This window comes from Meleagris gallopavo, unplaced genomic scaffold (genome assembly GCF_905368555.1).
Source record: "Meleagris gallopavo unplaced genomic scaffold, MGAL_WU_HG_1.1 scaffold_6, whole genome shotgun sequence".
Taxonomy (NCBI): Eukaryota; Metazoa; Chordata; class Aves; order Galliformes; family Phasianidae; genus Meleagris; species Meleagris gallopavo.
The window spans coordinates 21,811-92,556 of NW_028147020.1; the positions used below are offsets into that span (position 1 = coordinate 21,811).

At 50.1% G+C, this 70,746-nt stretch overlaps 3 protein-coding genes and 1 pseudogene across 5 annotated transcripts in view; 3 read left to right on the forward strand and 1 right to left on the reverse strand.

The window, feature by feature from the left end:
- The window catches only part of LOC146541985 (type 1 phosphatidylinositol 4,5-bisphosphate 4-phosphatase-like), a 20,234-nt pseudogene extending 16,934 nt beyond the window's left edge, over window positions 1-3,300 (reverse strand). The window contains exon 1 of the transcript XR_014880791.1: window positions 3,003-3,300. The product of XR_014880791.1 is annotated as a type 1 phosphatidylinositol 4,5-bisphosphate 4-phosphatase-like (transcript). The remainder of the gene's footprint in view (window positions 1-3,002) is intronic.
- A 2,898-nt stretch (window positions 3,301-6,198) lies between these two features.
- On the forward strand, window positions 6,199-42,826 carry LOC146541986 (purine nucleoside phosphorylase-like). Its single transcript, XM_085215148.1, is given in 7 exon segments — window positions 6,199-6,336; window positions 10,874-11,040; window positions 21,382-21,420; window positions 21,423-21,484; window positions 26,586-26,761; window positions 29,278-29,459; window positions 38,499-42,826. Coding segments are annotated over 7 exon segments (867 nt in total). The 5' UTR covers window positions 6,199-6,325; the 3' UTR covers window positions 38,729-42,826.
- Window positions 42,827-46,554: 3,728 nt separating this feature from the next.
- LOC146541987 (uncharacterized) lies at window positions 46,555-68,383 on the forward strand. Its single transcript, XM_085215149.1, has 6 exons — window positions 46,555-46,601; window positions 52,209-52,267; window positions 58,516-58,623; window positions 62,773-62,893; window positions 68,136-68,198; window positions 68,317-68,383. The coding sequence occupies exons 2-6, from the start codon at window positions 52,241-52,243 to the stop codon at window positions 68,319-68,321; spliced, it is 324 nt and encodes a 107-aa protein (XP_085071275.1). The 5' UTR covers window positions 46,555-46,601; window positions 52,209-52,240; the 3' UTR covers window positions 68,322-68,383.
- A 1,625-nt stretch (window positions 68,384-70,008) lies between these two features.
- LOC146541988 (uncharacterized) overlaps window positions 70,009-70,746 on the forward strand; it is a 7,653-nt gene continuing 6,915 nt past the window's right edge. Inside the window, exon 1 of one of the 2 annotated variants that reach the window (XM_085215147.1) lies at window positions 70,009-70,425. In XM_085215147.1, the coding sequence (XP_085071273.1) occupies window positions 70,389-70,425 (37 nt within the window). In that variant the 5' untranslated portion in view covers window positions 70,009-70,388. The remainder of the gene's footprint in view (window positions 70,426-70,746) is intronic. The other variant, XM_085215146.1, reaches the window with a different exon arrangement.

The window sequence follows — 70,746 nt, forward strand, 5'->3', positions numbered from 1 at the left end:
TCTGCTATTCATGAGCCCATTTCCGCCCCCAACTCATCCATTTCCACCCTCATTAATTCACTCCCATCCTTAATTAAGACACCTCCGCCCTTATAAACTCATTCTTGCACTTAATTAATCCATTACTCCCCTAATTAGCTCACTTTCCCCCTTTATGAGTCATTCCTGCCGCTTAAAGGGTCATTTCCGCATTCCGAGCCATTTCCACCCCAACCCATCCATTTCCACCTCATTAACTCATTTCCATCCTTAATTAAGACACCTCCGTCCTTAATGAACTCATTCTTGCTCTTAATTAATCCATTACTGCCCCTAATTAGGTCGCTTTCCTCCTTTATGAGCTCATTTCCGCCGCTAACGAGTCATTTTCCGCCATTCATGAGCCCATTTCCGCCCCCAACTCATCCATTTACACCCTCATTAACTCATTTCCATCCTTAATTAAGACATCTCCAACCCTAATAAACTCATTCTTGCTGTTAATTAATCCATTACTGCCCTTAATTAGGTCGCTTTCCCCTTTATGAGCTCATTCCTGCCACTAACGAGGTCAGTTCTGCCATTCATGAGCCCATTTCTGCACCCAACTCATCCATTTACACCCTCATTAATTCATTTCCATCCTTAATTAAGACACCTCCGCCTTAATGAACTCATTCTTGCTGTTAATCCATTACTGCCCTTAATTAGGTCACTTTCCCCCTTTATGAGCTCATTTCTGCCGCTAATGAGGTCATTTCTGCCATTCATGAGCCCATTTCTGCACCCAACCCATCCATTTCCACCCTCATTGACTCATTTCCATCCTTAATTAAGACACCTCTGCCTTAAGGAACTCATTCTTGCTCTTAATTAATCCATTACTGCCCTAATTAGCTCGCTTTCCCCCTGTCTGAGTTCACTTCTGCCGCTAACGAGGTCAGTTCTGCCATTCATGAGCCCATTTCCGCCCCAACCATCCATTTCCACCCTCATTAACTCATTTCCATCCTTAATTAAACACCTCTGCCCTTAATGAACTCATTCTTGCTGTTAATTAATCCATTACTGCCCTTAATTAGGTCGCTTTCCCCCTTTATGAGCTCATTTCTGCCGCTAACGAGTCATTTCTGCCATCATGAGCCCATTTCCGCCCCCAACCCATCCATTTCCACCCTCATTGACTCATTTCCATCCTTAATTAAGACACCTCCGCCCTTAATGAACTCATTCTTGCTGTTAATTAATCCATTACTGCCCTTAATTAGGTCACTTTCCCCTTTATGAGCTCATTTCTGCCGCTAATGAGGTCAGTTCTGCCATTCATGAGCCCATTTCTGCACCCAACTCGTTCATTTCCACCCTCATTAACTCATTTCCATCCTTAATTAAGACATCTCCAACCCTAATAAACTCATTCTTGCTGTTAATTAATCCATTACTGCCCTTAATTAGGTCACTTTCCCCCTTTATGAGCTCATTTCTGCCGCTAACGAGGTCATTTCCGCCATTCATGAGCCCATTTCTGCACCCAACTCGTTCATTTCCACCCTCATTAACTCATTTCCATCCTTAATTAAGACACCTCCGCCCTTAATGAACTCATTTTTGCTGTTAATTAATCCATTACTGCCCTTAATTAGGTCACTTTCCCCCTTTATGAGCTCATTTCTGTCGCTAACGAGGTCATTTCCGCCATTCATGAGCCCACTTCTGCCCCCAACTTGTTCATTTCCACCCTCATTAACTCATTTCCATCCTTAATTAAGACACCTCTGCCCTCAATGAGCTCATATTTGCTCTTAATTAACTAATTACTGCCCTTAATTAGCTCATTTTCCCCCTTTATGAACTTATTTCTGCCATTAATGAGCCCATTTCCACCCCTACCTGACCCACTTCCACCCTTAATGAGCTCATTTCTGCCCTTAATTAACTCATTTCCACCATTAATGAGCTCCTTTTGGCCTTGTTTAACTAATTACTGCTCCTAATTAACCCATTACTGCCCTTAATTAACTCATTACTACCTCAATGATCTCATTTCTGCCCTTAATGAGCTCAATTTGGCCTTAATTAACACACTGCTGCTCCTAATTAACTCACTTTGGCCCTTAACAAACTTGCTTTGCGTTAATTAACCCATTACAGCTCCCAATTAACACATGTCCACCCTTAATGAGTCCATTTGGCTCTTAATGAGCAAACTTTTTCTCCTAATTAATTTAATCCCACCCTTAATGAGCTCTTTATGAATAATAATAAACTCTTCTGCCCCTAATGGCCAATTATCTGCCCTTAATTAACAAATTTCCACTTAATTAGTGTCCACCACCTTAAAATGCCCACTTCAATCCTTAATTAAGGTAATTGTCCCCTTAATGACCCCACTTCCGCCCTAAGCCCCGCCCTTCCCCCCACAACCAACTACCGCCTTTAGCCCCGCCCCTTTACCCATAATCCCTCATCGCCTGCTTCTAGCCCCGCCCCTTTGTACACAAGCCACAGCTTCCGCCCTAAGCCACACCCCTTTTACATCATTTCCGCTCTTAGCCACGCCCCTCGCCATGCTCCACCCACTTCCGCCATAAATCCCACCCATCACCTCACTTCCGCCTTCAGCCCCGCCCTTTTACCCACACAACCCCAACTTCCGCCCTTATCCCCGCCCCTTTACCCATATATAGTGATCCCCAGCTCAGCCCCGCCCCCTTCCGCCAGAAGCCCCGCCCCTTCCACCCCCATAAAACACTTCATGCCATGCACTCAAAAAATCCCACTACTTCCGGCTTTGACCACGCCCCTTTTTACGCACTGACCAACTTCCTGTGCAAGCCCCGCCCTTTCCCTTTTTGCCCCACTTCCGCTTTTAGCCACGCCCACTCACCCCATCCTATCCGTAACCCCGCCCCTTCCCACCCACTCCCCGCATTCCGCCTTAACCCGCCCCTCTGCCCGTATAAAGACACATCCCAGCCGCTTCCCCGCCCACTTCCGCCGGAAGCCCCGCCCCTTCCGCCCACCGTGGCCTCCCCGCAGGCTCCGCACCGCACCACGTGCTGCGCCCCTTTCCCCTCCACACCAATGGCGGCGCCGCACACCCGACACGTGACCGCCGCAGGCCCCGCCCCTCCTTCGGGGCTGACCAATGGCGAGTAAGGAGGCGGGGCTTCCGTCGGGGAAGGGCCTATGGGCAAAGAAAAAGGCAGGGTTGAAAAGAGGCCACGCCCTCATCTGTTTGGCTCCGCCCCTTCATACATAAAAGTTTCTCGGCCCCCGCCCCTAGTCCAGGCCACGCCCACATCGCCATGAAGCTCCTCCCCCTCCTTTAGCACCGCCCCCTTCCATTCATCCCAGCCGCAATTGTCCCATTGAGCCCATAGAGCCCCATAGAGCCATAGCAGGGACCCCATAGAGCCCCATAGAGACCAATAAGGACCCCATAGAGCCCCATAGAGACCCATAGGGACCCCATAGAGCCCCATAGAGACCAATAGGGACCCCATAGAGCCCCATAGAGACCAATAAGGACCCCATAGAGACCCATAGAGCCCCATAGGGACCCCATAGAGCCCCATAGAGACCCATAGAGACCCATAGAGACCCATAGGGACCCCATAGAGACCCATAGGGACCCATAGGGACCCATAGAGACCCATAGGGACCCCATAGAGACCCACAGGGACCCATAGAGACCCCATAGAGACCCCATAGAGACCCATAGGGACCCATAGAGCCCCATAGGGACCCATAGAGCCCCATAGAGACCCATAGAGACCCCATAGAGTCCCATAGAGACCCATAGAGACCTCATAGAGCCCCATAGAGCCCCAAAGAGACCCCATAGAGACCCATAGGGAGCCCATAGAGACCCCATAGAGGACCCATGGAGCCCCATAGAGACCCCATAGAGTCCCCATAGACCCATAGAGACCCCATAGACAGACCCATGGAGCCCCATAGAGACCCCATAGAGACCCATAGAGACCCCATAGAGACCCATAGAGACCCATAGAGACCCCATAGAGACCCCATAGAGCCCCATAGAGACCCCATAGAGACCCCATAGAGACCCATAGGGACCCCATAGAGACCCATACAGCCCCATAGAGACCCATAGAGACCCATAGAGACTCATACAGCCCATACAGCCCATAGAGACCCTATAGAGCCCCATAGAGCCCCATAGAGCCCCCATAGAGACCCACAGGGACCCCATAGAGACCCCATAGAGCCCTACGGGACCCATAGAGACCCCATAAAGACCCCATAGAGCCCACATTGGGACCCTATAGAGACCCATAGAGCCCCATAGAGCCCCATAGGGACCCCATAGAGACCCATACAGACCCCATAGGGACCCCATAGAGACCTCATAGAGACCCCATAGACCCCATAGAGACCCATGGAGACCCATAGAGACCCCATGGAGACCCCATGGAGACCCCATGGAGACCCATAGAGACCCATAGAGACCCCACAGAGATTCATATAACCCCATAGAGACCCCATAGAGATTCATAGAACCCCATAGAGACCCATAGAGCCCCACAGGGACCCAGAGACCCATAGAGCCCCATAGAAACCCATAGAAACCCATAAAGACCCCATAGAGACCCATAGCGAACCCATAGGAACCATATAGACCCCATGGAGACCCCACAGACCCATAGAGACCCATAGAGCCCTCATACAGACCCATAGAGACCCCACAGAGACCCCATGGAGACCCCATGGAGACACATAGACCCCCACAGAACCCCATAGAGCCCCACAGAAACCCATAGAACTCCGTGGAACCCCATAGAGACCCATAGAGACCCCATAGAGCCCATAGTGACCCACAGGGACCCATAGACCACCATAGAGCCCATAGACCCCATAGAGACCCATAGAGACCCATAGACCCCTATAGAGGCCCATAGAGACCCCATAGAGCCCTACAGAGACCCATAGAGACCCATAGACCCCTATAGAGGCCCATAGAGACCCCATAGAGCCCTACAGAGACCCATAGAACTCCATAGAGACCCATAGAGATGTCATAGAGCCCCATAATGACCCCCAGAAACCCACAGAGCTCCAGAGAACCCCATATATCCCTATAGAGGCCCACAGAGACCCCATATTGCCCCATAGAGACCCATAGAGACCCACAGAGCCCCCATAAAGACACACAGAGACCCCATAGAGACCCACAGAAAACCCATACAGACCCATACAGAACCCACACATCCCACATAGAGACCCATAGGGACCCATAGGGACCCATAGGGACCCACAGGGACCCTATAGGGACCAACAAAGCCCCCATAGAGACCCATAGAGACCCACAGAGCCCCGTAGCTGCCCATACAGCCCCATAGAACCCACAGACACCCACAGTGACCCACAGAACCCCACTGACCCCCACCCCCTACCCCCCTCCCACCCCAAGCCCCGCCCACCTCATAAGCCCCGCCCCCTTTCTGACCCCGCCCCCCGTTAGGCTCCTCCCACCCCATTCAAGCCCCTTTCCTTTCCTTTCCCCACCCCCCCGCCCCTCACGACCCCCTTCCCCTTTCCCCTCCCCCACCCTTCGCCCCTCCCCCCTTTAAGCCCCTCCCCCACCTTTCGGCCCCGCCCTCCGGGGTTCCCCTCCGCCGCCAGCAGCGGGGAGCGCTCCCCGTCCGCCATGGCCGCCGCCTCGCTCCCGATTGGCTGCCCAGCGTCACGTGACGCATCCGTCCTCCTCCCTCCCTCCTCGCCTTCGCCTTCTGATTGGCTCTCCGCGCTCACGTGGTTCACCTCCACCACCGCTTCTCCCTCCCCATTGGCTCTTTCTCATCACGTGATCACGCCTCCTGCTGTCATTGGCTCGCTCCTCCTCACGTGATCCTCCCTCCCCAGCCCCGTTTCCGCTGAATCGCCATAGCAACGCAGCCGAGTGGGCGTGGTTTCCCGCATCGCCTTCTGATTGGTCTATTTCACCTCACGTGATCGCTTCCCCCACCTCCCTTTTCCTCTCAATCTCCATAGCAACGCCGCTCGTGGGCGCGGTTTTTTTTCCAGCTCTCTGATTGGCTCTCCCTTTTCACGTGACCCCGCCTCACCCCCTCCTGTCTCCGTGACAACGCGGCGCGGGGGCGTCGTTTCCTTCTCCTCTCCGATTGGTCCGCTTTCCCTCACGTGACCCTTTCGCATCCGCCCCGTCTCCACGACAACGCCGCGCGGGGGCGTAGCTTTCCTCCTCCCCTCTCTCTGATTGGTCGATACGCGCCGTGTGGGCGTTGCGGGCGGCTCTGATTGGTCCGTTTCTCTTTTAAGGTCGCAGCACTTCCGGCCCGGCGCTCAGAGCGTCTGTACCATGGACGGGAGGTGAGCGGGCTGCGCATGCGCCCTTCATTCCTCCCCTCCCCCCCTCGCCCCTCCTATTCCTTATTATGCCTTCCATTTCCGCCCCTTTCCCCTCGCCTCCCCCCCGTTCACCTTAATTAACCCGGAGGCAGCGCTAATTAAGCGCGGGACCCCTTAAGTCGGGGCGTTTCCCACCTCGCCTCACTCTCTCAGCCAATCACAGCGCTCCTCGCCGGCTCCCGCCCCCGCCGCAGCCAATCAGCTCTCGCCATTCCTTCCCCCCTCCCCCGGTTTTCCCGCCCCCTTTCGCCATCGCCCCCGGGCTAAGTCCGAGGGGCGCTTCCGGGTCACGTGACGGGGGGGGGCGGAGTGAGGTGGGGTGGACCGCGTCACGTGACAGCGGTCCATTGAGTTCTATGGGGCCAATTGGGGTCAGCGGGGCGCTATGGGGTCACTGCGGGAGTTTCTATGGGGTCTCTGTGGGGCTCTATGGGTCCCTATGGGTCTCTATGGGGCTCTGTGGGTCTCTATGGGTCTCTATGGGGTCTCTATGGGTCTCTATGGGTCTCTATGGGTCTCTATGAGTCTCTGTGGGTCTCTATGGGGCTCTATGGGGCTCTATGGGGTCTATGGGGCTCTATAGGGCTCTATGGGGTCTATGGGTCCCTATGGGTCCCTATGGGTCCCTATGGGGCTCTATGGGGCTCTATGGGGCTCTATGGGCCGCTATGGGTCTCTATGGGGCTCTGTGGGTCTCTATGGGGTCTCTATGGGGCTCCATGAGTTTCTATGGGTCTCTATGGGGTCTCTATGGGTCTCTATGGGTCTCTATGGGGTCTCTATGGGTCTCTATGGGTCTCTATGGGGTCTCTATGGCGCTCTATGGGTCTGTATGGGGTCTCTATGGGGCTCTGTGGGTCCCTATGGGTCTCTATGGGGCTCTGTGGGTCCCTATGGGGCTCTATGGGGCTCTGTGGGTCTCTATGGGTCTCTATGGACCACTATGGGTCTCTATGGGTCTCTATGGGGCTCCATGGGTCTCTATGGGGCTCCATGGGGTTCTATGGGTTTCTATGGGTCTCTGTGGGTCTCTATGGGTCTCTATGGGTCTCTATGGGTCTCTATGGGTCTCTATGGGGCTCCATGGGGTTCTATGGGTCTCTGTGGGGCTCTATGGGTCTCTATGGTCTCTATGGGTCTCTATGGCTCTGTGGGTCTCTATGGGTCTCTATGGGGCTCTATGGGCTCTGTGGGTCTCTATGGGTCTCTATGGGGCTCTATGGGCTCTGTGGGTCTCTATGGTCTATGGGGCTCTATGGGCTCTGTGGGTCTCTATGGGTCTCTATGGGGCTCTATGGGCTTGTGGGTCTCTATGGGTCTCTATGGGGCTCTATGGGGCTCTCTGGGTCTCTCTGGGTCTCTCTTTATGGGGTCTCTATGGGTCTCTATGGGTCTCTATGGGGCTCTATGGGGCTCTGTGGGTCTCTATGGGTCTCTATGGGGCTCTATGGGTCTCTATGGGCTCTATGGGGCTCTGTGGGTCTCTATGGGGCTCTATGGGGCTCTATGGGGCTCTCTGGGTCTCTCTGGGTCTCTCTTTATGGGGTCTCTATGGGTCTCTATGGGTCTCTATGGGTCTCTATGGGTCTCTATGGGGTCTCTGTGGGTCTCTGTGGGTCTCTGTGGGGCTCTATGGCGCTCTATGGGTCCCTATGGTCTCTATGGGGCTCTGTGGGTCTCTATGGGGTCTATGGGGTCCCTATGGGGTCTATGGGGTCCATGTGGGTTCCAATGGGTCTCTATGGGTCTCCATGGGGTCCCAATGGGATCTATGGGGTCCCTATGGGGTCTGTGGGTCCCATTGGGGTCTATGGGGTCCCAATGGGGTCTATGGGTTCCTTATAGGGTCCCAATGGGGTCTATGGGGTCCCAATGGGGTCTTTGGCATCCCTATGGGGTCTGTGGGTCCCTATGGGGTCTGTGGGTCCCTATGGGGTCTATGGGTCTCTATGGTTCTCTATGGGGTCCCTATGGGGTCTATGGGTTCCCAATGGGGTCTGTGGGTCCCTATGGGGTCTATGGGTTCCCTATATGGTCCCAATGGGGTCTATGGGGTCCCAATGGGGTCTGTGGGTCCCTATGGGGTCTATGGGGTCCCTATGGGGTCCCTATGGGGTCCCAATGGGGTCTATGGGGTCTATGGAGTCTGTGGGGTCCCAATGGGGTCTATGGGGTCCCAATGTGGTCTATGGGTTCCCTATAGGGTCCCAATGGGGTCTATGGGTCTCTATGGGGTCCCAATGGGATCTATGGGTCTCAATGGGGTCTATGGGTCTCTATGGGGTCTATGGGTCTCTATGGGGTCCCAATGGGGTCTTTGGGGTCCCTATGGGGTCTGTGGGTCCCAGTGGGATCTATCGGTCCCAATGGGGTCTATGGGTTCCCTATAGGGTCCCAATGGGGTCTGTGGGTCCCAATGGGGTCTATGGGTTCCCTATGGGGTCTATGGGGTCCCAATGGGGTCTATGGGTCTCTATGGGGTCCCAATGGGGTCTATGGGGTCCCTATGGGTCTGTGGGGTCCCAATGGGGTCTATGGGGTCCCTATGGGGTCTATGGGATCCCTATGGGGTCTATGGGGTCCCAATGGGGTCTATGGGTTCTATGGGGTCCCTATGGGGTCTATGGGGTCCCTATGGGGTCTGTGGGGTCCCAATGGGGTCTATGGGGTCCCAATGGGGTCTATGGGTTCCCTATGGGGTCTATGGGTTCCAATGGGGTCTATGGGTTCTCTATGGGATCTATGGCGTCTATGGGTCTCTATGGGGTCCCAATGGGGTCTATGGGTCTCTATGGGGTCCCAATGGGGTCTGTGGGTTTCCTATGGGGTCTATGGGGTCCCAATGGGGTTTGTGGGTCCCAATGGGGTCTATGGGTCCCAATGGGGTCTATGGGTCTCTATGGGGTCCCAATGGGATCTATGGGTCTCAATGGGGTCTATGGGTCTCTATGGGTTCCCTATGGGGTCTATGGGTTCCCTATGGGGTCTATGGGTTCCCTATGGGGTCTATGGGGTCCCAATGGGGTTTATGGGGTCCCAATGGGGTCTATGGGTTCTATGGGTTCCCTATGGGATCTATGGGTCTCAATGGGGTTTATGGGTCTCTATTGGGTCCCAATGGGGTCTATGGGTTCCCTATAGGGTCCCAATGGGGTCTATGGGTCCCAATGGGGTTTATGGGTCCCAATGGTTCTCTATGGGGTCCCAATGGGGTCTATGGGTTCCCTATGGGGTCTATGGGTTCCCTATGGGGTCTGTGGGTCCCTATGGGGTCTGTGGGTCCCAATGGGGTGTATGGGTTCCCTATGGGGTCCCAATGGGGTCTATGGGTCTCTATGGGGTCCCAATGGGGTCTATGGGTTCTATGGGGTCCCAATGGGATCTATGGGTCTCAATGGGGTTTATGGGTCTCTCTGGGGTCTCAATGGGGTCTATGGGTTCCCTATAGGGTCCCAATGGGGTCTGTGGGTCCCAATGGGGTCTATGGGTTCCCTATGGGGTCTATGGGGTCCCAATGGGGTCTATGGGTTCTATGGGGTCCCAATGGGATCTATGGGTCCCAATGGGGTCTATGGGGTCCCAATGGGGTCTATGGGTCTCTATGGGGTCCCAATGGGGTCTATGGGTCTCAATGGGGTTTATGGGTCTCTCTGGGGTCCCAATGGGGTCTATGGGTCTCAATGGGGTTTATGGGTCTCTCTGGGGTCCCAATGGGGTCTATGGGTCTCTCTGGGGTCCCAATGGGGTCTATGGGTTCCCAATGGGGTCTATGGGGTCTATGGGGTCCCAATGGGGTTTGTGGGTCCCAATGGGGTCTATGGGTTCCCTATGGGGTCCCAATGGGGTCTATGGGTCTCTATGGGGTCCCAATGGGATCTATGGGTCCCAATGGGGTCTATGGGTCTCTATGGGTTCCCTATGGGGTCTATGGGTTCCCTATGGGGTCTTTGGGGTCTCAATGGGGTCTATGGGGTCCCAATGGGGTCTATGGGTCTCTATGGGGTCCCAATGGGGTCTATGGGGTCCCAATGGGGTCTATGGGTCTCTATGGGGTCCCAATGGGGTCTATGGGGTCCCAATGGGGTCTATGGGGTCCCAATGGGGTCTATGGGTCTCTATGGGTTCCCAATGGGGTCTATGGGTCCCAATGGGGTCTATGGGTTCCCTATAGGGTCCCAATGGGATCTATGGGGTCCCAATGGGGTCTATGGGTCTCTATGGGGTCCCAATGGGGTCTACGGGTTCCCTATGGGGTCTATGGGTTCTCTATGGGATCTATGGGATCTATGGGGTCTATGGGGTCCCTATGGGGTCTGTGGGTCCCAGTAGGATCTATCGGTCCCAATGGGGTCTATGGGTTCCCTATGGGGTCTATGGGGTCCCAATGGGGTCTATGGGTTTTCTATGGGATCTATGGGATCTATGGGGTCTATGGGTCTCTATGGGGTCCCTATGGGGTCTGTGGGGTCCCAATGGGGTCTGTGGTCCCACCCCACAGCTACGAGTGCTGCTCGGAGGCGGCCGCCTGGTTGGGGTCCCGTTTTGGGGGGGTGACCCCACGTGTGGGGTTGGTCTGTGGGTCCGGCCTGGGAGCTTTGGCAGAAGATTTGGGGCAGCCCCACAGCGTGGATTACAGCGAAATCCCCCATTTCCCACACAGCACCGGTCAGTGCCATATAAGGGGGGGGGCAAGGGGGGGCGACCCCATAAGTGGGGCTGGGGGGGGTCGGTCCCATATGTGGGGTTTGGGGGGGGGTCGACCCCATAAATGGGGCTGGGGTGGGGTTTGGTCCCATATATGGGGTTTGGGGGGGGGTCGACCCCATAAATGGGGCTGGGGTGGGGTTTGGTCCCATATATGGGGTTTGGGGGGGGGTTTGGTCCCATATATGGGGCTGGGGGGGGTTGGTCCCATAAATGGGGTTGGGGGGGGTTGGTCCCATATATGGGGTTGGGGGGGGGGCGACCCCATAAGTGGGGCTGGGGGGGGTTGGTCCCATATGTGGGGTTTGGGAGGGGTTGATGCCATATATGGGGTTGGAAAGGGGTCGACCCCATAAATGGGGCTGGGGGGGGTTGGGAGGGGGGGTGACCCCATAAATGGGGCTGGGAGGGGGTTGGTCCCATATATGGGGTTTGGGGGGGATTTGGTCCCATATATGTGGTTTGGGAGGGGGTCGACCCCATAAATGGGGTTGGGGGGGGTTGGGAGAGGGGGGTGACCCCATATATGGGGCTGGGGGGGGTTTGGTCCCATATATGGGGTTTGGGGGGGGGTCGACCCCATAAATGGGGCTGGGGGGGGTTTGGTCCCATATATGGGGTTTGGGGGGGGGGGGTCGACCCCATAAATGGGGTTGGGGGGGGTTGGGAGGGGGGGGCGACCCCATAAATGGGGCTGGGAGGGGGTTGGTCCCATATGTGGGGTTTGGGGGGTGTTGGTCCCATATGTGGGGTTGGAAAGGGGTCGACCCCATAAATGGGGTTGGGGGGGGTTGGGAGAGGGGGTGACCCCATATATGGGGCTGGGGGGAGGTCTGAGGGGGGGGCGACCCCATAAATGGGCTGGGGGGGGGGTTGGTCCCATATATGGGGTTTGGGGGGGGGGATCGACCCCATAAATGGGGTTGGGAGGGAGTTGGTCCCATATGTGGGGTTTGGGGGGGGGGTCGACCCCATAAATGGGGCTGGAGAGAACTCGACCCCATATATGGGGTTGGGGGGGGGATTGGTCCCATATGTGGGGTTTGGGGGGGGTTTGGTCCCATATATGGGGTTTGGGGGGGGGGTCGACCCCATAAATGGGGTTGGGGGGGGTTTGGGAGGGGGGCGACCCCATAAATGGGGCTGGGAGGGGGTTGGTCCCATAAATGGGGCTTGGGGGGGGGTTGATCCCATAAATGGGGTTTGGGGGGGGGGGTCGACCCCATATATATGGGATAGAGAGGGGGATCGCCCCCATAAATGGGGTTGGGGGGGGTCGGTCCCATATGTGGGGTTTGGGGGGGGGTCGACCCCATAAATGGGGCTGTGGGGGGGTTGGTCCCATATATGGGGTTTGGGGGGGGGTCGACCCCATAAATGGGGTTGGGGGGGGTTTGGGAGGGGGGCGACCCCATAAATGGGGCTGGGGGGGGGGTCAGTCCAATATATGGGGGTTGGGGGGGGTTTGGTCCCATATATGGGGTTTGGGGGGGGGTCGACCCCATAAATGGGGCTGGGGGGAGGTCTGAGGGGGGGGCGACCCCATAAATGGGGCTGGGAGGGGGTTGGTCCCATATGTGGGGTTTGGGGGGGGTTGATCCCATATATGGGGTTGGAAAGGGGTCGACCCATAAATGGGGCTGGAGAGAACTCGATTCCATATATGGGGTTGGGGGGGGGTCGACCCCATAAATGGGGCTGGGGGGGGGTTGGTCCCATATGTGGGGTTTGGGGGGGGTTGATCCCATATATGGGGTTGGAAAGGGGTCGACCCCATAAATGGGGCTGGAGAGAACTCGATTCCATATATGGGGTTGGGGGGGGGTCGACCCCATAAATGGGGCTGGGGGGGGGTTGGTCCCATATATGGGTTTGGGGGGGGGGGTCGACCCCATAAATGGGGCTGGGGGGGGTTGATGCCATATATGGGGTTGGAAAGGGGTGACCCCATATATGGGGCTTGGGGGGGGTTTGGGAGGGGGTGACCCCATAAATGGGGTGGGAGGGGGTTGTTCCCATATATGGGGTTTTGGGAGGGGGGGTCGATCCCATAAATGGGGCCGGGGGGGGGTTGATCCCATAAATGGGGTTTGGGGGGGGGGGTCGACCCCATATATATGGGATAGAGAGGGGGATCGCCCCCATAAATGGGGTTGGGGGGGGGTTGGTCCCATATATGGGGTTTGGAGGGGGGTCGACCCCATAAATGGGGTTTGGGGGGGATTTGGTCCCATATATGGGGTTTGGGGGGGGTCGATCCCATATATGGGGTTTGGGGGGGGATTTGGTCCCATATATGGGGTTTGGGGGGGGGTCGACCCCATAAATGGGGTTGGGGGGGGTTGGGGGGGGGGGGTGACCCCATAAATGGGGCTGGGGGGGGGTTTGGTCCCATATATGGGGTTTTGGGGGGGGGGTCGACCCCATAAATGGGGTTGGGAGGGGGTTGGTCCCATATATGGGGTTTGGGGGGGGGGTCGACCCCATAAATGGGGTTGGGGGGGCTTGGGGGGGGTTTGGGAGGGGGTGACCCCATAAATGGGGTGAGAGGGGGTTGTTCCCATATATGGGGTTTGGGGGGGGGTCGACCCCATAAATGGGGCTGTGGGGGGTTTGGGGGAGGGGCGACCCCATAAATGGGGCTGGGGGGGGTTGGTCTCATATATGGGGCTGGGGGGGGATCGGTCCCATATATGGGGTTTGGGGGGGGTCGACCCCATAAATGGGGCTGGGGGGGGTTTGGTCCCATATATGGGGTTTGGGGGGGGGGTCGAGCCCATATATGGGGTTGGGGGTGGGTTTGGTCCCATATATGGGGGTGGGGGGGAGTCGACCCCATATATATGGGATAGAGAGGGGGATCGACCCCATAAATGGGGTTGGGGGGGGGGGGTCGATCCCATATATGGGTGGGGGGTTGGGGGGGGTTCATCCCATATATGGGGTTTGGGGGGGGGTTGATCCCATATATGGGGTTGGGGGCGGGTTTGGTCCCATATATGGGGCTGGAAAGGGGTCGACCCCATATATGGGGCTGGAGGAGAGAGCTCGACCCATAAATGGGGGTGGGGGGGCGTTTGGCCCCATATATGGGGTTTGGGGGGGGATCGACCCCATATATATGGGATAGAGAGGGGGATCGACCCCATAAATGGGGTTGGGGGGGATTTGGTCCCATATATGGGGTTTGGGGGGGGGTCACCCCATAAATGGGGTTTGGGGGGGGATTTGGTCCCATATATGGGGTTTGGGGGGGGGGTCGACCCCATAAATGGGGTTTGGGGGGGGATTTGGTCCCATATATGGGGTTTGGGGGGGGTCGATCCCATATATGGGGTTTGGGGGGGGATTTGGTCCCATATATGGGGTTTGGGGGGGGGGTCGACCCCATATATGGGGGTTTGGAAGGGAGGGGTGGGGGTCCACCCCATAAATGGGGCTGGGGGGGTTTGGTCCCATAAATGGGGTTGGGGGGGGGCGTCGACCCCATAAATGGGGCTGGGGGGGGTTGGTGCCATATATGGGGTTTGGGGGGGGGTTTGGTCCCATATATGGGATTTGGGGGGGGATCGACCCCATAAATGGGGGTTGGAAGGGATGGGGTGGGGGTCAACCCCATAATATGGGATAGTGAGGGGGATCGACCCATAAATGGGGTTGGGGGGGGGTTGGTCCCATATATGGGGTTGGGGGGGCGGATCGACCCCATAAATGGGGCTGGGGGGGGTCGGTTTCATATATGGGGTTGGTGGGGGGTTTGGTCCCATATATGGGGCTGGAAAGGGGTCGACCCCATATATGGGGCTGGAGGACGGAGCTCGACCCCATAAATGGGGTGTGGGGGGCGTTTGGTCCCATATATGGGGTTTGGGGGGGGATCGACCCCATATATATGGGATAGAGAGGGGGATTGACCCCATAAATGGGGCTGGGGGGGGGTTTGGTCCATGTATGGGGTTTGGGGGGGGGGTCGACCCCATATATGGGGGGTGTGGGTTCCAATGGGGTCTGTGGGGTCTTATGGGGTTTCTGCAATGAGGTGTGGGGGGAAAGGGGGAATTTGGGGGGAAGTTTGGGGTTTTGGGGGGGAAGTTTGGGGTTTTGGGGGGGATTTGGGGGAAGTTTGAGGGGAAATGTGGGGATTTGGGTCTCTATGGGGCACTATGGGTCACTATGGGGCACTTATGGGTTGCTATGGGGCACTATGGGTCACTATGGGGTGTCACTATGGGTCACTATGGGGCACTTATGGGTCACTATGGGGCGCTATGGGTCTTTATGGGATCCATGGGGTCACTTATGGGTCATTATGGGGCACTATGGGTCTGGGGTGCTACTTATGGGTCACTATGGGGCGCTTAGGGGTCACTATGGGGCACTTATGGGTCTGGGGTGCACTTATGGGTCACTATGGGGCGCTTAGGGGTCACTATGGGGCACTTATGGGTCACTATGGGGCACTATGTGTCACTATGGGGTCCATGGGGTCACTATGGGTCACTATGGGGCACTTATGGGTCACTATGGGGTGCTACTTATGGGTCACTATGGGGCACTTATGGGTCACTATGGGGCACTATGGGTCTTTATGGGGTCCATGGTGTCACTTATGGGTCATTATGGAGCACTTGTGGGTCTGGGGTGCTATTTATAGGTCATTATGGGCACTTATGGGTCTGGGGTGTCACTTGTGGGTCCGAGGCGCCACGTATGGGTCCCTATGGAGTCCAGGGTGTCACTTGTGGGTCTGAGGTGCCACTTATGGGTCCCTATGGAGCACTTATGGGTCTGAGGTGCCACTTATGGGTCACTATGGGGTCTATGGGGTCACTTATGGGGCCTTATGGGGCACTTATGGGTCCGAGGTGCCACTATGGGTCCGTATGGGTCACTATGGGGTCCGGGTTGTCACTTGTGGGTCCGAGGCGCCACTTATGGGTCACTATGGGGTCTATGGGTGTCACTATGGGTCCATATGGGGCACTATGGGTCCGAGGTGCCTCTATGGGTCCTTATGGGTCACTATGGGTCCGAGGCGCCACTATGGGTCCCTATGGGTCACTATGGGGTCCGGGTTGTCACTTGTGGGTCACGGGGCGTCACTATGGGTCCCTATGGGTCACTTGTGGGTCTCGAGGCACCACTATGGGTCCCTATGGGTCACTTGTGGGTCCGGGGTCACTTGTGGGTCCGGGGCGTCACTTATGGTTCACTATGGGTCCGGGGCGTCACTATGGGTCACTTGTGGGTCCGGGGTGTCACTATGGGGTCACTATGGGTCCGGGGCGCCACTATGGGTCACTTGTGGGTCCGGGGCGCCACTTATGGGTCACTTGTGGGTCCGGGGCGTCACTATGGGTCACTATGGGGCACTTACGGGTCGCGAGGTGCCACTTATGGGTCCCTATGGGTCACTATGGGGTCCGGGGTGTCACTATGGGTCTCTATGGGGCACTTGTGGGTCCCTATGGTACACTACGGGTCGCTAGGTGCCACTATGGGTCTCTATGGGTCACTTGTGGGTCCGAGGTGCCACTATGGGTCCCTATGGGTCACTTGTGGGTCACGGGGCGTCACTATGGGTCACTTGTGGGTCCGAGGCATCACTATGGGTCACTTGTGGGTCACGGGGCGTCACTATGGGTCACTATGGGTCCGGGGCGTCACTATGGATCACTTGTGGGTCACGGGGTGTCACTATGGTTCACTATGGGTCCGGGGCGTCACTTGTGGGTCACTTGTGGGTCGCAGGGCGTCACTATGGGTCACTTGTGGGTCCGGGGCGTCACTATGGGTCACTTGTGGGTCGCGGGGTCACTATGGATCACTTGTGAGTCTGGGGTGTCACTTATGGGTCACTTGTGGGTCCGGGGCGCCACTTATGGGTCACTTGTGGGTCCGGGGTGTCACTATGGGTCACTTGTGGGTCCGGGGTGTCACTATGGGTCTCTATGGGGTCACTATGGGTCCGAGGCGCCACTTATGGGTCCCTATGGAGTCACTATGGGGTCCGGGGTCACTTGTGGGTCCGAGGCGCCACTTATGGGTCACTATGGGGTCTATGGGTGTCACTTATGGGTCCGTATAGGGCACTTATGGGTCGAGGTGCCTCTTATGGGTCCTTATGGGTCACTTATGGGTCCGAGGCGCCACTTATGGGTCCCTATGGGTCACTATGGGGTCCGGGTTGTCACTTGTGGGTCCAGGGCGTCACTTATGGGTCCCTATGGGTCACTTGTGGGTCCGAGGCACCACTTATGGGTCCCTATGGGGTCACTTATGGGTGCGAGGCGCCACTATGGGTTCACTATGGGGCACTTATGGCTCCCTATGGGCCACTTATGGGTCACTAGGTGCCACATATGGGTCCCTATGGGTCACTTATGGGTCCGAGGCGCCACTTATGGGTCCCTATGAGGCACTATGGGTCCGAGGTGCCACTTATGGGGTCCCTATGGGGTCACTTATGGGTCCGAGGCGCCACTTATGGGTCAGTATGGGGTCTATGGGTGTCACTTATGGGTCTCTATGGGGCACTTGGGGTCCCTATGGGGTCACTTCTGGGTCCTAGGTGCCAATGGGTCCCTATGGGGTCACTTGTGGGTCCGGGTTGTCACTTGTGGGTCCGGGGCATCACTTATGGGTCACTTGTGGGTCCGTGGCGTCACTATGGGGTCACTTGTGGGTCCGGGGCGTCACTTATGGGTCACTATGTGGGTCCGGGGCGCCACTTATGGGTCACTATGTGGGTCCGGGGCGTCACTATGGGTCCCTATGGGTCACTTATGGGTCCTAGATGCCACTTATGGGTCCCTATGGGTCACTTGTGGGTCCGGGTTGTCACTTGTGGGTCCTATGGGGCATCACTTATGGGTCACTTGTGGGTCCGGGGCGCCACTTATGGGTCACTATGTGGGTCCGGGGCGTCACTTATGGGTCCCTATGGGGTCACTATGGGTCCTAGATGCCACTTATGGGTCCCTATGGGGTCACTATGGGGTCCGGGTTGTCACTTGTGGGTCACGGGGTATCACTTATGGGGTCACTATGGGTCCGTGGCGTCACTTATGGGGTCACTTGTGGGTCCGTGGCGTCACTTATGGGTCACTTGTGGGTCCGTGGCGTCACTTATGGGTCACTTATGGGTCTGGGGCGTCACTTATGGGTCACTTGTGAGTCTGGGACGTCACTTATGGGTCACTTGTGGGTCCGGGGCATCACTTATGGGTCACTATGGGTCCGGGGCGTCACTTATGGGATCACTTGTGGGTCCGGGGCGTCACTTATGGGTCACTTGTGGGTCCAGGGTGTCACTATGGATCACTATGGGGTCTGGGGCGTCACTTATGGATCACTTGTGGGTCCGGGCATCACTTATGGGTCACTTATGGGTCCGGGGCGTCACTATGGATCACTTATGGGTCCGGGGCGTCACTTATGGGGTCACTTGTGGGTCCGGGGCATCACTTATGGGTCACTTGTGGGTCCGGGGCGTCACTTATGGGTCACTTGTGGGTCCGGGGCGTCACTTATGGGATCACTTGTGGGTCCGGGGTGTCACTTATGGGTCACTTGTGGGTCCGGGGTGTCACTTATGGGTCACTTGTGGGTCCGGGGTGTCACTTATGGGTCCCTATGGGTCACTTGTGGGTCCGAGGTGCCACTTATGGGTCCCTATGGGGTCACTATGGGGTCCAGGTTGTCACTTATGGGTCCGGTGCGTCACTTATGGGTCCCTATGGGTCACTTGTGGGTCCGAGGCGCCACTTATGGGTCCCTATGGGTCACTATGGGGTCCGGGTTGTCACTTATGGGTCCGGGGCGTCACTTATGGGTCTCTATTGGGCACTTATGGGTCCGAGGCGCCACTTATGGGTCCCTATGGGTCACTATGGGGTCCGGGTTGTCACTTGTGGGTCTGGGGCGTCACTTGTGGGTCCCTATGGGTCACTTGTGGGTCCGAGGCGCCACTTATGGGTCCCTATGGGTCACTATGGGGTCCGGGTTGTCACTATGGGTCCGGGGCGTCACTTATGGGTCCCTATGGGTCACTTATGGGTCCGAGGTGCCACTTATGGGTCCCTATGGGTCACTATGGGGTCCGGGTTGTCACTTATGGGTCCGGGGCGTCACTTATGGGTCACTTATGGGTCCGGGGCGTCACTTATGGATCACTTATGGGTCCGGGGCGTCACTTATGGGTCACTTATGGGTCCGGGGCGTCACTTATGGGTCACTTGTGGGTCCGGGGCATCACTATGGGTCCGGGGCGTCACTTATGGGTCACTTGTGGGTCCGAGGCGCCACTTATGGGTCCCTATGGGTCACTATGGGGTCCGGGTTGTCACTTGTGGGTCCGGGGCGTCACTTATGGGTCACTTGTGGGTCCGGGGTGTCACTTATGGGTCACTTGTGGGTCCGAGGCGCACTTATGGGTCCCTATGGGGTCACTATGGGGTCCGGTTGTCACTTATGGGTCCGGGGCGTCACTTATGGGTCACTTGTGGGTCCGGGGTGTCACTTATGGGTCACTTGTGGGTCCGGGGCATCACTTATGGGGTCACTTATGGGTCCGGGGCGTCACTTATGGGATCACTTATGGGTCCGGGGCGTCACTTATGGGTCACTTATGGGTCCGGGGCATCACTTATGGGTCACTTGTGGGTCCGGGGCGCCACTTATGGGTCACTATGGGTCATTTATGGGTCCGAGGTGCCACTTATGGGTCCCTATGGGTCACTTATGGGTCCGAGGTGCCACTTATGGGTCCCTATGGGTCACTTATGGGTCCGGGGTGTCACTTATGGGTCTCTATGGGGCACTTGTGGGTCTGAGGCGCCTCTTATGGGTCCTAGGTGCCACTTATGGGTCTCTATGGGGCACTTATGGGTCCGAGGCGCCTCTTATGGGTCCCTATGGGGTCTATGGTTGTCACTTCTGGGTCCCTATGGGTCACTTGTGGGTCCGAGGCGCCACTTATGGGTCCCTATGGGTCACTATGGGGTCCGGGTTGTCACTTGTGGGTCCGGGGTGTCACTTATGGGTCACTTGTGGGTCCGGGGTGTCACTTATGGTTCACTTATGGGTCCGGGGCGTCACTTATGGGTCACTTATGGGTCCGGGGCGTCACTTATGGATCACTTGTGGGTCCGGGGTGTCACTTATGGGTCCCTATGGGTCACTATGGGGTCCGGGTTGTCACTTGTGGGTCCGGGGTGTCACTTATGGGTCCCTATGGGTCACTTGTGGGTCCGGGGCGTCACTTATGGGTCACTTGTGGGTCCGGGGCGCCACTTATGGGTCACTTGTGGGTCCGGGGTGTCACTTATGGGTCCCTATGGGTCACTATGGGGTCCGGGTTGTCACTTATGGGTCCGGGGTGTCACTTATGGATCACTTGTGGGTCCGGGGTGTCACTTATGGGTCCCTATGGGTCACTATGGGGTCCGGGTTGTCACTTATGGGTCCGGGGTGTCACTTATGGATCACTTGTGGGTCCGGGGTGTCACTTATGGGTCCCTATGGGTCACTATGGGGTCCGGGTTGTCACTTGTGGGTCCGGGGCATCACTTATGGGTCACTTATGGGTCCGGGGTGTCACTTATGGATCACTTGTGGGTCCGGGGCATCACTTATGGATCACTTGTGGGTCCGGGGTGTCACTTATGGTTCACTTATGGGTCCATGGCGTCACTTATGGGTCACTTGTGGGTCCGGGGCGTCACTTATGGGTCCCTATGGGTCACTATGGGGTCCGGGTTGTCACTTGTGGGTCCGGGACATCACTTATGGGTCACTTATGGGTCCGGGGCATCACTTATGGGTCACTTATGGGTCCGGGGCGCCACTTATGGTTCATTTATGGGTCCGGGGCGTCACTTATAGGTCACTTGTGGGTCCGGGGCGTCACTTATGGGTCACTTGTGGGTCCGGGGCGTCACTTATGGGTCACTTGTGGGTCCGGGGCGTCACTTATGGGTCACTTGTGGGTCCGGGGCGTCACTTATGGATCACTTGTGAGTCTGGGGCGTCACTTATGGATCACTTGTGGGTCTGGGGCGTCACTTATGGATCACTTGTGGGTCCGGGGTGTCACTTATGGGTCTCTATGGGTCACTATGGGGTCCGGGTTGTCACTTGTGGGTCCGGGGCGTCACTTATGGGTCCCTATGGGTCACTTGTGGGTCCGGGGTGTCACTTATGGGTCCCTATGGGTCACTTGTGGGTCCGGGGCATCACTTATGGGTCACTTATGGGTCCGGGGCGTCACTTATGGGTCACTTGTGGGTCCCTTTGGTGCAGTTTCGGGCCACGCCGGCCGCCTGCTGGTGGGATTTCTGGGCTCCGTTCCTGCGCCGTCCTGCAGGGCCGCTTCCACCTCTACGAGGGTTACAGCCCTGCGCAGGTGGGTCCTCCAAGCTCCCGCCTTCCCCACCTTTCCCCCCTCTGGGGCTCCTTGGAGGACTCCGACTCGATGGTTCTCGTCCGTCTCTATGGTTGTCGTGCTCCTCTCTGTGGTTGTTTTCTGTGTTGGAGGTCTCACATCTCGATGGTTCTCGTGCATCTCTATGGTTGTTGTGCTCCTCTCTGTGGTTGTTTTGTATGTTGGAGGTCTTGTTTGTCTCTATGGTTCTCATCTCTATGGTTCTTGTTTGTCTCTGTGGTTGTTCTGCTCCTCTCTATGGTTGTTTTCTATGTTGGAGGTCTTGTTTGTTTGTGGTTCTCGTCTCTATGGTTCTTGTTTGTCTCTATGGTTGTTCTGCTCCTCTCTATGGTTGTTTTCTGTGTTGGAGGTCTTAGTCATCTCTATGGTTCTCGTTCATCTCTATGGTTCTCATCCATCTCTATGGTTGTTCTCCTCTCTGTGGTTATTTTGTATGTTGGAGGTCTCACATCTCTATGGTTCTCGTGCATCTCTATGGTTCTTGTTTGTCTCTATGGTTGTTCTGCTCCTCTCTATGGTTGTTTTCTGTGTTGGAGGTCTCACATCTCTATGGTTCTCGTGCATCTCTATGGTTCTCGTCCGTCTCTCTGGTTGTTCTGCTCCTCTCTATGGTTGTTTTCTATGTTGGAGGTCTCACATCTCTATGGTTCTCGTGCATCTCTATGGTTCTCGTCCATCTCTATGGTTGTTCTGCTCCTCTCTATGGTTGTTTTCTGTGTTGGAGGTCTCATCTCTATGGTTCTCGTTCATCTCTATGGTTGTTCTGCTCCTCTCTATGGTTGTTTTCTGTGTTGGAGGTCTCACATCTCGATGGTTCTCGTGCATCTCTATGGTTGTTTTCTATGTTGGAGGTCTCACATCTCTATGGTTCTCGTGCATCTCTATGGTTCTTGTCCATCTCTATGGTTGTTCTGCTCCTCTCTGTGGTTGTTTTGTATGTTGGAGGTCTCACATCTCTATGGTTCTCGTGCATCTCTATGGTTGTTCTGCTCCTCTCTATGGTTGTTTTCTATGTTGGAGGTCTCACATCTCTATGGTTCTTGTTTGTCTCTATGGTTGTTGTGCTCCTCTCTATGGTTGTTTTCTGTGTTGGAGGTCTCACATCTCTATGGTTCTCGTGCATCTCTATGGTTGTTTTCTGTGTTGGAGGTCTCACATCTCTATGGTTCTCGTGCATCTCTATGGTTGTTTTCTATGTTGGAGGTCTCACTCATCTCTATGGTTCTCGTTCATCTCTATGGTTGTTGTGCTCCTCTCTATGGTTGTTTTCTGTGTTGGAGGTCTTAGTCATCTCTATGGTTCTCATTCATCTCTATGGTTCTCGTCCGTCTCTATGGTTGTTCTGCTCCTCTCTATGGTTGTTTTTTATGTTGGAGGTCTCACATCTCTATGGTTCTTGTGCATCTCTATGGTTGTTTTCTATGTTGGAGGACTCAGTCATCTCTATGGTTCTCATCTCTATGGTTCTTGTTTGTCTCTATGATTCTTGTCTCTATGGTTGTTGTGCTCCTCTCTATGGTTGTTTTCTATGTTGGAGGTCTCACATCTCGATGGTTCTCGTGCATCTCTATGGTTGTTTTCTGTGTTGGAGGTCTCACATCTCTATGGTTCTCGTTCATCTCTATGGTTCTCGTTTGTCTCTATGGTTGTTCTGCTCCTCTCTATGGTTGTTTTGTATGTTGGAGGTCTCACATCTCGATGGTTCTCGTGCATCGCTATGGTTCTCGTGCATCTCTATGGTTCTCGTGCATCTCTATGGTTGTTTTCTATGTTGGAGGTCTCACATCTCTATGGTTCTCATGCATCTCTATGGTTGTTTTCTGTGCTGGAGGTCTCGTTTGTCTCTGTGGTTCCAATTCATCTCTATGGTTCTCGTTCATCTCTATGGTTCTTGTTTGTCTCTATGGTTGTTCTGCTCCTCTCTATGGTTGTTTTCTATGTTGGAGGTCTCACATCTCTATGGTTCTCGTGCATCTCTATGGTTGTTTTCTATGTTGGACGTCTTGTTTGTCTCTATGGTTCTCGTCTCTATGGTTCTCGTTCATCTCTATGGTTCTTGTTTGTCTCTCTGGTTGTTGTGCTCCTCTCTATGGTTGTTTTCTGTGTTGGAGGTCTCACATCTCAATGGTTCTCTTGCATCTCTATGGTTGTTTTCTATGTTGGAGGTCTCACTCATTTCTATGGTTCTCGTGCATCTCTATGGTTCTCGTCCGTCTCTATGGTTGTTCTGCTCCTCTCTATGGTTGTTTTCTATGTTGGAGGTCTCACATCTCTATGGTTCTCGTTCATCTCTATGGTTCTTGTTTGTCTCTATGGTTGTTCTGCTCCTCTCCGTGGTTGTTTTCTATGTTGGAGGTCTCACATCTCTATGGTTCTCGTGCATCTCTATGGTTGTTTTGTATGTTGGAGGTCTCACTCATCTCTATGGTTCTCGTGCATCTCTATGGTTCTCGTGCATCTCTATGGTTCTCGTCCGTCTCTATGTTTGTTCTGCTCCTCTCTATGGTCGTTTTCTATGTTGGAGGTCTCACATCTCTATGGTTCTCATTCATCTCTATGGTTCTCATTGGTGCTCTCTGTTTCAGGTCTTCCAGCCCCTCTCTATGGTCTTTGTTTCCCTCTTTCTAGTGCTGCAGTCCTTCTCTATGGTCATCCATTCCCTCTCTATGGTAGTCGGCGCTCCCTGTGCTCCTCCAGTCCCTCTCTATGGTCCTCCAGTCCCTCTCTATGGTCCTCCAGTCCCTCTCTATGGTCTTTTCTTCCCTTTCTGTGGTCATCCCTTCCCTCTCTATGGTTGTTGTCACTCCCTATGGTCCTCCAGTCCCTCTTTCTGGTCCTCCACTCCCTCTCTATGGTAGTTGACGCTCCCTGTGGTCCTCCACTCCCTCTCTCTGGTCCTCCACTCCCTCTCTCTGGTCCTCCACTCCCTCTCTATGGTAGTTGGCGCTCTGTCTACAGTCCTCCAACCCCTCTCTATGATCCCCCTCCCCAGGTTGTGACCCCGATCCGTACCCTCCACCTTTTGGGGGTTCACACTCTGGTCTCTCAAGTCCTCCAGACCCTCTCTCAAGTCCTCCACTCCCTCTCTCTGGTCCTCCATTCCCTCTCTATGGTTGTTGACGCTCCCTATGGTCTTTCCTTCCCTCTCTATGGTCTTTCTTTCCCTCTCTATGGTAGTTGACGCTCCCTATGGTCCTCCAGTCCCCCTCTCAGGTCCTCCAGTCCCTCTATCAAGTCCTCCAGTCCCTCTTTCGGGTCCTCCAGTCCCTCTCCCAAGTCCTCCAGTCCCTCTTTCTGGTCCTCCAGTCCCTCTCTCTGGTCCTCCACTCCCTCTCTATGGTAGTTGGCGCTCTGTCCGCAGTCCTCCAACCCCTCTCTATGATCTCCCCCCCCCTCCCCCCCCCAGGTCGTGACCCCGATCCGTACCCTCCACCTTTTGGGGGTTCACACTCTGGTCTCTCTGGTCCTCCAGTCCCTCTCTATGGTAGTGGACGCTCCCTATGGTCCTCCAGTCCCTCTCTCAGGTCCTCCAGTCCCTCTCTCTGGTCCTCCAGTCCCTCTCTCAAGTCCTCCAGTCCCTCTTTCTGGTCCTCCAGTCCCTCTCTCAGGTCCTCCAGTCCCTCTCTCAGGTCCTCCAGTCCCTCTCTCTGGTCCTCCAGTCCCTCTCTCTGGTCCTCCAGTCCCTCTCTCAAGTCCTCCAGTCCCTCTTTCTGGTCCTCCAGTCCCTCTCTCTGGTCCTCCACTCCCTCTCTATGGTAGTTGGCGCTCTGTCCGCAGTCCTCCAACCCCTCTCTATGATCCCCCCCCCCCCCCCAGGTCGTGACCCCGATCCGTACCCTCCACCTTTTGGGGGTTCACACTCTGGTCTCTCTGGTCCTGCAGTCCCTCTCTATGGTAGTTGGCGCTCCCTATGGTCCTCCACTCCCTCTCTATGGTAGTGGATGCTCCCTATGGTTCTCCAGTCCCTCTCTGTGGTCTTTCCTTCCCTCTCTATGGTCTTTCTTTCCCTCTCTATGGTTGTTGGCGCTCTCTCAGGTCCTCCAGTCCCTCTCTCAGGTCCTCCAGTCCCTCTCTCAAGTCCTCCAGTCCCTCTCTCTGGTCCTCCAGTCCCTCTCTCTGGTCCTCCAGTCCCTCTCTCAAGTCCTCCAGTCCCTCTCTCTGGTCCTCCAGTCCCTCTCTCTGGTCCTCCACTCCCTCTCTATGGTAGTTGGCGCTCTGTCCGCAGTCCTCCAACCCCTCTCTATGATCCCCCCCCCCCCCAGGTCGTGACCCCGATCCGTACCCTCCACCTTTTGGGGGTTCACACTCTGGTCTCTCTGGTCCTGCAGTCCCTCTCTATGGTAGTTGGCGCTCCCTATGGTCCTCCAGTCCCTCTCTCAGGTCCTCCAGTCCCTCTCTCAAGTCCTCCAGTCCTCTCTTTTGGTCCTCCACTCCCTCTCTATGGTAGTTGACGCTCCCTATGGTCCTCCAGTCCCTCTCTCTGGTCCTCCAGTCCCTCTCTATGGTAGTTGACGCTCCCTATGGTCCTCCAGTCCCTCTCTCTGGTCCTCCAGTCCCTCTCTATGGTAGTGGACGCTCCCTATGGTCCTCCAGTCCCTCTCTCTGGTCCTCCAGTCCCTCTCTCAAGTCCTCCAGTCCCTCTTTCTGGTCCTCCAGTCCCTCTCTCTGGTCCTCCAGTCCCTCTTTCTGGTCCTCCAGTCCCTCTTTCTGGTCCTCCAGTCCCTCTCTTTGGTCCTCCAGTCCCTCTCTGTGGTCCTCCACTCCCTCTCTGTGGTCCTCCACTCCCTCTCTCTGGTCCTCCACTCCCTCTCTCAGGTCCTCCAGTCCCTCTCTCAAGTCCTCCAGTCCCCCTCTCAAGTCCTCCAGTCCCCTCTCAAGTCCTCCAGTCCCTCTCTCTGGTCCTCCAGTCCCTCTTTCTGGTCCTCCACTCCCTCTCTCAGGTCCTCCAGTCCCTCTCTCTGGTCCTCCAGTCCCTCTCTCTGGTCCTCCACTCCCTCTCTATGGTAGTTGGCGCTCTGTCCGCAGTCCTCCAACCCCTCTCTATGATCTCCCCCCCCCCCAGGTCGTGACCCCGATCCGTACCCTCCACCTTTTGGGGGTTCACACTCTGGTTCTGACCAACGCTGCCGGAGGTTTGGATCCATCCCTGCAACCCGGGCAGCTGATGGTCATCAAGGATCACATCGACTTCCCGGGAATGGCGGGAAGGAATCCGTTGGTCGGACCCAACGATGAGAGGTCAGCGAGGGGTCATTAACGGGTTTCGGGGTCGTTAGCGGGGGATTGGGGGTAATTAACGGGGTTTCGGGGTCGTTAGTGGGGTTTTGGGGTTAATTAGTGGGGTTTGGGGGTCTGTTGTTGGGGCTTCGGGCTGTTATTGGGGTCATTAGTGGGGTTTGGTTCCTCATTAGTGGGGTTTGGGGGTAATTAGTGGGGTTTGGGATCAGTTAGTGAGGTCATTAGTGGGGATTTGGGGGTCATTAGAGGGGTTGGGGGTAATTAGTGGGGTTTGGGATTAGTTATTGGGGTAATTAGTGGGGTTTGGGGTTAATTAGTGGGGTTTTGGGGTAATTAACGGGGTTTCGGGGTCGTTAGTGGGGGATTGGGGTAATTAACGGGTTTCGGGGTCGTTAGTGGGGGATTGGGGGTCATTAGTGAGGTTGGGGGGTAATTAGTGGGGTTTTAGGGTAATTAGTGGGGTTTTGGGGTCGTTAGTGGGGGGTTGGGGGTAATTAACGGGGTTTCGGGGTCGTTAGTGGGGGATTGGGGGTAATTAGTGGGGTTTCGGGGTCGTTAGCGGGGATTGGGGGTAATTAACGGGTTTTGGGGTCGTTAGTGGGGGATTGGGTGTCATTAACGGGGTTTTGGGGTCGTTAGTGGGGCTGGGGGGGCAGTTATTGGGGTCATTAGAGGGGTAGGGGGGTAATTAGTGGGGTTTTGGGGTCAGTTAGTGGGGTCATTAGTGGGGATTTGGGGGTCATTAAAGGGGTTGGGGGTAATTAGTGGGGTTTGGGATTAGTTATTGGGGTAATTAGTGGGGTTTGGGGGGTAATTAGAGGGGTTGGGGGGTAATTAGTGGGGTTTGGGATTAGTTATTGGGGTAATTAGTGGGGTTTCGGGGTCGTTAGTGGGGGCTTGGGGGTAATTAGTGGGGTTTTGGGGTCGTTAGTGGGGATTGGGGGTTATTAGTGGGGTTTTGGGGTCGTTAGTGGGGGATTGGGGGTAATTAGTGGGGTTATTGGGGTTAATTAGTGGGGTTTGGGGGTCTGTTGTTGGGGCTTCGGGCTGTTATTGGGGTCATTAGTGGGGTTTGGGGTTGGTTATTGGGATCATTAGTGGGTTTGGTTCCTCATTAGTGGGGTTTGGGGTAATTAGTGGGGTTTGGGATCAGTTAGTGAGGTAATTAGTGGGGATTTGGGGGTAATTAGAGGGGTTGGGGGGTAATTAGTGGGGTTTGGGATTAGTTATTGGGGTAATTAGTGGGGTTTGGGGTTAATTAGTGGGGTTTTGGGGACTGTTAGTGGGGTTGGGGGGCAGTTATTGGGGTCCTGAGTGGGGCTGGGGGGTAATTAGTGGGGTTTGGGGTTGGTTATTTGGGGTCATTATTGGGGTTGGAGATAATTAGGGGGGTTTTTGGGATCTGTTGTTTGGTTTTGGGGTCATTGGGGTCACTGATGTCCCTATGGGATCATTGGGGTCACAGATGTCATTATGGGGTCAACGATGTTTCTATGGGGTCAATGATGTTCCTATGGGGTCAATGGGATCTCAGATGTCCTTATGGGATCAATGATGTTTCAGTGGGGTCAACGATGTCCCTATGGGGTCAATGGGGTCAACGATGTCCCTATGGGGTCATTGGGGTCACTGATGTCCCTATGGGGTCTTTGGGGTCACAGATGTCTCTATGGGGTCCACGATGTCCCTATGGGGTCATTGGGGTGAATGATGTCCCAATGGGGTCAGTGATGTCCCTATGGGGTCTTTGGGGTCACTGATGTCCTTACGGGGTCAACAATGTTTCAGTGGTGTCAACGATGTCCCTATGGGGTCATTGGGGTCCACGATGTCCCTATGGGGTCTTTGGGGTCACTGATGTCCTTACGGGGTCAACAGTGTTTCAGTGGGGTTCAACGATGTCCCTATGGGGTCACTGGGGTCAATGATGTCCCTATGGGGTCAATGATGTCCCTATGGGGTCAATGATGTCCCTATGGGGTCAATGGGGTCAATGATGTTCCTATGGGGTCATTGGGGTCACAGATGTGTCTATGGGGTCAATGATGTCCCTATGGGGTCATTGGGGTCACTGATGTCCCTATGGGGTCATTGGGGTCAACGATGTCTCTATGGGGTCCACGATGTCCCTATGGGGTCATTGGGGTCACTGATGTCCCTATGGGGTCATTGGGGTCACAGATGTCTCTATGGGGTCCACGATGTCCCTATGGGGTCATTGGGGTGAATGATGTCCCAATGGGGTCAATGATGTCTCTATGGGGTCACTGGGGTCAATGATGTCCCAATGGGGTCAATGATGTCCCTATGGGGTCTTTGGGGTCACTGATGTCCTTACGGGGTCAACAATGTTTCAGTGGGGTTCAACGACGTCCCTATGGGGTCAACGGCGCCCCACTGGAGCCGACGATTTTGGGGACATCCCTATGGGTTCGACGAGATCCCCGACGACCCCATAGGGGTCCCCGCTTTCCCCCCCCCCCCAAAAAAACCTCCCCCCATCTCCTCGTTCCCAGGTTCGGACCCCGTTTTCCCCCCATGGTGGATCTGTACGACCCGGAGCTGAGGAGGCTGACTTTGAGTTTGTGCCCCCCGGAATTGAGGGCAAGGGAGGGGGTCTACGTGGGGGTCGGGGGGCCGAGCTACGAAACGGCGGCCGAATGTCGAATGCTGAAGAGGTTGGGGGCTGACGCTGTGGGTGAGTCGGGGGTCCGGGGGTGAAGAAAGGGGGGATGAGGGTCTAAAATGGGGAGAAATGGAGTCAAAATGGGGAGGCGTGGTCCCAAAATGGGGTTGAAGTGGGGAAAGTTGGACCCGAAATGGAGAAAGTTGGACCCGAAATGGGGAGAAGGGGGTTGAAGTGGAGAAAATTGGACCCAAAATGGAGAAAATTGGACTCAAAATGGGGAAAATTGGACCCAAAATGGAGAAAATTGGACCCAAAATGGAGAGAATTGGCCCCAAAATGGAGAAAATTGGACTCGAAATGGAGAAAATTGGACCAAAATGGAGAAATTTGGCCCCAAAATGGAGAAAATTGGACCAAAATGGAGAAAATTGGCCTCAAAATGGGGAGAAGGGGCCCGAAATGGAGAAAATTGGCCCCAAAATGGAGAAATTTGGACCAAAATGGAGAAAATTGGCCCCAAAATGGAGAAAGTTGGACCCAAAATGGAGAAAATTGGACCCAAAACGGGGAGAAGGGGGTGGAAGTGGAGAAAATCGGCCCCAAAATGGAGAAATTTTGTCCCAAAATGGAGAAATTTGGTCCCAAAATGGAGAAAATTGGCCCCAAAATGGAGAAATTTGGACCAAAATGGAGAAAATTGGTCCCAAAATGGAGAAAATTGGACCAAAATGGAGAAAATTGGCCTCAAAATGGGGAGAAGGGGCCCGAAATGGAGAAAATTGGTCCCAAAATGGGGAAAATTGGACCCAAAATGGAGAAAATTGGCCTCAAAATGGGGAGAAGGGGCCCGAAATGGAGAAAATTGGCCCCAAAATGGAGAAAATTGGCCCCAAAATGGAGAAAATTGGACCAAAATGGAGAAAATTGGCCCCAAAATGGAGAAAATTGGACCAAATTGGAGAAAGTTGGACCCAAAATGAAGAAAATTGGACTCAAAATGGGGAGAAGGGGGTTGAAATGGAGAAAATTGGTCCCAAAATGGGGAAAATTGGTCCCAAAATGGAGAAAATTGCCCCCAAAATGGAGAAAATTGGCCCCAAAATGGAGAAAATTGGCCCCAAAATGGAGAAAATTGGACCCAAAATGGAGAAATTTGGACCAAAATGAAGAAATTTCGTCCCAAAATGGAGAAAATTGGACCAAATTGGGGAGAAGGGGGTTGAAGTGGAGAAAATTGGACCCAAAATGGAGAAAATTGGCCTCAAAATGGGGAGAAGGGGGTTGAAGTGGAGAAAATTGGTCCCAAAATGGAGAAAATTGGTCCCAAAATGGAGAGAATTGGCCCCAAAATGGAGAATATTGGACCCAAAATGGGGAGAAGGGGGTTGAAGTGGAGAAAATTGGCCCCAAAATGGAGAAATTTGGTCCCAAAATGGAGAAAATTGGCCCCAAAATGGAGAAAATTGGCCTCAAAATGGGGAAAATTGACTCGGGCCCAAAATGGAGAAAATTGGCCTCAAAATGGGGAGAAGGGGCCCGAAATGGAGAAAATTGTCCCAAAATGGAGAAAATTGGATCCAAAATGGGGGAAAGGGGATTGAAATGGAGAAAATTGGCCCCAAAATGGAGAAAATTGGACTCGAAATGGAGAAAATTGGACCCAAAATGGGGAAAATTGGACCCAAAATGGGGAGAATTTGGATGAAATGGAGAAAATTGGACCCGAAATTGAGAAAATTGGATCCAAAATGGGGAGAAGGGGGTTGAAATGGAGAAAATTGGACCCAAAATGGAGAAAATTGGCCCCAAAATGGGGAGAATTTGGATGAAATGGAGAAAATTGGACCAGAAATGGAGAAAATTGGTCCCAAAATGGGGAAAATTGGACCCAAAATGGGGAGAAGGGGTTGAAATGGAGAAAACTGGTCCCAAAATGGGGAGAAATTGGATGAAATGGAGAAAATTGGACCCGAAATTGAGAAAATTGGGTCCAAAATGGGGAGAAGGGGATGAAGTGGAGAAAATTGGACCCAAAATGGAGAAAATTGGCCCCAAAATGGGGAGAATTTGGATGAAATGGAGAAAATTGGACCAGAAATGGAGAAAATTGGCCCCAAAATGGAGAAAATTGGACCCGAAATGGAGAAAATTGGCCCCAAAATGGAGAAAAGCGGACCCAAAATGGGGAGAATTTGGATGAAATGGAGAAAATTGGCCCCAAAATGGAGAAAATTGGCCTCAAAATGGGGAAAATTGGTCCCAAAATGGAGAAAATTGGCCCCAAAATGGAGAAAATTGGTCCCAAAAATGGAGAAATTTGATCCAAAATGGGGAGAATTGGCCCCAAAATGGGGAAAATTGGACCCAAAATGGGGAGAAAATTGGCCTCAAAATGGGGAGAAGAAGCCCCAAAATGGAGAAAATTGATCCCAAAATGGAGAAATTTGGTCCCAAAATTGAGAAAATTGGTCCCAAAATGGGGAAAATTGGCCCCAAAATTGACAAAATTGGACTAAAAAAGGGGAGAATTGGTCCCAAAATGGAGAAATTTGGTCCCAAAATGGGGGAAATTGCCCCCAAAATGGAGAAAATTGGCCCCAAAAATGGAGAAATTTGATCCAAAATGGGGAGAATTGGCCCCAAAATGGGGAAAATTGGACCCAAAATGGGGAGAAAATGGGCCTCAAAATGGGGAGAAGAAGCCCCAAAATGGAGAAAATTGATCCCAAAATGGAGAAATTTGGTCCCAAAATTGAGAAAATTGGTCCCAAAATGGGGAAAATTGGACCCAAAATGGGGAGAAAATTGGCCTCAAAATGGGGAGAAGAAGCCCCAAAATTGACAAAATTGGACTAAAAGAGGGGAGAATTGGTCCCAAAATGGAGAAATTTGGTCCCAAAATGGGGAAAATTGGCCCCAAAAATGGAGAAATTTGATCCAAAATGGGGAGAATTGGCCCCAAAATGGAGAAAATTGGATCCAAAATGGGGAAAATTGGCCCCAAAATGGAGAAAATTGGATCCAAAATGGAGAAAATTTGGCCCAAAATGGAGAAAATTTGATCCAAAATGGGGAAAATTGGCCCCAAAATGGAGAAAATTGGATCCAAAATGGGGAAAATTGGCCCCAAAATGGGGAGAAGGGGCCCCAAAATATTTGGGGGGGAAATTTGGGGGAGAATTTGGGGAAATTTGGGGGAAATTTGGGAGAATTTGGGAAAAGATGGGGAAAATTGGGGGAAATTTTGGGGATGTTTTGGGTGAATTTTGGGATATTTGGGAGAAATTTGGGGAAATTTGGGGAAAAGGGGAAATTTGGGGGAATTTGGGGGCATTTGGGGGAAATTTGGGGATATTTGGGGAAAATTGGGGGAAATTTGGGGAAATTTGGGAAAAGTTGGGGAAGTTTTGGGAAATTTGGGGATATTTGGGTGAAATTTGGGGATATTTTGGGAAATTTGGGAAAGGATGGGGGAAATTTGGGGAATTTTGGGGGAAATTTGGGGATATTTGGGGAAATTTGGGGGAAAATTGGGATATTTGGGAGAAATTTGGGGATATTTGGGGGGAAATTGGGGAAATTTGTGGAATTTGGGGATATTTGGGAGAAATTTGGGGATATTTGGGGAAATTTGGGGGAAAATTGGGATATTTGGGGAAAATTGGGGGATATTTGGGGCATTTGGGAAAGGATGGGGGAAATTTGGGGAATTTTGGGGATATTTGGGGTAAATTTGTGGAAATTTGGGGAATTTTGGGGATATTTGGGAGAAATTTGTGGATATTTGGGGAAATTTGGGGGAAAATTGGGATATTTGGGGAAATTGGGGGATATTTGGGGGCATTTGGGAAAGGATGGGGGAAATTTGGGGAAATTTGGGGTTATTTGGCGTAAATTTGTGGAAATTTGGGGAATTTTGGGGATATTTGGGTGAAATTTGGGGATATTTTGGGGAAATTTGGGAGAAATTTTGGGATATTTGGGGGAAATTTGGAGAAATTTGGGGACATTTTGGGGGAAATTGGGTAAATTTGGAGAAATTTGGGGGAAATATTGGGAAATTTTGGAAATTTGGGGATATTTTGAAGAAATTTGGGGAAACTTGAGGGAATTGGAGGAAAATTTGGGGATATTTTGGGGGGAAAACTGGGATGTTTGTGGAAATTTGTGGAAATTTGGGGTTATTTTGGGTGGGATTTGGGTTAATTTGGGATATTTGGGGGAAATTTGAGGAAATTTGGGGAAATTTGGGGAAATTTGGTATATTTGGGGGAAATTGGGGAAATTTGCAATATTTGGGGGTAAATTTGAGGAAATTTGGGGAATTTGGGTAATTTGAGAGAAATTTGGGAGAAATTTTGGGATATTTGGGGGAAATTTGGGGAAATTCAAGGAATTTTGGGGAATATTTGGGGAATTTTGGGGAATATGGGGGAAATTGTGGGAATTTGTGGAAATTTGTGGATATTTTGGGGGAATTTGGGGTTATTTTGGGGGAATTTGGGTTAATTTGGGATATTTGGAGGAAATTGGGGAAAATTGAGGATATTTGGGGGTAAATTTGGGGAAATTGGGTAAATTTGGGAATATTTGGGAGAAAATTGGGGAAATTTGGGGAGAAGGGGAAATTTGGTGGAATTTGGGGATATTTGGGTGAAATTTTGGGGATTTTGGGGGATATTTGGAGGAAATTCAGGGGAAAATTGGGTAAATTTGGGGATGTTTTGGAGAAGTTTTGGGGTGAAATTTGGGGATATTTGGGGCAAATGTGGGGAATTTGGTTGAATTTGCTGTAATTTGGGGTAAATTGGGATATTTTGGAGGAACTTGAGGAGATTTAGGGCCAAACAGGGGAAATTTGGGCCCAATTTGAGTCAAATTTTCAACCCTTTGGGGCCATTTTTGGGGGCAAACAGCCCTTAGCGTGTCCTTAGCGTGTCCTTAGCGTGTCCTTAGCGCGTTCTCCCCCCTTGGGGGTAAAATTGGGGATATTTGGGGAAATTTGGGAGAAATTTGGGATATTTGGGGGAAATTTGGGAGTATTTGGGGGAAATTTGGGATATTTGGGTGAATTTGGGGATATTTGGGCATATTTGGGGGGGAAACTGGGGATATTTGGGGTAAATTTGGTTAAATTTGGGGTAATCAGGGTTAATTGGGAAATTTGGGGTCAATTTGGGGATATTTGGGAAAAATCTGGGAAAATTTGGGTGAATTTGGGGACATTTGGGGAAATCTGGGGATATTTGGGGAAAATTGGGGGAAATTTGGGGAAATTTGGGAAAAGTTGGGGAAATTTTGGGAAATCTGGGGATATTTGGGGAAATTTGGGGATATTTGGGGGAAATTTGGGGATATTTTGGAAAAATTTGGGGATATTTGGGCATGTTTGGGGGGGAAACTGGGGATATTTGGGGTAAATTTGGTTAAATTTGGGGTAATCAGGGGTTAATTGGGAAATTTGGGGTCAATTTGGGGATATTTGGGAAAAATCTGGGAAAATTTGGGTGAATTTGGGGACATTTGGGGGAAATCTGGGGATATTTGGGGAAAATTGGGGGAAATTTGGGGAAATTTGGGAAAAGTTGGGGAAATTTTGGGAAATCTGGGGATATTTGGGGGAAATTTGGGAATATTTTGGAGGAATTTGGGGATATTTGGGCATGTTTTGGGGGGAAACTGGGGATATTTGGGTGAAATTTGGTTAAATTTGGGGAAATCAGAGGTTAATTGGGAAATTTGGGAGAAATTTGGAGATATTTGGGAAAAATCTGGGGAAATTTGGGTGAATTTGTGGATATTTGGGGGAATTTGAGGAAAATTCGAGTCAAATTTTCGACCCTTTGGGGCCACTTTTGTGGGCAAACAGCCCTCGGCGCGTCCTTAGCGTGTCCTTAGCGTGTCCTTAGCGTGTTCTCCCACCCCTTGGGAGTAAAATTGGGTAAATTTGGGGAAATTTGGGGAAATTAGAGGTTAATTGGGAAATTTGGGAGAAATTCTGGATATTTGGGTGAATTTGGGGATATTTTGGAGGAATTTGGGGATATTTGGGCATGTTTGGAGGGGAAACTGGGGATATTCGGGGTAAATTTGGTTAAATTTGGGGTAATCAGGGGTTAATTGGGAAATTTGGGGGAAATTTGTGTGTATTTGGGAGAAAATTGGAGATATTTGGGGGAAAATCAGGAATATTTGGGGTCAATTTGTGAATATTTGGGAAAAATCTGGGAAAATTTGGGTGAATTTGGGGATATTTTGGAGGAATTTGGGGATATTTGGGGAATTTGAGGAAAACTCGAGTCAAATTTTCGACCCTTTGGGGCCACTTTTGTGGGCAAACAGCCCTCGGCGCGTCCTTAGCGTGTCCTTAGCGTGTCCTTAGCGTGTTCTCCCCCCCTTTGGGGGTAAAATTGGGTAAATTTGGGAGAAATTTGGGATATTTGGGGGAATTTGTGGATATTTTGGAGAAATTTGGGGATATTTGGGGGAATTTGAGGAAAACGAGTCAAATTTTCGACCCTTTGTGGCCACTTTTGTGGGCAAACAGCCCTCGGCGCGTCCTTAGCGTGTCCTTAGCGTGTCCTTAGTGTGTTCCCCCCCTTTGGGGGTAAAATTGGGTAAATTTGGGAGAAATTCTGGATATTTGGGGGAATTTGTGGATATTTTGGGAGAATTTGGGGATATTTGGGGGAATTTGAGGAAAACTCGAGTCAAATTTTCGACCCTTTGGGGCCACTTTTGTGGGCAAACAGCTCTTGGCGCGTCCTTAGCGTGTCCTTAGCGTGTCCTTAGCGTGTCCTTAGCACGTTCTCCCACCCCTTGGGGTAAAATTGGGTAAATTTGGGGAAATTTGGGGAAATTAGAGGTTAATCGGGAAATTTGGGAGAAATTCTGGATATTTGGGTGAATTTGGGGATATTTTGGAGGAATTTGGGGATATTTGGGCATGTTTGGAGGGGAAACTGGGGATATTCGGGGTAAATTTGGTTAAATTTGGGGTAATCAGGGGTTAATTGGGAAATTTGGGGGAAATTTGTGTGTATTTGGGAGAAAATTGGAGATATTTGGGGGGAAAATCAGGAATATTTGGGGTCAATTTGTGAATATTTGGGAAAAATCTGGGAAAATTTGGGTGAATCTGGGGATATTTGGGGGAATTTGAGGAAAACTCGAGTCAAATTTTCGACCCTTTGGGGCCACTTTTGTGGGCAAACAGCCCTCGGCGCGTCCTTAGCGTGTCCTTAACGTGTCCTTAGCGTGTTCTCCCCCCCTTTGGGGGTAAAATTGGGTAAATTTGGGAGAAATTTGGGATATTTGGGGGAATTTGTGGATATTTTGGAGAAATTTGGGGATATTTGGGGGAATTTGAGGAAAACGAGTCAAATTTTCGACCCTTTGTGGCCACTTTTGTGGGCAAACAGCCCTCGGCGCGTCCTTAGCGTGTCCTTAGCGTGTCCTTAGTGTGTTCCCCCCCTTTGGGGGTAAAATTGGGTAAATTTGGGAGAAATTCTGGATATTTGGGGGAATTTGTGGATATTTTGGGAGAATTTGGGGATATTTGGGGGAATTTGAGGAAAACTCGAGTCAAATTTTCGACCCTTTGGGGCCACTTTTGTGGGCAAACAGCTCTTGGCGCGTCCTTAGCGTGTCCTTAGCGTGTCCTTAGCGTGTCCTTAGCACGTTCTCCCACCCCTTGGGGTAAAATTGGGTAAATTTGGGGAAATTTGGGGAAATTAGAGGTTAATCGGGAAATTTGGGAGAAATTCTGGATATTTGGGTGAATTTGGGGATATTTTGGAGGAATTTGGGGATATTTGGGCATGTTTGGAGGGGAAACTGGGGATATTCGGGGTAAATTTGGTTAAATTTGGGGTAATCAGGGGTTAATTGGGAAATTTGGGGGAAATTTGTGTGTATTTGGGAGAAAATTGGAGATATTTGGGGGGAAAATCAGGAATATTTGGGGTCAATTTGTGAATATTTGGGAAAAATCTGGGAAAATTTGGGTGAATCTGGGGATATTTGGGGGAATTTGAGGAAAACTCGAGTCAAATTTTCGACCCTTTGTGGCCACTTTTGTGGGCAAACAGCCCTCGGCGCGTCCTTAGCGTGTCCTTAGCGTGTCCTTAGCGTGTTCCCCCCCTTTGGGGGTAAAATTGGGTAAATTTGGGAGAAATTCTGGATATTTGGGTGAATTTGGGGATATTTTGGAGGAATTTGGGGATATTTGGGCATGTTTGGGGGGGAAACTGGGGATATTTGGGGTAAATTTGGTTAAATTTGGGGTAATCAGGGGTTAATTGGGAAATTTGGAGAAATTTGGGGATATTTGGGAAAAATCTGGGGAAATTTGGGTGAATTTGGGGATATTTGGGGGAATTTGAGGAAAATTCGAGTCAAATTTTCGACCCTTTGGGGCCACTTTTGTGGGCAAACAGCTCTTGGCGCGTCCTTAGCGTGTCCTTAGCGTGTCCTTAGCGTGTCCTTAGCACGTTCTCCCACCCCTTGGGGGTAAAATTGGGTAAATTTGGGGAAATTAGAGGTTAATCGGGAAATTTGGGAGAAATTCTGGATATTTGGGTGAATTTGGGGATATTTTGGAGGAATTTGGGGATATTTGGGCATGTTTGGGGGGGAAACTGGGGATATTTGGGGTAAATTTGGTTAAATTTGGGGTAATCAGGGGTTAATTGGGAAATTTGGGGAAATTTGGGTAAATTTGCTGTAATTTGGGGTAAATTGGGATATTTTGGAGGAACTTGAGGAGATTTAGGGCCAAACAGGGGAAATTTGGGCCCAATTTGAGTCAAATTTTCAACCCTTTGGGGCCATTTTTGGGGGCAAACAGCCCTCGGCGCGTCCTTAGCGTGTCCTTAGCGTGTCCTTAGCGTGTTCTCTCCCCCTTTGGGGGTAAAATTGGGTAAATTTGGGAGAAATTTGGGATATTTGGGGGAATTTGTGGATATTTTGGGAGAATTTGGGGATATTTGGGGGAATTTGAGGAAAACTCGAGTCAAATTTTCGACCCTTTTGGGCCATTTTTGGGGGCAAACAGCCCTCGGCGCGTCCTTAGCGTGTCCTTAGCGTGTCCCCCCTTCCTCCCTCCAGGCATGAGCACGGTGGCCGAGGCGGTGGCTGCTCGCCATTGCGGTTTGCGATTGCTGGGCCTTTCCCTGATCACCAACATGGCTCCCGGCGCGGCTGAGGACGGCTCCGGTGACACGGATGAAGGTCCAAAAGGGCACCAAGAAGTTCTGGAAGCGGCTCAGGCCGGATCCCGGCACCTCCGAACCCTTCTGAAAGCTTTAGCGCCACGTTTGGCTACGGCGCACGCTTAGAACACGCTTAGCGCACGCTAAGGACACGCTAAAGGGCGGGGTGCGGGAGCGAAACGGCGTGGAATCGTCATGGAACCATCATGGAAAGCGGCAGGGATTCGTGGCGTCGTCTTGGCGTCGTCTTGGCGTCGTCTTGGCGTGTTCTTGGCGTGTTCTTGGCGTGTTCTTGGCGTGTTCGGTGCGTGGGTTGGCGGTGTGTCGGCCCCGTGGTGGAATAGCACTGTGCCCGTGTCTCTGTCCTGTGTTCATCACGTGTTCATCCCGTGTTCGTCCTGTGTCCATCCTGTGTAGATCCCGTGACCATCCCGTGTTGATCCCATGCGGATCCCGTGTCCATCCCATGTTGCTTTGCTGCTCTGCCCGTGTGCATCCCTTGTTGATCCCATGCCCATCCCATGTAGATCCCATGTTGATCCCGTGTCCATCCCATGTTGATCCCATGTTCATCCCATGTAGATCCCATGTCGATCCCGTGTCCATCCCATGTTGATCCCGTGTCCATCCTGTGTTGATCCCATGTTGATCCCATGTCCATCCCATGTTGATCCCACGTTGCTTTGCTGCTCTACCTGCGTCCATCCCATGTAGATCCCGTGTTGCTCCCATGTCCATCCCATGTTGCTTTGCTGCTGTACCCGTGTAGATCCTGTGTCCATCACATGTTGATCCCGTGTCCATCCCACGTTGATCCCATGTTGCTTTGCTGCTCTACCCATGCATATCCCATGTAGATCCCGTGTCCATCCCATGTTGATCCCTTATCGATCCCATGTCGATCCCATGTTGATCCCATGTTGCTTTGGTGCTCTACCTGTGTCCATCCCATGTTGATCCCATGTTGATCCCATGTTGATCCCGTGTTGCTTTGCTGCTCTACCCATATGCATCCCATGTTGATCCCATGCCCATCCCATGTAGATCCCATGTTCCTCCTGTATCCGTCCCATATAGATCCCATGTCCATCCCGTGTTGATCCCGTGTTCATCCCATGTTGATCCTATGTTGCTTTGCTGCTCTACCCGTGTCCATCCCACATTGATCCCGTGTCCATCCCATGTCATCCCGTGTTGATCCCATGTTTGAGTCACTGCTGTACTCATTTCCATCCCATGTTCATCCCATGTTAATCCCATGTTATCCACTGCTGTTCTCATCTCCATCCTGTGTTAATCCCATGTCAATCCCATGTCCATCCCATGTTCATCCCGTGTTGATCCCATGTTGACTCACTGCAGTACTCACCTCTAGCCCATGTTCATCCCATGTTGATTCCGTGTTAATCCCATGTAGATTCCATGTTAATCCCATGTTAGATTCGCTGTTGTCCTCATTTCTATCCCGTGTTAATCCCATGTTAATCCCGTGTCCATCCCATGTTAAACCCATGTTGATCTCATGTTGATTCGCTGCTGTACTCATCTCTGTCCCGTGTTCGTCCCATGTTGATCCCGTGTCCATCCCATGTTAAGCCATGTTCAATTCCTCTCCATCCCATGTTAATCCCGTGTCCATCCCGTGTTGTCAGCCTGCTGGTCACGTGACCACCCCGTGTCCCACCCATGTCAGCTGCCTGCTGCTCACGTGACCATCCCACGCGCATCTCGTGTTCGTGGTATGTTGCTCACATGTGCCTCGTTGACACGTCAGCACTTCATCCCATGTTGATCCCGTGTTGATCCCGTGTTCTTCTCATGTTAATCCCATGTTGGTTCACCGTTGTGCCTTCTCCATCCATGTTGATCCCATGTTAATCCCATGATGATCCCGTGTTCATCCCATGTTAATCCCATGTGGATTCACCACCGTGCCTGTCTCAGTCCCATGTTAATCCCATGATGATCCCGTGTTAATCCCATGTTAATCCCATGTTGATTCACCACCGTGCCTGCCTCCATCCCATGTTAATCCCGTGATGTTCCTGTGTTCATCCCATGTTAATCCCATGTTGATTCACCACCGTGCCTGCCTCCTTCCCATGTTAATCCCATGATGATCCCGTGTTCATCCCATGTTAATCCCATGTTGATTCACCACTGTGCCTGTCTCCATCCATGTTAATCCCATGTTAATCCCATGATGATCCCGTGTTCATCTCATGTTAATCCCATGTGGATTCACCACCGTGCCTGTCTCCGTCCCATGTTAATGCATGTTAATCCCGTGATGATCCCGTGTTCATCCCATGTTAATCCCATGTTGATTCACCACCATGCCTGTCTCCGTCCCATGTTAATCCTGTGATGATCCTGTGTTAATCCCATGCTAATCCCATATTAATTCACCACCGTGCCTGTCTCCTTCCCATGTTAATCCCGTGATGATCCTGTGTTCATCCCATGTTAATCCCATGTTGATTCACCACCGTGCCTGTCTCCTTCCCATGTTAATCTCATGATGATCTCGTGTTCATCCCATGTTAATCCCATGTTGATTCACCGTTGTGCCTGTCTCCATCCATGTTGATCCCATGTTAATCCCATGATGATCCCGTGTTCATCTCATGTTAATCCCATGTTGATTCACCACTGTGCCTGTCTCCGTCCCATGTTAATGCATGTTAATCCCATGTTGATTCACTGTTGTGCCTGTCTCCATCCCATGTTAATCCCACATAGATCCCATGTTAATCCCATGTTGATTCACCACCGTGCCTGTTTCCATTCCATATTAATCCCATGTCAATCCCATGATGATCCCGTGTTCATCCCATATTAATCCTATGTTGATTCACCACCATGCCTGTTTCCATCCCATGTTGATCCCATGTTCATCCCATGTTGATTCACCACCGTGCCTGCCTCCATCCCATGTCAATCCCATGTAGATCCCGTGTTCTTCCCATGTTCATCCCATGTTGATTTACCACCGTTCCTGCCTCCATCCCGTGTTAATCCCATGTAGATCCCGTGTTAATCCCATGTTAACCCCATGTTAATTCCCTGTTGTGCCTGCCTCCATCCCATGTTAACACCGTGTTGGCTGCCTGACGGTCACGTGACCCTCCCATGTTCATCCCATGTTCACAGCTCTTGGTCACGCGTGTCACCTCACGGACGTGTCGGTTCCATGTCAGCACTTAATCACGTGTTACTCACGTGTCCATCCCGTGTTCATCCCATGTCTATCCCATGTTTATTCCATCTCAATCCCATGTAGAACCCATGTCGATCTCATGTTGGTCCCATGTAGATCCCATGTAGATCCCATGACCATTCTGTGACCATTCTATGACCATTCCATGTTAATCACATGTAGATCTCATGTTGACCCCATGGCAATCCCATGCCCATCCCATGTCCACTCCATGTTCATCCCTTCCCAGTCCCATGTTGATCCCATGTCCATCCCATGTTGATCCCATATTGGTCCCACGTTGATCCCACGTTGATCCCATGTTGATCCCATGTAAATCCCACGTTGACCCCATGTTAATCCCATGTCGATCTCATGTTAATCCCATGTTGACCCTATGCCAGTCTCATGTCCAGCCCATGTTGCTCCCATGTCAATCCCATGTTAATCCCATATTGATCCCATGTTAATCCCATGTTGATCTGATGCCGATCCCATGTAAATCCCATGTTGCTCCCATGTCAATCCCATGACCATTCCATGTTAATCCCATGTCAATCCCATGTAAAGCCCACGTTGACCCCATGTTAATCCCATGTCCAGCCCATATTGATCCCATGTTAATCCCATGTTGATCTGATGCCGATCCCATGTAAATCCCATGTCAATCCCATGACCATTCCATGTTAATCCCATGTCAATCCCATGTAAACCCCACATTGACCCCATGTCAATCCCATGTTAATCCCATGTCGATCCCATGTCCACCCCATGTTGATCCCATGTTAATCCCATGTAGATCCCATGTTGCCCCCACAAGGACCAGCCCCACGGCTTCATTACCATCGGGCATTAATTAGTAACCCCCTCCCCTAATTAACCCCCCTTTCCCCCCTATTAATTAATTAACAACGGTTAAACGGGACCAATTAATTGGGTCAACCCCTCCCCCTCCCCTCCCTTTTGGGATCAGTTAATTACGAAATGTAATTAATAAAGGCACTGCAGGAACAGCGTGACGCAAACGAAGCCGGGGGCGTTAATGAGGGCACGGTTCGTTAGCGGGAGGGTTAATTAAGACGGGGTGGGGGAAGGGAGGGATGGGGGAACATTGAGGGGGAATTGGGGAAAAATTGGGGGAAAATTGGGAAATTGAGGGGGAAATTTGGGGAGAATTTGGGGAGAATTTGGGGTATTTGTGGAAATTCTGGGAAAATTTGGGGGTATTTGGGGAAATTTGGGGATATATGGAGGAAAATGGGGGAAAATTCGGGATTATTTGGGGAAATTCGGGGGAAAAATGGGGATATTTGGGGGAAAAAGGGGAAATTTGGGGTAATTTGGGGAAACTTTGGATATATGGGGGAAATTGTGGGAAATTTGGGGATATTTGGGGAAAATTGGGGACATTTTGAGGAAAACTTGTGGATACTTTGGGAAATTTGGGGGAAAATGGGAGAAATTTGGGGTAATTTGGGGAAATTTGGGGATATATGGGGAAATTTGGAGGAAAATTTGGGTTTATTTGGGGAAAATTGGGGGAAATCTGGGCATATTTGGGAAAAATGGGGAAATTTGGGGTCATATGGGGAAAATTTCGGGAAGTTTGGGGATATTTGGGAACATTTGGGGGGAAAATTGGGATTTATGGGGGAATTTTGGGGTTATTTGGGGGAATTTAGGGATATTTGAGGTGAATTGGGGAAATTTGGAGGAAAATTTGGGGTAATTTGGGGAAAATTTGGGTAATTTGGAGAAACTCCCCTCCCCTCCCTTTTGGGATCAGTTAATTACGAAATGTAATTAATAAAGGCACTGCGGGAACAGCGTGACGCAAACGAAGCCGGGGGCGTTAATTAACTGGGAGGATTAATTAAGAGAGGGGGAGGGGGAAAGGGAGGGACGGGGGGACATTGGGGGGGGACTGGGGGAAAAATGGGGGAAAATGGGGATTTTGGGGGAAATTTGGGGGAGAATTTGGGGAAATTTGGGGGAAAATTGGGGAAAAATTGGAAAATTGGGGGAAATTGGGGGGAAATTTGGGGAAATTTGGGGGAAATTGGGGGAAAATTGGGAAATTTGGGGAAAATTTGGGGGGGAATTTGGGATATTTGTGGAAATTGTGGGAAAATTTGGGATTATTTGGGGAAAATTTGGGGAAATTTGGGGAAATTTGGGGATATTTTGGGATATTTGGGGAAATTTGGGGAAATTGGTGGAAGTTTGGGGGAAATTTGGGTTATTTGGGGAAAATTGGGAAATTTGGGGGAAATATGGCGGAGAATTTGGGATGTTTGTGGAAATTGTGGGAAAATTTGGGGTATTTGGGGAAAATTTGGGGAAATTTGGGGAAATTTGGGGAAATTTGGGGAAATTTGGGGAAATTGGTGGAAGTTTGGGGGAAATTTGGGGTTATTTGGGGAAAATTGGGAAATTTGGGGGAAATATGGGGGGAAAATTTGGGATATTTGGGGAAACTGTGGGAAAATTTGGGGGTATTTGGGGAAAATTCGGGGAAATTTGGGGATATTTGGGGATATTTGGGGAAATTTGGGGAAATTTGGGGAAAATTTGGGGATATTTGAGGGGAATTTGGGATATTTGGTGGGAGAATTTGGGATATTAGGAGAAATTTGGGGAAAATTGGGGAAATTTGGTGGAAATTTGGGAGATATTTTGGGATATTTTAGAAAAATTGGGGGAATTTGGGGAAATTCAAGAAAATTTGGGGAAATTAGGGGAATTTGTGGGAGAATTTGGGATATTTGGGGAATTTATGGGAGGATTTGGGGAAATTCGGAATTATTTGGGGAAAATTGAGGGAAAATTGGGGTATTTTGGGGACATTTTGGGGAAAATTTGGGATATTGGGGGAAAATTGGGGGTTATTTGGGGAAAATTTGAGGTTATTTGGGGTATTTTGGGGAAATTTGTGATATATGGGCGACATTTGGGGAAAAATTGGGGTTATTTGGGGAAATTTGGGGATATAAGGGAAAAGTTGGGGACATTTGGGGGAAAACTTGGGGAAAATTGGGGAAATTTGGGGAAAATTTGGGATGTATGGGGTAAAATGGGAGAAATTTGGGGTTTATTTGGGGAAATTTGGGGGAAAAATGGGGATATTTGGGTAAAAAGGGGAAATTTGGGGGAATTTGGGGGAATTTGGGGATCTTTGGGGGAAATAGGGGGAAACTGGGGGAAATTTGGGGGAAAATTTGGGGTAATTTGGGGATATTTGGGGAAAAAAGGGGGGAATTTGGGGTAATTTGGAGATATTTTGGATATATGGGGGAAATTATGGGAAATGTGGGGATCAATTTTGGGTCAAAATTGGGGGATTTTGGTCAATTTGGGGTCAGCTTTTGGGCATTTTGGAGCATTTCTGGCCATTTTGGGGCATTTGAAGGGAAAACTGAGCAGATTTGGGGGCATTTTGGGGCTGTTTGGAGACTCCCCCAAACCCATAACCAGAATGGAGTCAATTTTTGGTCAAAATTGGGCGATTTTGGTCAATTTGGGATCAGATTTTGGGCATTTTGGGGCATTTATGATCATTTTGGGTCATTTGAAGGGAAACTGACCAAATTTGGGGGCATTTTGGGGCTCTATGGGGACTCCCCCAAACCCACAGAGAGAATGGGGTCGAATTTGGGTCAAAATTGGGGGATTTCGGTCAATTTGGAGTCAGGTTTTGGGCATTTTGGGGCATTTTTGGCCGTTTTGGGGCATTGGAAGGGAAAACTGAGCAAATTTTGGGGTATTTTGGGGCTGTTTGGAGACTCCCCCAAACCCATAACCAGAATGGAGTCAATTTTGGGTTCAATTTGGGGGATTTTGGTCAATTTGGGATCAGGTTTTGGGCATTTCTGGCCATTTTGGGGCATTTGAAGGGAAAACTGAGCCGATTTTGGGGCATTTTGGGGCTGTTTGGAGACTCCCTGAAGCGCACAGTGAGAAACGGGGTCGATTTCGGGTAAAAATTGGGGGATTTTGGTCAATTTGGGATCAGGTTTTGGGCATTTTGGGGCATTTTTGGCCATTTTGGGGCATTTGAAGGGAAAACTGAGCAAATTTGGGGGCATTTTGGGGCTGTTTGGAGACTCCCTCAAACCCATAACAAGAATGGAGTCAATTTTGGGACAAAATTGGGGGATTTTTGTTCAATTTGGAGTCAGGTTTGGGGCATTTTGGGGCATTTTGGCCATTTTGGGGCATTTGAAAGGAAAACTGAGCCGATTTGGGGGCATTTTGGGGCTCTATGGGGACTCCCCCAAACCCATAGAGAGAATGGGGTCGAATTTGGTTCAAAATTGGGCGATTTTGGTCAATTTGGGATCAGATTTTGGACATTTTGGGGCATTTATGATCATTTTGGGTCATTTGAAGGGAAACTGAGCAAATTTGGGGGCATTTTGGGGCTCTATGGGGACTCCCCCAAACACACAGAGAGAATGGGGTCGATTTTGGGTCAAAATTGGGGGATTTTGGTCATTTTGGGATCAGGTTTTGGGCATTTCTGGCCATTTGTGACCATTTTGGGGCATTTGAAGGGAAAACTGAGCCGATTTTGGGGCATTTTGGGGCTCTTTGGAGACTCCCTGAAGCACACAGTGAGAACGGGGTCGATTTCGGGTAAAATTTGGGGTATTTTGGTCAATTTGGGGTCAGATTTGGGTTCATCGCCGCCCAGCGGGGATCCCCCCCGGGTCCCCCCCGCGCCGTGACGTCACACGTTTGGGGGCGTGGCTTCGGGGGGGTTCCCCGCGTGGGGGGGGGGAGGGGAAGCGCTCGGCAAAGGCAAGTGAAGGTGGCTGGGGGGGGGAGGGGCCCCAAATCACCCGATTTCAGCCCAAAATGGGGACCCGAGTGGCCTCGTTGTCCCTATAGGTCCGGGGGGGGCCCCATAGAACCCCAAAATGCCCCCAGATTTGCTCTGTTTTCCCTTTAAATGCCCCAAAATGGCCAGAAATGCCCCCAAATGCCCAAAATCTGATCCCAAATTGACCAAAATCCCCAATTTTCACCCGAAATCGACCCCATTCTCTCTGTGTGCTTCAGGGAGTCTCCGAACAGCCCCAAAATGCCCCCAAATTTGGTCAGTTTTCCCTTCAAATGCCCCAAAATGGTCACAAATGGCCAGAAATGCCCAAAACCTGACTCCAAATTGACCAAAATCGCCCAATTTTGAACCAAATTCGACCCCATTCTCTCTGTGGGTTTGAGGGAGTCCCCATAGAGCCCCAAAATGCCCCCAAATTTGGTCAGTTTTCCCTTAAAATGCCTCAAAATGGCCAGAAATGCCCCCAAATGCCCCAAATCTGATCCCAAATTGACCAAAATCCCCCAATTTTCACCCGAAATCGACCCCATTCTCTCTGTGTGCTTCAGGGAGTCTCCAAACAGCCCCAAAATGCCCCCAAATTTGGTCAGTTTTCCCTTCAAATGCCCCAAAATGGTCACAAATGGCCAGAAATGCCCCAAACCTGATCCCAAATTGACCAAAATGCCCCAGTTTTGACCCAAATTCGACCCCATTCTCTCTATGGGTTTGGGGGAGTCCCCATAGAGCCCCAAAATGCCCTCAAATTTGCTCAGTTTTCCCTTCAAATGCCCCAAAATGGCCAAAAATGCCCCAAAATACCCAAAACCTGATCCCAAATTGACCAAAATCCCCCAATTTTGACCCAAAATCGACCCCATTCTCTCTATGGGTTTGGGGGAGTCTCCAAAGAGCCCCAAAATGCCCCAAAATCTGCTCAGTTTTCCCTTCAAATGCCTCAAAATGGCAAAAAATGCCCCAAAATGCCCAAAATCTGATCCCAAATTGACCAAAATCCCCCAATTTTCACCCGAAATCGACCCCATTCTCTCTGTGTGCTTCAGGGAGTCTCCGAACAGCCCCAAAATGCCCCCAAATTTGGTCAGTTTTCCCTTCAAATGCCCCAAAATGGTCACAAATGGCCAGAAATGCCCAAAATCTGATCCCAAATTGACCAAAATGCCCCAATTTTGAACCAAATTCGACCCCATTCTCTCTGTGGGTTTGAGGGAGTCCCCATAGAGCCCCAAAATGCCCTCAAATTTGCTCAGTTTTCCCTTCAAATGCCCCAAAATGGTCACAAATGGCCAGAAATGCCCAAAACCTGACTCCAAATTGACCAAAATCCCCCAATTTTCACCCAAATTCGACCCCATTCTGGTTATGGGTTTGGGGGAGTCTCCAAAGAGCCCCAAAATGCCCCCAAATCTGCTCAGTTTTCCCTTCAAATGCCCCAAAATGGCCAGAAATGCCCCCAAATGCCCCAAATCTGATCCCAAATTGACCAAAATCCCCCAATTTTCACCCAAATTCGACCCCATTCTCTCTGTGTGCTTCAGGGAGTCTCCAAACAGCCCCAAAATGCCCCCAAATTTGGTCAGTTTTCCCTTCAAATGCCCCAAAATGGTCACAAATGGCCAGAAATGCCCAAAATCTGATCCCAAATTGACCAAAATGCCCCAATTTTGACCCAAATTCGACCCCATTCTCTCTGTGGGTTTGGGGGAGTCCCCATTGAGCCCCAAAATGCCCCCAAATTGGCTCAGTTTTCCCTTCAAATGCCCCAAAATGGTCACAAATGCCCCCAAATGCCCAAAACCTGATCCCAAATTGACCAAAATCCCCCAATTTTGACCCAAATTCGACCCCATTCTCTCTATGGGTTTGAGGGAGTCCCCATAGAGCCCCAAAATGCCCCCAAATTTGCTCAGTTTTCCCTTCAAATGCCCCAAAATGGCCAAAAATGCCCCAAAATACCCAAAAGCTGACTCCAAATTGACCAAAATCCCCCAATTTTGAACCAAATTCGACCCCATTCTCTCTATGGGTTTGGGGGAGTCTCCAAAGAGCCCCAAAATGCCCCAAAATCTGCTCAGTTTTCCCTTCAAATGCCCCAAAATGGCCAGAAATGCCCCAAAATGCCCAAAATCTGATCCCAAATTGACCAAAATCGCCCAATTTTGACCAAAAATTGACTCCATTCTGGTTATGGGTTTGGGGGAGTCTCCAAAGAGCCCCAAAATGCCCCCAAATCTGCTCAGTTTTCCCTTCAAATGCCCCAAAATGGCCAAAAATGTCCTCAAATGCCCAAAAGCTGACCCCAAATTGACCAAAATCCCCCAATTTTGACCCAAAATTGATCCCCAAATTTCCCACAATTTCCCCCATATATCCAAAATTTCCCCAAATTCCCCAAATTTCCCCCTTTTTTCCCCAAATATCCCCAAATTACCCCAAATTTTCCCCCAAATTTCCCCCAGTTTCCCCCTATTTCCCCCAAAGATCCCCAAATTCCCCAAATTCCCCCAAATTTCCCCTTTTTACCCAAATATCCCCATTTTTCCCCCAAATTTCCCCAAATAAACCCCAAATTTCTCCCATTTTACCCCATACATCCCAAATTTTCCCCCAATTTCCCCAATTTTCCCCAAGTTTTCCCCCAAATGTCCCCAACTTTCCCCTTATATCCCCAAATTTCCCCAAATAACCCAATTTTTCCCCAAATGTCCCCCATATATCACCAATTTCCCCCAAATTGCTCCAAATAACCCCAATTTTTCCCCAAATAACCCCCAATTTTCCCCCAATATCCCAAATTTTCCCCCAAATGTCCCCAAAATACCCCAATTTTCCCTCAATTTTCCCCAAATAATTCTGAATTTCCCCAAATCCTCCCATAAATTCCCCAAATATCCCAAATTCTCCCACAAATTTCCCCAATTTCCCCTAATTTTCCTGAATTTCAAAAAAGCTGACCCCAAATTGACCAAAATCCCCCAATTTTCAACCAAAATCGACCCCGTTCTCACTGTGTGTTTGAGGGAGCCTCCAAACAGCCCCCAAATGCCCCAAAATTTACTCAAAGGGCCCCAAAATGCCCCAAAATTCCCCCCCAAATTTCCCCAAATGTTCTGAAAATGACTCAAAATTGGACTCAAAATGCCCCAAAATGCACAAAAATTGACCAAAAATGGGCAAAAATTGTCCCAAAATGGGAACATTTCACCCTAAATCGGCCAAAACTGACCCCAAATTGTCCAGAATTAACCCTAAAATTCTCCCATTAGGCCCCAAAATCCCTCAGGCTGCCCCAAAATGTCCCAAAATGTCCCAAATTGAGCCCAAATTTCCCAATTTTCCCCCAAGGTCCCAAAATTCCTCTATTTTACCCCAAAATGTCCCAAATTTCCTGAAATATTTTCCTTTTCTCCCCCATTTTTTTTTGCCCCCCACATTTTCCCAAAATGATCCAAAATGTCCCAAATTTGCCCCAAAATGGACCCGAATTTCCCCCAAATGACCCAAAAAGTCCCAAATTTTCCCCCAATGTCCCCAAATTTTCCCAAAATGTCCAAAATTTCATCAAAATTGCCCCAATTTTCCTTTTTTTTTGCCCCAATTTTCCCTCTACCCCCCCAAATATCCCGAATTTTCCCCAAAAGTCCCAAATTTGCCCCAAAATTTCCCTCAATTTTCCCCCAAAGTTCCCCAAATTCCCAAAATGACCCCAAAAAAAACCAAATTTGCCCCAAAATTTCCACCAGCGTCCCCAAATTGTCCCAAATTTTTATCAAATTTTCCCTAATTTTCACATTTTTACCCCAAATTTCCTTTTTTTGCCCCCAAAGTCCCAAATTTGCCCCCAAATTTCCCCAATGTCCCCAAATTTCCCCCAAATATCCACAAATCTCCAAAATTTAATCAAATTTCCCCAAAATTTCACATTTTCTTCCCAAAATTTCTTTTTTTGCCCCAAAATGTCCCAAATTTTCCCAAAATGACCCCAAAAGGCCCAAATTTACCCCAAAATTTTCCCAAAATTTCACATTTTTTTCACCAAATTTTCCTCAGTTTCCCCTAAATGACCCCAAATTTCCCCAAAATGGCCCCAAATTTCCATAAAATGACCCCAAAAGACCCAAATTTGCCCCAAAATTTCCTCCCAATTTCCCCAAAGGTCCCAAAATTCTCCGAATTGTCCAAAAATCTCCAAAATTTCATCAAATTTTCCCCAAATTTCCTCAATTTTCCCCAAAATTGACCCAAAATTTCCCAAATTTCCCCCCAAATTCTGCAAATAACCCAAAAAGTCCCAAATTTGCTTTAAAATTTTCCCAGTATCCCAAAATTTCCCCCCAAAATTTCTCAAAATGTCCAAAATTTCAACCTTTTTAATTTTCTCCCAAATTTCCCATTTTTAACCCCAAATTTCCAGTTTTTACCCAATTTTGTCCCACATTCCCCATTTTTACCCTAAATTTCTCAAATTTTTCCGTTTTTACTTCAAATTTCCTCAGTTTTCCCTTTTTTACCCAAAATTTCCCCAAAATTTCACTTTTTAAACCTCATATTTCCCATTTTAACCCCAAATTTCCCAATTTTACCCATTTTTTCTCTTTTTTTCCCTAAATTTTCCCATATTTTCCCATTTTTAACCAAAAATTCCCATTTTAACCCAAATGTCCCCAAATTTTCTCTTTTTCCCCCAAATTTCACCCAAATCTTACTTTTTTAACCCCAAATTTCTCATATTTACCCCAAATTTCTGAATTTTTCCCATTTTTACCCAGAATTTCCCCAAATTTTCTCTTTCAACCCCAAATTCCCCCCAAATTCACATTTTTAACCTCAATTTTCCCATTTTTAGCCCCAAATTTCCCTTTTTTACCCCAAAATTCACCCAATTTTCTCTTTTTTTACTCAAAATTTCTAATTCTGACCCAAATTTTACCATTTTTACCTAAATTTCATTTTTTTTCCCCAAATTTCACCTAATTTTCCCATTTTAACCCAAAATTTCCCCCAAATTTCACTTTTCTAACCCCAAATTTCCCATTTTTAACCCAAATTTCCCCACATTTTCACTTTTTCAACCCCAAATTTCCCGTTTTCAACCCAAATTTCCCCAATTTTTCTTTTTTTTTCCCCACATTTTCCCAAAACGGCCCAAATTTGCCCCAAAGTTGCCCAAAAATTCACATTTTTAACCTCAAATTTCCCATTCTTAACCCCAAATTTCCTTTTTTCCCCAAATTTTGCCCAAATTTCCTTTTTTTACCCCAAATTTTCTGATTCTCACCCAATTTTTCCCAATTTTACCCAAATTTTCTCTTTGCTCCCCCAAATTTCACCTAAATTTCCCCTTTTTAACCCAAAATTTCCCCAAATTTTCACTTTTTCAACCCAAAATTTCCCATTTTCCCCCAGAACGCCCAATTTTCTCTTTTTTTACCCAAATTTTCTGATTTTTACCCAAATTTCCCCCAAATTTCCATTTTTTCCCCCGAATTTCCCCCAAATTTCCCATTTTTAACCCGAATTTTCCCATTTTTTCTCTTTTTTTTCCCCAAAATTTTCCCAAAAAGGCCCAAATTTGCCCCAAATCTCTGAGAAGAAAATGGCGGACGGCGCTGAGGACGTTCAGGTGAGCGAAATTTGGGGTAAAAAATGGGGATTTGGGGCAAAAATGGGGGTGAGGGTGAAAATGGGGAAAATTGGGGTAAAAAATGGCGATTTTGGGTCAAAAAATTGGGATTTTGGGTTGGAAAATGGGGATTTTGGGTTAAAAATGAGGCATTTGGGGGTAAAAAAAAGTGAAATTTTGGATTAAAATGGGGAATTTTGAGTTAAAAATGGAATTTGGGGTTAAAAATGAGGAATTTTGGGGTGGAAAATGGGGAATTTGGGGGTAAAAAAGTGAAATTTTGGGTTAAAATGGGGAATTTTGAGTTAAAAATGGAATTTTGGGTTAAAAATGAGGAATTTTGGGGTTGAAAATGGAAATTTGGGGGTAAAAAAGTGAAATTTTGGGTTAAAATGGGGTTTCTTGTTTAAAAATGAGGTCTGGGGTTGAAAATGGGGAACTTTGGGGGTAAAAATGAGGATTTTGGGGTCAAAATGGGGGCTTTGGGATAAAAAAAGTGAAATTTTGGTTTTAAAAATGGGGAAATTTTGGGTTGAAAATGGGGAATTTGCGACAAAAAAAGTGAAATTTTGGTTAAAAACGGGGAAAATTTGGGTTGAAAATGGGGAATTTGCGACAAAAAAAGTGAAATTTTGGTTAAAAATGGGGAAATTTGACTTAACGGAATTTGGGGGCAAAAAGTGGAATTTTGGGGCAAAAAAGGGGAAAACAGGAGTTAAAAATGGGGATTTGGGGATTAAAAAAGCGAAATTTCAGGTTTGAAAATGGGGAAATTTTGGGTTGAAAATGGGAAATTTGGGGGTAAAAAAGTGAAATTTTGGGTTAAAATGGGGATTCTTGTTTAAAAATGAGGACTGGGGTTGAAAATGGGGAACTTTGGGGGTAAAAATGAGGATTTTGGGGTCAAAATGGGGGCTTTGGGATAAAAAAAGTGAAATTTTGGTTTTAAAAATGGGGAAATTTTGGGTTGAAAATGGGGAATTTGTGACAAAAAAAGTGAAATTTTGGTTAAAAATGGGGAAAATTTGGGTTGAAAATGGGGAATTTGCGACAAAAAAAAGTGAAATTTTGGTTAAAAATGGGGAAATTTGACTTAGAAATGGAATTTGGGGGCAAAATATGGAATTTTGGGGCAAAAAAGGGGGAAAACCGGAGTTAAAAATGGGGAATTTGGGGGTAAAAATGGGGATTTGGGGATTAAAAAAAGTGAAGTTTTAGGTTTGAAAATGGGGAAATTTGGGGTTGAAAATGGGAAATTTGGGGGTAGAAAAGTGAAAATTTGGGTTAAAAATGGGGGATTTTGAGTTAAAAACGGAAATTTGAGGCAAAAAAATGGAATTTTGGGGCAAAAAATGGGAAAACGAGTTAAAAATGGGGAAATTTGGGGTAAAAATGGGGATTTGTGGGGTAGAAAAGTGAAATTTTGAGTTTGAAAATGGAGAAATTTGGGGGTTTGAAAATGGGGGATTTTGGTTAAAAATAGGGAGTTTGTGGGCAAAAAAATGGAAATTTTGGGACAAAAAATGGAAATTTGGGGATGAAAAGGGGAAAATGGGTTAAAAATGAGGATTTTGGGGTTAAAAAAGGGGAAATTTGTGGTCAAAAAATGGGGATTTTGGGTTAAAAATGGGGATTTTGGATTAAAAATGGGGAGTGGGGTTGAAAATGGGAATTTTGGGGTTAAAAATGGGGAATTTGTGTCAAAAATGGGGATTTGGGGGCAAAAAAAGTGAAATTTGGGGTTAAAAATGGGGAATTTTGAGTTAAAAAATGGAATTTGGGTCGAAAAATGGGGATTTGGGGGATAAAAAAGTGGAATTTTCAGTCAAAAAATGGGGAATTTGGGAGTTTGAAAATGGGGATTTTTGGTTAAAAATAGGGAATTTTGAGGCAAAAAAATGGAAATTTGGGGGGCAAAAAATGGAAATTTGGGGATAAAAAGGGGAATTTTGGGGTAAAAATGGGGATTTTTGTTTAAAAATGGGGAATTTGGGGGTAAAAAAGTGAAATTTTGGGTTAAAAATGGGGATTTGGGGGTAAAAAAGTGAAATTTTGGGTCAAAAAAACGGAAATTTTGGGGCAGAAAATGGAAATTTTGGGATAAAAAGGGGAAAACGGGTTAAAAATGGGGATTTTGGGGTAAAAAATGGGGAATTTTGGGGTAAAAATGGGAATTTTGGGGGAATGAGAAAGTGAAATTTTGTGTTAAAAATGGGAATTTTGAGTTAAAAATGGAATTTGGGTCGAAAAATGGGGATTTGGGGGATAAAAAAAGTGAAATTTTCAGTCAAAAAATGGGGAATTTGGGGGTTTGAAAATGGGGATTTTTGGTTAAAAATAGGGAATTTTGAGGCAAAAAAATGGAAATTTGGGGATAAAAAGGGGAAAAAGGGTTAAAAATGGGGATTTTTGTTTAAAAAATGGGGACTGGGGTCAAAAATGGGGAATTTGGGGGTAGAAATGGTGATTTTGGGGCCAAAATTGGGATTTGGGATTAAAAATGGGGAATTTGGGGGTAAAAAAGTGAAATTTTGGGTTAAAAATGGGGAATTTGTGTCAAAAATGGGGATTTGGGAGTAAAAAAGTGAAATTTTGGGTTAAAAATGGGAATTTTGAGTTAAAAGTGGAATTTGGGTCGAAAAATGGGGATTTGGGGGATAAAAAAGTGGAATTTTCAGTCAAAAAATGGGGAATTTGGGGGTTTGAAAATGGGGGTTTTTGGTTAAAAATAGGGAATTTTGAGGAAAAAATGGAAATTTGGGGAGCAAAAAATGGAAATTTGGGGACAAAAAGGGGAAATTTGGGGTAAAAATGGGTGGATTTGTTTAAAAATGGGGAATTTGGGGGTAAAAAAGTGAAATTTTGGGTTAAAAATGGGGAATTTTGAGTTAAAAATGGAATTTGGGGCAAAAAATGGAATTTTGGGGCAGAAAGGGGTAAAACTGGAGTAAAAATGGGGAATTTGGGGGAAAAAATGGGGATTTGGGGTAAAAAAATGGGATTTGGGGTAAAAAAGTGAAATTTTGGGTCAAAAAAATGGAAATTTTGGGGCAAAAAATGGAAATTTTGGGATAAAAAAGGGGAAATGGGTTAAAAATGGGGATTTGGGATAAAAAATGGGGAATTTGGGGGTAAAAATGGGGAATTTGGGGTTAAAAATGGGGATTTGGGGTCAAAAATGGGGAATTTGGGGGTAAAAATGGGGAATTTGGGGTCAAAATGGGGACTTTGGGATAAAAAAAGTGAAATTTTAGGGTAAAAATTGGGATTTTGGGTTAAAAATGAGGAACTTTGGGTTAAAAATGGGGAATTTTGGGGTAAAAAAGGTCAACTGGGGTCATTTTGGGGTCATTTTGGGTCATTTCTGGTCATTTTGGGTCATTTTGGGGTCATTTGGGGTCATTTTGAGTCCTTTTAGGTCATTTTGGGTCAATTTGGGTCGTTTGGGGGCCATTTTGGGTCCTTTTGGGTCCTTTTGGGTCATTTTTGGGTTATTTTGTCTCATTTTGGGTCAATTTGGGTCATTTTGGGTCATTTAGGGTCAATTTAGGGCAAATTTTGGGGCATTTTAGGGTCATTTTGGATGATTTGGGGTCATTTTGGGTCCTTTTGGGGTCATTTAGGGTCATTTTTGTGTAATTTTGGGTCGTTTGAGGTCTTTTTAGGTCAGTTTGGGGTCATTTCTGGGTCTTTTGGGTCATTTTGGGTCATTTTGGGGTCAATTCAGGGCTCATTTGGGGTCGTTTGGGGGCATTTGGGGGCATTTGGGGTAATTTTGGGGACTTTTTAGGTCAGTTTGGGGTCATATTGGAGTCATTTGGGGTCATTTTAGGTCCTTTTGGGGGTCATTTGGGGACATTTTGGGGTTATTTTGGATCATTTTGGGGTCTTTTGGGTCATTTTGGGGCCATTTCAGGTCCTTTTGGGGTCATTTAGGGACATTTTGGGGTTATTTTGGATCATTTTGGGGTCTTTTGGGTCATTTTGGGGCCATTTTGGGATCCCTTCCTGGCAGGCGTTGATTTTGGGTTCAAAAAGTGCAACTTTGGGTCATTTGGGGTCATTTTGGGGTCCTTTGGGGTCATTTTGGGGTCCTTTTAGGTCATTTTGGGATCCTTTTAGGTCATTTTGGGATCCTTTTAGGTCATTTTGGGATCCTTTTAGGTCCTTTGGGGGCTCATTTTGGGGTCATTTTGGGCCATTTTAGGGTCTTTTTGGGTCATTTTGGGTCATTTTGTCTCATTTTTGGGTAATTTGGGGTCATTTTGGGGCCATTTCAGGTCATTTCAGGTCATTTTGGGGTCATTTTGGGCCCTTTTGGGTCATTTGGGGTCATTTTGGGGTCATTTTGTGTCATTTTGTGTCATTTGGGTTCATTTTTGTGCAATTTTGGGTCTTTTGGGGTCTTCTCAGGTCATTTTGGTGGCTTTTGGGTCATTTGGGGTCATTTCAGCTCATTTTGGGTCCTTTCGGGGTCCTTTTGGTGTCATTTTAGGGTCAATTGAGGGCTCATTTGGGGTCATTTTGGGATCCCTTCCTGGCAGGCGTTGATTTTGGGTCTAAAAAGTGCGATTTTGGGTCATTTGGGGTAATTTTGGGTCCTTTGGGGGCCATTTCAGGTCATTTTGGGTCAATTTGGGGTCATTTTGGGTCATTTTGGGATTGTTTGGGGTCATTTGGGATCTTTTTGGGATAATTTTGGGTCTTTTGGGGTCATTTTGGGTCCTTTTAGGTCATTTTGGGGTCATTTTGGGCCCTTTTGGGGTCATTTGGGGACATTTTGGGATCATTTTTGGTCATTTTGGGGTCATTTGGGTTCATTTTTGTGTAATTTTGGGTCTTTTGGGGTCTTTTCAGGTCAGTTTGGGGTCATTTTGGGGTCATTTTGGGTCATTTGGGGCCATTTCAGCTCATTTTGGGGTTCTTTTGGGGTCATTTTAGGGTCATTTTTGGGTCAATTCGGGGCTCATTTGGGGTCATTTTGGGATCCCTTCCAGGCAGGCGTTGATTTTGGGTTGAAAAAGTGGGATTTTGGGTCATTTCAGGTCATTTTGGGTCCTTTTAGGTCCTTTTGGGGCCATTTCAGGTCATTTGGGGTCCTTTTGGGGCTCATTTTGGGGTTATTTTGTCTCATTTTAGGGTCATTTTGGGGTCATTTTGGGTCCTTTGAGGTCATTTTGGGGTCCTTTTGGGGTCATTTCTGGTCCTTTTGGGGTCATTTTTGGGCCATTTCAGGTCCTTTTGGGGTCAATTCTGGGCTCATTTGGGGTCATTTTGGGATCCCTTCCTGGCAGGCGTTGATTTTGGGTTCAAAAAGTGCAATTTGGGGTCATTTGGGGTCTTTTAGGTCCTTTTGGGGCTCATTTTGGGGTCATTTTGTCTCATTTTGGGGTCATTTGGGGTCCTTTTAGATCCTTTTGGGCTCATTTTGGGGTCATTTTAGGGTCATTTTGGGGCCATTCCCGGTCCTTTTGGGGTCAATTCAGGGCTCATTTGGGGTCAATTCAGGGCTCATTTGGGGTCATTTTGGGATCCCTTCTTAGCAGGCGTTGATTTGGGGTTCAAAAAGTGGGATTTTGGGTCATTTTGGGTCATTTGGGGTCATTTGGGGTCCTTTCAGGTCATTTTGGGACTCATTTTGGGGTCATTTTGGGGTCCTTTTGGGGTCATTTGGGTCCTTTTAGGTCCTTTTGGGGCTCATTTTGGGTCCTTTTGGGGCTCATTTTGGGGTCATTTTGGGGACCTTTTGGGGTCATTTTGTCTCATTTTGGGGTCATTTTAGGGTCAATTGAGGGCTCATTTGGGGTCATTTTGGGATCCCTTCCTGGCAGGCGTTGATTTTGGGTTCAAAAAGTGGGATTTTGGGGTCATTTGGGGTCATTTGGGTCCTTTTAGATCCTTTTGGGGCTCATTTTGGGGTCCTTTTGGGTCCTTTTGGGGCTCATTTTGGGGTCCTTTTGGGGCTCATTTTGGGGTCCTTTTGGGCCATTTTGGGGTCATTTTGGGGTCATTTGGGGTAATTTTTGGGTAATTTTGGGTCATTTTGGGTCCTTTTGGGGCTCATTTTGGGGTTATTTTGTCTCATTTTGGGGCCATTTCAGGTCCTTTTGGGGTCATTTTTGGGTCATTTTGGGTCCTTTTGGGGTCCTTTTGGGGTCAATTCCGGGCTCATTTGGGGTCATTTTGGGATCCCTTCCAGGCAGGCGTTGATTTTGGGTTCAAAAAGTGGGGTTTTGGGGTCGTTTCAGCGCACGGCGGCCGTGGAAACCCCTTTTGGGATCGTCGGAGTCGCAGCTGTGGGTCGCAGCGGGGCGGGCGGCCAGCAGTGCTCTGCTTCCCCGACGTGGGCCATACAGGTATTATGGGGTTTTGGGGGGGGATTTGGGTTTTTTGGGGTTTTGGGGGGATTTGGGGGATTTAGGGGGGATTTTGGGGGGATTTTGTGGGGTTTTAGGGGTTTTATGGGGATTTTGGGGGTTTTATGGGGATTTTATGGGGATTTTATGGGGATTTTTAGGGGTGGTTTTGGGGTCGCGTGGGGGATAATGGGGGAAATTTGGGGGATTTGGGGGCATTTTGGGGTCAATGTGGGGGTTTTATGGGGGTTTTATGGGGATTTTGTGGGGTTTTGGGGGGTTTTATGGGGATTTTGGGGTGTTTAGAGGGGTTTTTTGGGGATTTTATGGGGATTTTTAGGGGTGGTTTTGGGGTCGCATGGGGGATGATGGGGGAAATTTGGGGGATTTGGGGGTTTTGGGGGGATTTGGGGGATTTAGGGGGATTTTGGGGGGTTTTATGGGGATTTTGGGGGTTTTATGGGGATTTTTGAGCGGGTTTTTGGGGGTGGTTTTGGGGTCGCGTGGGGGATAATGGGGGAAATTTGGGGGATTTTGGGGGATTTGGGGGCATTTTAGGGGATTTAGGGGGGTTTTAGGGGGTTTTTAGGGGGATTTTGGGGGGTTTTATGGGTTTTTTGGGGGGGATTTTTAGGGGGTGGTTTTGGGGTCGCGTGGGGGATAATGGGGTCGATTTGGGGGATTTGGTGTCAATTTGGGGGATTTGGGGGATTTTGGGGGGCTTTTGTGGGGATTTTGTGGGGTTTTGTGGGGTTTTGGGGGGTTTTATGGGGATTTTGGGGGGTTTTATGGGGATTTTATGGGGATTTTTGGGCGGATTTTTAGGGGGTGGTTTTGGGGTCGCGTGGGGGATGATGGGGAAAATTTGGGGGATTTTGGGGGTTTTGGGGGGATTTGGGGGATTTAGGGGGATTTTGTGGGGTTTTGTGGGGTTTTGGGGGGTTTTATGGGGATTTTGGGGGGTTTTATGGGGATTTTTGGGCGGGTTTTTGGGGGGTGGTTTTGGGGTCGCGTGGGGGATAATGGGGGAAATTTGGGGGTTTTGGGGTCGATTTGGGGGATTTGGGGGGGATTTTGTGGGGTTTTGGGGGGTTTTATGGGGATTTTGTGGGGTTTTGGGGGTTTTATGGGGATTTTGCGGGGTTTTATGGGTTTTTTGGGGGGATTTTTAGGGGGTGGTTTTGGGGTCGCATGGGGGATGATGGGGGAAATTTGGGGGATTTGGGGTCGATTTGGGGATTTGGGGGGGGTTTATGGAGATTTTGTGGGGTTTTATGGGGATTTTGTGGGGTTTTGGGGGGTTTTATGGGGTTTTGGGGGGTTTTATGGGGATTTTTGGGCGGGTTTTTGGGGGTGGTTTTGGGGTCGCGTGGGGGATAATGGGGGAAATTTGGGGGATTTGGGGTCGATTTGGGGGATTTGGGGGGGTTTTATGGGGATTTTGTGGGGTTTTGGGGGGTTTTATGGGGATTTTGTGGGGTTTTGGGGGGTTTTATGGGGATTTTGCGGGGTTTTATGGGTTTTTTGGGGGGGGATTTTTAGGGGGTGGTTTTGGGGTCGCATGGGGGATGATGGGGGAAATTTGGGGGATTTGGGGGTTTTGGGGGGATTTGGGGGGCTTTAGTGGGGATTTTGTGGGTTTTGGGGGCTTTTGTGGGGCTTTTGTGGGGTTTTGGGGGGTTTTATGGGGATTTTATGGGGATTTTTAGGGGATGGTTTTGGGGTCGCGTGGGGGATAATGGGGGAAATTGGGGGGATTTGGGGTCGATTTGAGGGATTTGGGGGGATTTGGGGAATTTTGGGGAGGTTTTATGCGGATTTTATGGGGATTTTGTGGGGATTTTGGGGATTTTTGGAAGGTTTTAGGGGGGATCTGGGGGATTTTAGGGGGTGGTTTTGGGGTCGTTTGGGGGATTTGGGGGAAAAGTTGGGGGATTTTGGGGGGCATTTGGGGGGATTTTAGGGGATTTTGTGGGTTTTGAGGGGGTTTTATGGGGATTTTTTGGGGTTTTATGGGGATTTTGGGGGTTTTTAGGGGGTGTTTTTGGGGTCGCGTGGGGGATAATGGGGGAAATTTGGGGGATTTGGGGTCACTTGGGGGATTTTGGGGCATTTTGGGGGATTTAAAGGGATTTTGGGCGGGTTTATTGGGGATCTTATGGGGATTTTGGGGGGGAATTTGGGGGATTTTTCTGTTTTCGGGGCCATTTTGGGGTTAAAATCACTGGATTTCTCTTTTTTGGGGGCCATTTTTGGGGTCAAATTGTAGAATTTTGGTATTTTGGGGCCATTTTTGGGGTAAAAAATTGGGATTTTGGTGCTTTTGGGGCCATTTTTGGGGTCAAATTGTAGGATTTTGGTATTTTGGGGCCATTTTTGGGGTAAAAAATTGGGATTTTGGTGCTTTGGGGGCCATTTTGGGGTCGAATTGTGTGATTTTGGTGCTTTTGAGGCCATTTTGTGGTAAAAAATTTGGGATTTTGATGCATTTGGGATCATTTTGGGGTCAAATTGTGGGATTTTGGTGCTTTTGGGGCCATTTTGGGGGTCAAAATATGGGATTTCGTTGCTATGGGGCCATTTTGGGGTCAAATCGCCGGATTTTGGTATTTTTGTGCCATTTTGGGGTCAAATCGTGGGCTTTTGGTGCTTTTGGGATCATTTTGGGGTAAAAATTTGGGATTTCGTTGCTTTTTGGGCCATTTTTGGGGTAAAATTTTGGGATTTTGCTGTTTTGGGGGCAATTTTTGTGGTAAAATTCCCAGATTTTGGTGCTTTTGGGGCCATTTTTGGGTTAAAATCACTGAATTTCTCTGTTTTTGGGGTCATTTTGTGGTCAAATCGTGGGATTTCGTTGCTTTTGGGGCCATTTTTGTGGTAAAAAATTTGGGATTTCGTTGCTTTTGGGGCCATTTTGGGGGTCAAAATTTGGGATTTCGTTGCTATGGGGCCATTTTGGGGTCAAATTGTGGGATTTTGGTATTTTTGTGCCATTTTGGGGTCAAATTGTGGGATTTCGTTGCTTTTGGGGCCATTTTTGTGGTAAAAATTTGGGATTTTGTTGCTTTTGGGACCATTTTGGGGAAAATTTGGGGATTTTGTTGCTTTTGGGCCATTTTTGTGGTAAAAATTTGGGCTTTTGCTGCTTTTGGGGCCATTTTGGGGTCAAATCGTGGGCTTTTGGTGCTTTTGGGGCCATTTTTGTGGTAAAATTGTGGGATTTTGGTGCTTTTGTGATCATTTTGGGGTCAAATCGTGGGATTTCGTTGCTTTTGGGGTCATTTTGGGGGTCAAAATTTGGGATTTTGTTGCTATGGGGCCATTTTGGGGTCAAATTGTGGGATTTTGGTATTTTTGTGCCATTTTGGGGTCAAATTGTGGGATTTCGTTGCTTTTGGGTCCATTTTTGTGGTAAAAATTTGGGATTTTGTTGCTTTTGGGACCATTTTGTGTTAAAAATTGTGGGATTTTGTTGCTTTTGGGGCCATTTTTTGGTAAAAATTTGGGATTTTGTTGCTTTTGGGATCATTTTGGGGTCAAATCGTGGGATTTCGTTGCTTTTGGGGCCGTTTTTGTGGTAAAAAATCTGGGATTTCGTTGCTTTTGGGACCATTTGGGGTTAAAAATTGTGGGATTTTGTTGCTTTTGGGGCCATTTTGGGGTTAAAATCACTGAATTTCTCTGTTTTTGGGGTCATTTTGTGGTCAAATTGTGGGCTTTCGTTGCTTTTGGGGCCATTTTTGTGTAAAAAATTTGGGATTTCGTTGCTTTTGGGACCATTTGGGGTCAAATCCTGGGATTTTGGTATTTCTATGCCATTTTGGGGTCAAATCGTGGGATTTTGCTGCTTTTGGGGCCATTTTCGTGGTAAAAATTTGGGATTTTGGTGATTTTCGGGCAATTTTGGGATCAAATTGTAGCATTTTGGTGCTTTTGGGGCCATTTTGGGGTCAAATCGTGGGATTTCGTTGCTTTTGGGGCCATTTTGGGGTCAAATCGTGGGATTTCGTTGCTTTTGGGGCCGTTTTTGTGGTAAAAATGTGGGATTTCGTTGCTTTCGGGGCCATTTTGGGGGGTCAAACCGTGGGGCTTTTCCCTTTTTGGGGCCGTTTTTGGGATAAAGTTCGGAATCTGTGTGTTTTCGGGCAGCCGATTCGTGCTTCTCGGCTCTGTTCGCCCACGACGAGATGGAGGAAATCGCCAAGAATTTTTTCCGCCTCCAAGTGGAGCCGCCCGGAATGCAGCGCCGCGCTCCGCCATTTCCGGCTGGGTACGGAGAACGAACAGCGCCACCTTGCGGCCTGGAGGAAACACAGCGCCCCATAGGGAGACACAGGGACGCAGAGACCCCATAGGGACTCATTGAGAACCCATAGCGCCCCCTAGCGGACAGGGGGACGCATAGAGACCCATACAGACCCCATAGGGAGACATAGGGACGCAGAGACCCCATAGGGACTCGTTGAGACCCTATAGGGAACCCATAGCGCCCCCTGGTGGACAGGAGGACGCATAGAGACCCATACAGACCCCATAGGGAGACATAGGGACGCAGAGACCCCATAGGGACTCGTTGAGACCCTATAGGGAACCCATAGCGCCACCTGGCGGACAGGAGGACGCATAGAGACTCATGCAGATCCCATAAGGATGCATAGAGACCCCATAGAGACTCATTGAGACCCTATAGGGAACCCATAGCGCCCCCTAGCGGACAGGCGGACGCATAGAGACCCATACAGACCCCATAGGGACACATAGGGACGCAGAGACCCCATAGAGACTCATTGAGACCCTATAGGGACAACATAGCGCCCCCTAGCGGACAGGGGGACGCATAGAGACCCATAAAGACCCCATAGGGACACATAGGGACCCTATAGGGACTCCATAGCGCCCCCTGGCGGACAGGGGTACGCATAGAGACCCATACAGACTCATTGAGACCATATAGGGAACGAACAGCGCCCCCTAGTGGACAGGGGGATGCATGGAGACCCATACAGACCCCATAGGGACGCATAGAGACCCCATAGAGACTCATTGAGACCCTATAATGAATCCATAGCGCCCCCTGGCGGACAGGAGGACGCATAGAGACCCATACAGACCCCATAGGGACACATAGAGACCCCATAGAGACTCATTGAGACCCTATAGGGACAACATAGCGCCCCCTAGCGGACAGGGGGACGCATAGAGACCCATACAGACCCCATAGGGACGCATAGAGACCCCATAGAGACTCACTGAGACCCTATAGGGACAAAATAGCGCCCCCTAGCGGACAGGGGGACGCATAGGGATCCCATAGAGACTCATTGAGACCCTATCGGGACAACATAGTGCCCCCTAGAGGACAGGGGGACGCATAGAGACCCATAAAGACCCCATAGGGAGACATAGGGACCCCATAGAGACTCACTGAGACCCTATAGGGACAAAATAGCGCCCCCTAGAGGACAGGGGGACGCATAGAGACCCCATAGAGACTCATTGAGACCCTATAGGGACAACATAGCGCCCCCTAGCGGACAGGGAGACACATAGAGACCCATACAGACCCCATAGGGATGCATAGAGACCCCATAGAGACTCACTGAGACCCTATAGGGACAAAATAGCGCCCCCTAGCGGACAGGGGGACGCATAGAGACCCATACAGACCCCATAGGGACGCATAGAGACCCCATAGAGACTCACTGAGACCCTATAGGGACAAAATCGCGCCCCCTAGCGGACAGGGGGACGCATAGAGACCCATACAGACCCCATAGGGAGACATAGGGACCCCATAGAGACTCACTGAGACCCTATAGGGACAAAATAGCGCCCCCTAGAGGACAGGGGGACGCATAGAGACCCCATAGAGACTCATTGAGACCCTATAGGGACAACATAGCGCCCCCTAGCGGACAGGGAGACACATAGAGACCCATACAGACCCCATAGGGATGCATAGAGACCCCATAGAGACTCACTGAGACCCTATAGGGACAAAATAGCGCCCCCTAGCGGACAGGGGGACGCATAGAGACCCATACAGACCCCATAGGGACGCATAGAGGCCCCATAGAGACTCATTGAGACCCTATAGGGACAACATAGCGCCCCTAGCGGACAGGAGGACACATAGAGACCCATACAGACCCCATAGGGACACATAGAGACCCTATAGGGACAACATAGCGCCCCCTGGCGGACAGGAGGACGCATAGAGACCCATACAGACCCCATAGGGACACATAGAGACCCCATAGAGACTCATTGAGACCCTATAGGGACAACATAGCGCCCCCTAGCGGACAGGGGGACGCATAGAGACCCATACAGACCCCATAGGGACGCATAGAGACCCCATAGAGACTCATTGAGACCCTATAATGAACCCATAGCGCCCCCTAGCGGACAGGGGGACGCATAGGGACCCCATAGAGACTCATTGAGATCCTATAGGGACAACATAGTGCCCCCTAGCGGACAGGAGGACGCATAGAGACCCATACAGACCCCATCGGGACCCCATAGGGACCCCATAGAGACTCATGGAGACCCTATAGTGAACCCATAGTGCCCCCTAGCGGACAGGGGGACGCATGGAGACCCATACAGACCCCACAGGGACCCATAGGGACCCTATAGGGACCCCATACAGACCCCATAGACCCCATATTGACCCCATAAGCCCCATAGTCCCCATCGAGACCCCATAGATCCCATAGAGCCCCATACTGAGCCCATGTTGACCCCATTGACTCCATAGAGCCCCATATTGACCCCATAGAGACCCCAGTGACCCATAGACCCCATATTGACCCTATAGAGGCCCATACTGATCCTATAGACCCCATACTGACCCTATAGACCCCATATTGATCCTATAGGCTCCATAGACCTCGTAGAGATCTCATAGACCCCATAGGCCCCATAGACCCTATAGACACCCCATAGATCCCATAGACCCCAGAGTCCCATATTGACCCTATAGAGACCCCACAGACCCCATAGAGACCCCATTGACCCCATAGACCCCATACTGACCCCATAGAGATCCCACAGACCCCACAGACCCTATAGACTTCATAGAGCCCCACACAGACCCCATAGAGACCCCACAGACCTCATAGACCCCACAAAGACCCCAGAGAGACCCCAGAGACCCCATAGACTCCAAAGACCCCATAGAGACCCCATAGACCTCATAGAGACCCCACAGACCCCAAAGACCCCATAACTTCTCTCTAGACCCTATAACTGACCCCCTGACCCCATAACCCCCTTCCTGACCCCATAACCACCCCATAGACCCCATAACACCCTTCCTGACCCCATAATCACCCCATAGAGACCTCATAACCCTTTTTCCTGACCCCATAACCACCCCTTAGACCCCATAACCCCATAGAGACCCCATATCTGTCCCATAGCCCCCATAACCCCATAGGGACCCTATAACCACCCTATAGACCCCATAACCCCCTTCCTGACCCCATAACCACCCCACAGACCCCATAACCACCCCACAGACCCCATAACCCCCTTCCTGACTCCTTAACCACCCCATAGAGACCCCATAACCCTTTTCCTGACCCCATAACCACCCCATAACCCCCCATAGAGACCCCATATCTGTCCCATAGACCCCATAACCCCCTTTCTGACCCCATAACCCCCTTCCTGACCCCATAACCTCCTTCCTGACCCCATAACCACCCCACAGATCCCATAACCCCATAGAGACCCCATATCTGTCCCATAACCCCATAGAGACCCCATATCTGTCCCATAGACCCCATAACCACCCCACAGACCCCATAAACCCATAGAGACCCCATAACCCCCTTCCTGACACTATAATCTCCTTCCTGACCCCATAACCGCCCCACAGACCCCATAACCACCCCATAACCCCATAGAGACCCATATCTGTCCCATAGACCCCATAACCACCCCACAGATCCCATAACCCCATAAAGACCCCATAACCCCCTTCCTGACCCTGTAACCTCCTTCCTGACCCCATAACCACCCCACAGACCCCATAACCACCCCACAGATCCCATAACCCCATAGAGACTCCATATCTGTCCCATAACCCCATAGAGACCCCATATCTGTCCCATAGACCCCATAACCACCCCACAGACCCCATAACCACCCCACAGACCCCATAACCCCATAGAGACCCCATAACCCCCTTCCTGACACTATAACCTCCTTCCTGACCCCATAACCACCCCACAGACCCCATAACCACCCCACAGACCCCATAACCCCATAGAGACCCCATAACCACCCCATAACCCCATAGAGACCCATATCTGTCCCATAGACCCCATAACCACCCCACAGACCCCATAACCCCATAGAGACCCCATAACCCCCTTCCTGACCCTGTAACCTCCTTCCTGACCCCATAACCACCCCACAGACCCCATAATCACCCCACAGACCCCATAGCCCCATAGAGACCCCATAACCACCCCATAACCCCATAGAGACCCATATCTGTCCCATAGACCCCATAACCACCCCACAGACCCCATAACCCCATAGAGACCCCATAACCCCCTTCCTGACCCTATAATCTCCTTCCTGACCCCATAACCACCCCACAGACCCCATAACCACCCCACAGACCCCATAACCACCCCACAGATCCCATAACCCCATAGAGACCCCATAACCCCCTTCCTGACCCTGTAACCCCCTTCCTGACCCCATAACCACCCCACAGACCCCATAACCACCCCATAACCCCATAGAGACCCATATCTGTCCCATAGACCCCATAACCACCCCACAGACCCCATAACCCCATAAAGACCCCATAACCCCCTTCCTGACCCTGTAACCTCCTTCCTGACCCCATAACCACCCCACAGACCCCATAATCACCCCACAGACCCCATAACCCCATAAAGACCCCATAACCCCCTTCCTGACCCTGTAACCTCCTTTCTGACCCCATAACCACCCCACAGACCCCATAACCACCCCACAGACCCCATAATCACCCCACAGACCCCATAACCCCATAAAGACCCCATAACCCCCTTCCTGACCCTATAACCTCCTTCCTGACCCCATAACCACCCCACAGACCCCATAATCACCCCACAGACCCCATAACCCCATAGAGACCCCATAACCACCCCATAACCCCATAGAGACCCATATCTGTCCCATAGACCCCATAACCACCCCACAGACCCCATAACCCCATAGAGACCCCATAACCACCCCATAACCCCACAGAGACCCCATATCTGTCCCATAGACCCCATAACCACCCCACAGACCCCATAACCCCATAGAGACCCCATAACCCCATAAAGACCCCATAACCCCCTTCCTGACCCTGTAACCTCCTTCCTGACCCCATAACCACCCCACAGACCCCAGAACTCCCTTCCTGACCCTATAACCACCCCATAGACCCCATAACCACCCCCCTCCGACCCCATAAAAACCCCACAACCCCCCCGACCCTACAAATCCCCCGTTCCCAGGTACCAGTACCCGTCCCTGGAGCAGCTGGCCGAGACGATCCCATATATCCTCCAACACTTCAAGTGAGTTATAGGGTTTTTTATAGGGTCGGGCAGCTTATAGGGTCGCCCGGTTTTTGGGTGTTTGGGGGTTTCGACCCCATAAAGATCCTTTTTCCTCTTGCCGACCCTATAATTGTAGGGTGAAGAGCGTTATTGGGATCGGAGTGGGAGCGGGAGCCTTCATCATGGCCAAGTTTGGGGTGAGAGGTTATGGGGTCGGGAGGGTTATGGGGTCTCTATGGGGTTATGGGGTCTGGGAGGATGGTTATGGGGTCAGGAAGGGGGTTATGGGGTCTATGGGGTGATTATGGGGTCTCTATGGGGTTATGGGGTCAGGAAGGGGGTTATGGGGTCTCTATGGGGTTATGGAGTCAGGAAGGGGATTATGGGGTCTATGGGGTGGTTATGGGGTCTCTATGGGGTTATGGGGTCAGGAAGGGGTTATGGGGTCTATGAAGCAGATATGGGGTTTCGATGGGGTTATGGGGTTGGGGGGGGTTATGGGGTCTCTATGGGGTTATGGGGTCAGGAAGGGGATTATGGGGTCTATGGGGTGGTTATGGGGTCTCTATGGGGTTATGGGGTCAGGAAGGGGGTTATGGGGTCTATGAAGCAGATATGGGGTGTCTATGGGGTTATGGGGTCAGGAAGGGGGCTATGGGGTTTCTATGGGATATGGGGTCGGGGGAATTATGGGGTCTCTATGGGGTTATGGGGTCTGGGAGGATGGTTATGGGGTCAGGAAGGGGTATGGGGTCTATGGGGTGGTTATGGGGTCTCTATGGGGTTATGGGGTCAGGAAGGGGGTTATGGGGTCTATGAAGCAGATATGGGGTTCCTATGGGGTTATGGAGTCAGGAAGGGGGTTATGGGGTCTATGAAGCAGATATGGGGTGTCTATGGGGTTATGGGGTCAGGAAGGGGGTTATGGGGTTTCTATGGGTTATGGGGTCGGGGGGGGTAGGGTCTCTATGGGGTTATGGGGTCAGGAAGGGGATTATGGGTCTATGGGTGTTATGGGGTCCTATGGGGTGTTATGGGGTCAGGAAGGGGGGGGGTTATGGGGTCAGGAAGGGGCTATGGGGTTCTCTATGGGGTTATGGGGTCAAGGGGGGTGGTTATGGGGTCAGGAAGGGGTTATGGGGTCGGGGGGGTGGTTATGGGGTCAGGAAGGGGGTTATGGTGTGTATGGGGTGGTTATGGGGTTTATAGGGCAGATATGGGGTCTATGGGGTGGTTATGGGGTCAGGAAGGGGGTTATGGGGTCTATGAAGCAGATATGGGGTCTCTATGGGGTTATGGGGTCAGGAAGGGGGCTATGGGGTGTTCTATGGGGTTATGGGTAAGGGGGTTATGGGGTTAGGGGTAGGGGTTATGGGGTTATGGTGGTTATGGGGTCTCTATGGGGTTATGGGTCTACGGGGTGGTTATGGGTCAGGAAGGGGCAGGGTTGGTTATGGGGTCGAGGGGGAGGTCTCTATGGGGTCTAGGGGTCTAGGGTGGTTTATGGGGTCTCTATGGGGTTATGGGGTCTGTGGGGTGGTTATGGGGACTCTAGGGTTCTACGGGGTCACTGAAGGTGCTTTATGGGGTCTCTTGGGGTCTCTATGGGGTCTCTAGGGGTCTCTGTGGGTCTCTATGGGGTGCCGAGGCAAGTTATGGGGTCGGAGGGGGTCTATGGGGCTCTATGGGTGGTATGGGTCCCTAAGGTGGGTCTATGGGGCTCTATGGGGCTCTAGGTTTCTATGGGGCTCTATGGGGCTCTATGGGGCTCTATGGGGCTCTATGGGGCTCTATGGGGTTTCTATGGGGCTCTATGGGGCTCTTTGGGGCTCTATGGGGCTCTATGGGGTTTCTATGGGGCTCTGTGGGGCTCTATGGGGCTCTATGGGGCTCTATGGGTCTCTATGGGTCTCTATGGGGCTCTTTGGGGCTCTATGGGGCTCTATGGGGCTCTATGGGTCCCACTATGGGTCCCCTCCTCCCTCTCCCCCCCCCCCAGGGCCACCGTGTCCCCGACCCCATTGGACCCAAAGGATCTCAGGCACCTTTATGGGGACGGCCGGGACGCCTATGGGGTCGATGGCAATGGGGACGACGCCCATAGGGTCGCTGACAATGGGGTCGATGGCGATGGGGTGGAGGTGACCCCATACCGCCTCCCAGGCTGCCCCGTAGCGGTGCGGGCGCTGCCGGGGGGGGGTTCCTCTTATGGGGCGGGATGGAGAAACTGCACCTCTGTCACCTGGTAAGGGGACATCGGGGTCACGGGGTTATGGGGGCAGTGGGGTCAATGGGGGGTAATGGGGTCAATGGGGACGTTGGGGTCACAGGGTTATGGGGGCAGTGGGGACATCGGTGTCCGTGGGATAATGGGGTCAATGGGGTCAATAAGGGTAATGGGGGCATTGGGATTAATGGGGGCTTTGGGGTTACGGGGTCAGTGGGGACATTGGCGTCATGGGGTTATGGGGTCAGTGGGGGCAGTGGGGACATTAGGGGCGGTGGGGGTAATGGGGGCTTTGGGGGCAATGGGATCAATGGGGACAATGGGGTCAATGGGGGTAAT

What these genes read in the sequence shown, in the direction of transcription:
- LOC146541987 (XM_085215149.1), top strand. Translation starts at nt 52,241, where the DNA reads ATGGCGGACGGCGCTGAGGACGTTCAG. An exon ending in ACGGCGCTGAGGACGTTCAG is followed by an intron (nt 52,268 to 58,515) that starts GTGAGCGAAATT and finishes GGGTCGTTTCAG; the next exon opens with CGCACGGCGGCCGTGGAAAC. An exon ending in GCTCCGCCATTTCCGGCTGG is followed by an intron (nt 62,894 to 68,135) that starts GTACGGAGAACG and finishes CCCCGTTCCCAG; the next exon opens with GTACCAGTACCCGTCCCTGG.